Here is a 69381-nt window from a genome sequence, read left to right on the forward strand (position 1 = left end):
ATTCACTGTTTTCTGCTCTAATCTATTTTATTTCTCTTCTCCTGCTGAGTTTAGGCTTTATTTGCTGTTCTTTCTCCAGCTCCTTTAGGTGTAAGGTTAGGTTGTGTATTTGAGACTTTTCCTGTAACTTGAGAAAGGCTTGTATTGCTATATACTTCCCTCTTAGGACCACCTTTGCTGCATCCCAAAGGTTTTGAACAGTTGTGTTTTCATTTTCATTTGTTTCCATGTATTTTTAAAATTCTTCTTTAATTTCCTGGTTGACCCATTCATTCTTTATTTTTTAAAAAGATTTTATTTATTCATTTGAGAGAGAGAGAGAGAGAGTGGGAGCACAAGTGGGGGCAGGGGAGGAGAAGAGGGAGAGGGAGAAGCAGCCTCCCCACTGAGCAGGAAGAGCAGGAAGACCACGACCTGAGCCGAACACAGAAGCCCAACCAACTGAGCCACCCAGGCGCCACCCCCCATTCATTCTTTAGTAGGATGCTCTTTAACCTCCATGTTTTGTTTTCCTTCCAAATTTCCTCTTGTGATTTAATTCAAGTTTTAAAGCATTGTGGTCTGAAAATATGCAGGGGATAATTCCAATCTTTTGGTACCAGTTGAGACCTGATTTGTGACCCTTTTCTAGGTTCTTGATGTGGGTGCATAGGTTATTGCTTTGAGATGGTTCCTCTTTTCTAATGTCTGCGTTAGCACTATAGCATCCTCTCGGCTCTGCTTAAGCTGCAAACCACAACGTTGGGTATGTTGCTTTATTCATTTTCATTCAATTCAATGTGTTTTTGAGATTTCTCTTTAACCCATGGATTATTTAGAAGTGTGATGTTTAGTTTTCCCATGGTTGGAGACTTTTCTGTTCTCTTTCTGCTATTAATTTCTAATTTGACTCCAATGTGATCAGAAAACACATGTTATATGACCTCACTTCTCTTAAGTTTGTTGCGGTTTGTTCATGGCCCAGGATGTGGTCTATCTTGGTATACAACTGTGCACACTTGAAAAGAATGTGTATGTGCTGCTGTTGGGTGGAATGTTCTGTAAATGTTGATTAGATGTTGGCTGTTGGCTGACAGTGATGTAAGGTTTCTCTACGTGTTTGCTGATTATTTTGTCTATTGCTGAGAAGGGGATGCTGACATCTCCAGTTGCCTTGTGGATTTGTCTGCTCCTCCTTTCAGTTCTGTTAAGTTTGGTCCCCATGTTTTTCAGCTCCATTGTTAATTGTGTGCATGTGTAGGCTTTCATGTCTTCTTGGCGGATTAACCATTCCATCACTATGTAATGATAAATGGGTCAATTTTCATTGTTCTGTCATTTTCTTTGCCTTGAACTGTACTTTATCTGGTATTAAGATAGCCATGCTTTCTTTTCGTTTTTTAAAAGATTTTGTTTATTTATTTGACAGAGAGAGAGACAGATAGAGAGGGAACACAAGCAGGGGCAGTGGGAGAGGGAGAAGCAGGCTTCCCACTGAGCCGGGAGCCCAATGCGGGGCTTAGTCCCACGACCCTGGGATCATGACCTGAGCCAAAGGGAGACGCTTAACTGACTGAGCCACCCAGGTGCCTTAGCCATGCTTTCTTTTGAGCAATGTTTGCATGATACATCTTTCCCCGTCCATCCTGTTACTTCCCATCTACCTACATTGTTATAGTTGAAGTGAATTTCTTGTACACAGCATATAGTCAGTCGTTTTTAAAAATCTACTCTGTGCAACCAGGCTTTTAACTGGTATACTTAGAAAAATCTACATTTAATGTAATTATTGATGTGTTAGGGCTTAAATCCACCATTTTACTTTTGTTTTCTGTTCATTCTCTCTGTTTTCTTTTTCCTGCCTTCCTATGGGTTTCCTGAACGCCTTACAGAATCCCATTGTGATTTGTCTATAGTATCTTTTCATATAGATTTTTAGTGTGCTCTGTTATGATATTATCTATCCGTAACTCATCACAATCTGCTGGTGTCAACATTTTACCAGTTTGAGTGAAGTGTAGAAACCTCACCTCACTTTACATCCTTTTAGCTTTCCCGTTTATAATATGATTTCCTTAAATATTTATTCAAGTACATTTAGAACTACATCAGACAATGTTATAATTTTTGCTTCCACTGTCAAACATAAATCTATAAAACTCAAAAGAAGAAAGGAAATGTATTCACCCACATTTTTAATCTTTTCTTTGTTCCTCCCTTCTTGTTGATGTTCCAGAACTCCTTCTTTAATCATTTCCTTTTGTTCAGATATTCTTTTAGGGTAGGTATGCTGGTGACAAATTCTTTTAGTTTTCTTCTATCAGGGAATTCCTTGGTTCCTTCTTTATTCTTGAAGGACATTGTCACTGGACCCAGACTTCTGGGTTAGTAGTTCTCCTTGTTCAACATCTGAAAAATGTTTCTCACCTCCATAATTTCTGAAATTTGGTGTCATTTGAATTGTTTTTTCTATTATAGGTAAGATGTCAGATCTCTCTCACTGCTTTCAAGAATTCCTTGTCCTTAGTTTTCAGAAGTTTTACTATGATGTGTCGCAGTGTGAATTTCTTTGGGTTTATCCTATTTGGGATTTGTTCAGCTTGCTGATCTATAGGGCTTTATGACTTCTGCCAAAATTTGAGAACTTTTCGGTCATCATTTCATGCATTTTTTAACCCCATGCTCTTTCTCTTCTCCTTCTGGGACTCTGATGATAAATCCTGTGCTGTAGCCACCCAGGCCCCTTGGGCTCTGTTCACTTTTCTCAGTATATTCTGTCTGTGTTGTTCAGACTGGGCACGTCTGTTCTTTTTTTTTTTTTTTTAAGTAGGCTTCACACCCAGTGTGGAACCCAACACAGGGCTTAAACTCACAACTCTCAGATCAAGACCTAAGCTGAGATCTAGAGTCAGATGCTTAATCAGCTGAGCCAACCAAGTGCCCCTGGTACCTCTGATCTATCTTCCAGGTCACTGATTCTTTCCTCTGATCCCTCCATGGAGTTTTTTGTTTTGTTTTTGTTTTAGTTATTTAGTTGTTATTTATTTAGCTATTGTATTCTCGTTGGGCTCTTCCTTACATCTTCTATTTCTTTGCTGAGACTTTTTCTTGACTGGGACTTGCTATTTTTCCACTTGTTTCTAACGTGTTCATAATTGCTCATTGAAGCATTTTTATAATGGCTGCCATATTACTCAGAGATCTCCAGAGAAACATAACCAGTACAATGCATATATATTATTTAAAAATTGGCTCACAGGATTATGGAGGCTGAGAGGTTCCAAGATCTACAGCCAGCAAGTTGGAGACCCAGCAGAGCTGATGGTGTAAGTCCCAGTCTGAAAGCAGGCAGGTTTGAGACCCAAGAAGAACCAGCGTTTCAGTCCAGTCTGAAGGCCAGAAAAGACCAATGCCCCAGCTCAGGGTGGTCAGGGAGGAAGAGTTCCCTCTTGCTCACGAGAGGGTCAGCCTTTTTATTCTCCTCAGGCTTTCCACTGATTGGATAGCTTTTGTTGTCTGTGCTTGTTGGTGTTTCTGGTTGCTGACTTCTTCAATAGCAGGCCTGGGATATGAGGCAAAAACTGAAAACAAATCAAGCCAGGGAAGTAATCACCATGTTATTCCTTGTGTTCCAAGGTCCCTTGGAAGGTTGGTCTGCCTTCTCTCCACCTTTCAGAGTCTTCTTATATTCATTTTGTGTATAACACCCAGGGGTTTTCATTAGACTTAGCAGGAGGAATAGGGAAAACCATGCCTATCCCTCTTCCCACACTGACATTGCTATTTTAAAAGCATGTATTAAATGCACACTTTCCAGCCAGTGCATGGCTGCCCAAGTGGCCTTTGCTTTGACAGAAGGTTTTAGGGTTTCTGCACTTCCATTTTTGAGAACAAGGCATCAGTGGGAAGACAGCAGGCATGCTCCCTCCTCCAAGATCCCAGGGTGCTAAGTGTGCACGCGGGGTGAAGTGTGCCAGGTGTGCATGCAGGGTGAAGTGTGGAAGCATTTATTTAGCACTTATTCTGTGCCAGGCAGTGTTCTAGGAGAATAAAACTGACCAAACTTGCCGCCCAAGAAGTTCCTACTCTAGCAGGAGGAGACTCACAATAAACAGAATAAATGCTGCACCTAGAGGCGGTGAGTGCAAAAGAAGAAACCAAAGGAGGAAGGATGAGAGAAACGGGCACGGGGCAGGAGGGGTCAGGGTTTGCAGATATGAGAGGAGAGGCCGCCTGAGAAGACAACTCTGAATAAAGACCTGAGCAGCAGAGGTCTCTGGAGAGCAGCTCTCCGGACACAGAAGCAGCAGGTGCAGAGGCCCGGGCTGGCACCTGTCCAGCAGGGAGACCAGTGGCTAAGAGTGTGGCCACGTAAGCCTCCCTACTTGGGGTCTGGCCAGTGCCTTCTGTTGAAAGTGTGCGGTCCCTGGAGCAGCAACACTGGCATCCCTGGGAGCATGCTGGAAATGCAGGTCTGCAGAGTCCAGCACTCTGGGGAGGACCCAGCAACCAGTGGTTTTATAAGACCCTGGTGGTGAGAAGGGGAGGAGCTTCTGCCGGAATCACTGGCTTCATAAAATGGACCTTTATTTTAGACAGGAATTCTAGAGAATGACAGTCATGACAAAACCGAGTCTGCAGACTCCTCTCATGGATTTTCCTCCATTTTGTCTTTATTGAGATACAATTTATATGGAGTGAATCGCATAGACCTTGAGTAATCGTCTGAGTTTTGACAGATGCACCCACCCGTGTAGGTCACATTTCCATTATGATATTGAACACTTGCCTCTCCCCAGAAGGTTCCCTTGTCCCACCTCCTGGAAGTCACCACTGATCTGCTTTCCATCACTGGAGATCCGTTTTTGCTTGTTCTGGGTTTTTACAAAGAGAGAACAATCTCACTTGACTTCTTTCACTCAGATTACGCCTGAGGTTGGCCGTGTCTCTGCACGCATCAGGACTGTGGTCCCTTTGTTGCTGGACACACCAAGTATGCTTCTCCACCCGCCCGTGGGAGGACATCTGGGCTACCGTGAACAAAGCTGACGTGAAGCTTCTTGTCCAAGTTCTTGTGTTTTCATTCCTTTTGGGCAAGTAAATACTTGCCAGGAGTGAACACATCATTTTGCATTCCCACCAGCAACGCAGGAGGATCCCAGTTGCTCCCCATTCTCGAAACCTTGGTATCGTCTGGTTACAGCCATTCTGGTAGGGGCGAGGTGACATCTCATTGTTTTGATCTGCATTTCCCCGATGGGAATGTTGTTGATCTCCATGCTCTCCTTGGCCACTTGCGTGTCTTCCATGGGCTGCCTGTTCACTTCTTTTGACTGTTTTTAAAAACTGGCTGTTTGCATTATTGATTTGTAAGAGTTCTTTACATATTCCGGACACAAGTTTATGTCAGCTATTATGAAAATTCCATGCGTATTTTCTCTAATCTGGGGGTGGCCATTCCATTCTCTTAACGGCATCTCTTGATGAGCAGAAGTCTTTAATTCTGGTAAGTGCAGTGTATAGATTTTCCTTTTATGGTTACTGCTTTCTGCCCTTCCCAAATCCGTGCTTATCTCTAATGCAGAGATAATCTTCTGTTCTCCAGAAGTTGTATCATTTACTTGTTAAAAATAAATTTTATTGAAATCTTTTTTGAAAAAGCTATTTTTTAGAGCAGTTTTAGGTTCCCAGCAAAACTGAGAAGAGAGTTCAGCGTTACCATCGGCCCCTGCCCCAGCTCACGTGCAGCCTCCCGCACCGTGGACATCCCGCGCCTGTCACCATCACCCAGAGGCTACAGCGCACGTCGGGGTTCCTTCTGGGGGTCGCGTGTTCTATGGATTTTAACAAATGTGTAATGACATGTAGCCACCATTAAAGGATCACACAGAGCGGCTTCACCGCCCAAGAAACCCCGTGTGCTCCGCCTGATCCTCCCCCTGGGGTTGACGTCTGCGTGTGATGTGAAGCAGGCAGGGACTGAGTTTTATTTTTGGGTGTGTGATTGACCAGCTGTCCCAGCACCAGGTCTTGAAAAGACGGTGTTTTCTCTGTTGCATGGTTCCTGTTCCTGTGTCAAAGACCAGCTGTCCTCGGGCAGGAGGGCTGTCTCTGGCTGTCCCCTCTCTTCCACGGATCCACACATCTGCCCCCTCGCCTGCGCCTCACACTCCAGACGACTGCGGCTTATTATTCCTAAATCGGGTGGTGGGTGCCCTCTGCCCACCTTTCCATCTGCACGGGAGGTTTGCCCTCACCCTGCCGAATGCTACACCTTCTGGTGGGGAGGGGGGCCTCTCTGTGGCTCCCCACTCAGAGCCCCCCACCCCCTCCGCCCCTCCTTGGCATTCCACACCCAGGACCAAAGTCAAGCTTGGGCGTCCGTCCAACACGCCAGGAGAAGGAGCCAGTAGCTCTGGGGCCCCCGCCTTTATGGGCCCCGGCTGTCCCTCCGCTCACCCCTCAGCACCAGCCCCGCACGCATGCGGGTTTCCCAGGGCTTACAGGGCAGAGCCCCTCCTGTCCCTGCTACGTCTTCCCTCTGCCGGGCCAAGGTCCAGCGCGGGACCTTCCCATCCGACCACGGCCCTCGGTGGCCTCTCCTCTGCCAAGCCTTCCACCCAGAGCCGAGGGGTTGGGCAGTGGGTCCCAGGAGGGCACCCCCTCTGGACCCCGGCCCTGGACGTGGACCCGGTCAGCAGCAGGGCATGTGGCAGAGCTCCCACGACTGAGGGGTTAAAGCACGCCACGGAAGCCCAGAAGGAGAAGTGCTGGGCACTGAACAAAGGGGGAAGCACCTGGGGCGTCTGGGGTCTTGGTAGGGGCTTCCCGTGGAGAGCCCAGCTCAGCAAGGAGGTGACAGACAGCAGGGGTGGAAGGACCAGGGACGTGGGCTCTGGAATCAGAAGTTGGTGCCTGAGCTTTGGGGGCCGAGAGCCCTGACCACCAGATGGGAACCAATGGAGCTGACCCAGCTGGGGACACGGGGACACGGGCTTCTCGGGGCTGCACTGCTTTACTGACATTGTCCCTCAGGTGGAGATGCTCCTTCCCTGCTGGCGGCCCGTGGGCAGCTCCGGGCACCAGAAGGGAGCCTCACTGTCCTTGGTCGCCCTTCCTCTGAACCCCAGCTCAGCCCAGCCTTCCAGCCGTCGGGTCCCCGTCCTCGGGCCCTGAAGAACCAGGCCCCGGCCCACCTGGCCACAGGCTGCTGCCCTGCCCAGCCCCTACCAGGGCCCGTCCTGGAGCAGGGTCAAGTCACGCTTATTGAGTGGACGTGAGGATGAGCCTCCCCACAGGCCAGGGACAGGGGACAGGGGCGCCAGCCTGGCAAGTGCTGATGGCCCAGGGCTGGGGGGAGCGAGACCCTTGGTGAGGAAAGGGGACAGAGTGCTTGACAGCAGGAGTGCAGAAAACACACTGAGTGTTTTTCTCCCCTGAACCAGTGTCCCCAGCCTCCCCCCACCGCCCTGCGCCCCCGGGGCAGACCCTGCCACTCACTGGCCCTGCCCAGTGTGTGGTGGTGTGGACCCTGGGCCACAGCAGGTTGGGGAAGCATGCACTGAGACCAGTGTTCTCTGGGGACATCGCTCCCAAAACACATGGTGGGGCTGGCTCGTCCCTACCTGCCTCTGTCCTGTTGAGTCTGCAGAGAACCAGCGACAGATGTGACCTGCTTTGTGGTTGGAGAGGGGAGGGGAGGCCCCCGCAGATAATGCGTGAAGATGAAGGAACGGAAACCACCCAAGCGTCCCTCGAGGGAAGCAAGTCAGAGGCCAGACAGAGCATCCCGTGGGCGATGGAAAGGCCAGCAGGGTAGCCGGGGCTGTGAGCAGGGACCTGCCCTGCACTGTAGATGGCCACAGAGTGTGTGTAGGGTGACTCAGTTACTGCGGAGAAAAACAAGAGAAGAAGAAAGCAAGCCTGGGCATCTGGAAGGGCCCACAGGCCCCGTGAGCCCCGGGCCGGGGCGGGGTTCCCTGTACAATCAATACGCTTCGATGCAGCTGGGGCTTTATAATATGCACTTACATTCATTTTTCTATTAAAAATAGAAAATACTGAAAGACTTTTTTTTAGATTTTTTAAAAAATAGAAAATAAAAGGTAGTGGAAAATATTCACAATACCCAACAAAACATCAAATAATTAGAAATAAAGAAATCTGCGACACCCACATTTTATAAAGAAGAAAGAAACAGGGGCGCTTGGGGGGGCCCAGTCGGTGAAGCGTCTGCCTTCTGCTCAGGTCATGATCTCAGGGTCCTGGGATCGAGCCCCACGTCCGGCTCCCTGCTCCACGGGAGGCCTGCTTCTCCCTCTGCCCCTCCCCCTTGCTAGTGTTCTCTCTCTTTGACAAAAAAATAAATAAAATCTTAAAAAAAAAAAGAAGAGGGGCGCCTGGGTGGCTCAGTCGTTAAGCGTCTGCCTTCGGCTCAGGTCATGATCCCAGGGTCCTGGGATCGAGCCCCACGTCGGGCTCTCTGCTCTGCGGGGAGTCTGCTTCTCCTTCTCCCACTCCCCCTGCTTGTGTTCCCTCTCTCGCTGTGTCTCTCTCTGTCAAAAAATAAATAAAATCTTTAAAAAAAAAAAAAGAAGGAGAAGAAAGAAAGAAACAGAAAGATATACCGTGCTCCTGGGCTTCATTTCTTAATTGTATTATTAAAAGTCTGTTCTTCCTTAATCGCTGAGGCTTATATAGTCCAATCCAATCACTACGGGGGTTTTAGAACTTGACTCCGACGTTCTTTGGGAAGATGAAGGCACAGACGCAAGACCCCCTTGACGACTGTCGCGTTCCCCGGGCACCTGCACGGTTATAAAGCTGCCAGGAGGAGGTCGGGGCTGGCGCCGCCGCAGACACTCGCTCGCGGGGTGAGATGCGAGCCCGCAGCGCGACCCAGACACATCTGAGGACGGAGGACCTCACAAATGCATCATTTTTAACACATTCGTGTGACTGAATGGATGGATTCCTCACAGCCGGTCTTGAGACAAAGGGCAAATCATTTGCAAAAGTCATGCCAAACACCAAAAAATACTCTGATTCAAGACATAAGTTGAAAAAAATGAAACATAATGCTGAGATAAAGATAAATGTCTTTATCCTCTTGGGATGGAGAGAAACTTTTAAAGTACGATGGGAAAAGCAGAAATCATGAAGGAAAAAGCCACCAGCTCTGACTTAACGATGCAGGACAGTCGCGTATACAAATAGCGTAGAACGTGAAGATGCACGTGACAAGCTGAGGGAAACGTGGGCAGCAGACACACGAGGATGATGTAAGAGTCAGTATCTTTAATAGATAAGGAGCTCTCAGATCAGTAAGAAAAAGACAAGCCGTTAAGAGTGGAAAGAAGCAGAGAGGAGATTGATTTTCGGGGCGGTGTCCCCAGCCCAGCCCAGACTGACATGGCGTGTCCAGCCCCGTGGGCCACCGCCCCGGGCCCGAGGCTCCCCTACCACAGCTCTGAGTGGGGTGCTGTTGGGAAGGGGCGCCCTTCTGGGGCTGGGGTCTCTACAATCCACCCAGAGGCAGGGAGGAGGCGGCAGTCCCCCATCTCAGCCAGGAGAGGGGGTTGTCTGATCATTTTTGCGGGCGGCATGTGCTTACATGGCTTGGAAGGGCATCTTGTCTTCTCCACTCAGGTCACAGAGTGGCCTTGTCTGGGGTCTTTGGCGTCCAGCAGGAGCACAGGGGACCCAGCTGGGAGGCCTGGCTGCCTCCTCTCTCCTCTCTGCTTCTGTCGCTGAAGCTCTGAGCCCAGCATTGTTTGTCCCCACAGCCGATGAGCCCAGCCCGGGGGCCAGCAGCTTCGCCCTGTCTTCGGAAGCCCGGTCACAGGGACCTCGGGAGGGTCTGGCGGTCAGACTGGCCCGGGACATGCTGTGTGCCCGTCCTCTGCCTGGGGGTTCACGACTTCCGTCGATGCATTTCAGTCTCTGGGAAGTCCTACAGGAAATGTGCTTGGCCCTCCGTCTCCCTTAACGTGCTTAGCAAAGAACAGCCCCCTCCCCACGCATTTGCAGACCCTGCACATGAAAGTGTGCCCACGGAGCGCAGGTTTGGGAAAGTAGCTCCAGACCCGGCAGAGGGCGGAGTGCAGCCTCTCTCCCGGGGAGCCCACCGTCCAGGGAGGGCACCAAGGTGTGAAGTCCGTGAGCCCCCGCCACCCGGGCGCTGTCTCCATCTCTGCCTGCCTGAGCTACAGGCGGCCAGGAGCCCCCACCTGATATCTGGAGAAAAGGAAAAAGGACCCAAACTCCAGCCCCTAGATGGACACTCGTGCTCGGTCGCTTCCCAAACGTGCTTCAGGGCGGTGGTGCCCGGCGTCTGCCCCCGGCCAACCTGCTCTCCAGGTGAGGCGCGTCACGGCTCCGGCTGCCAGGCCCCCTCTCCCTGCTTCGTTTGCCCCAGAACTCTCTCCAGTTGCCTGGTGTGGGACCCCGAGCCCCTCCTGCTATTCCTGGGGCCACCGCAGAAACACAGGACAGCATGAGGGCTGACGTGGGCTGGGGCTGTCTCTCCCCAGTCCCAGGACACAAGCGTCAAACCTGCTTGGCGCCCTGGCACCGGGCTGGGATCCACTCTGGCTACACATGACCGCCCCCGACCCCAGCTGGGCTGGGGGCCACCGCAGTCTGGAGGACGCCCTCGGGCCCAAAAGCACCTGAACCTCCCCCTCACCCCCGGGATCGAGCTGTGGGTGACCCTGTCAGGCCGGAAGAGGGTGTTAGCAGCCACCTGAGAGTGACCCCCGGGCCAGGTGGGACCTCATCCCATGCCCACTGTGGCTCTGAGGCTGTGGGGGCTCCTGCAAGGGCTGTCAGTGTGTGTGACCTGTGCTCACGGCCGCCCCGCCGACGTCCTGGCCATGGGAGGGCAGGGAGATCAGGCATCCTGCCTGGTTGGGCGGGGCTGGGGCTCACCTGAAGCTTCTAAACCGGCCCTCGCAGGCCTGGATGATGCCGGCTGCACGGCCAGGGTTCAGCCAGGAATTCCCGTGGAGGTGGAGGAAGCCTATTTTAAGTCCTGCCCTTTGCTCCCACAAGGGACTCTCCACGTGTGTGATCTTAGGCTTCCTGGGGTTTCCATGGGTGAGAACAGGTGCCCAGAGATCCCCCCAGGCCTAGCACCCACGGCCAGCAGAGCAGGCCTGCATAGCTCAGGGTCTGATCTTGGGGGTGGCCTGAGGGACTGAGCTGGTCACCAAGAGGCCAGCTCCTCTGAGCCCTGTCTCCAGACCACCAGGGCACCCCCTCTCCATGCCCCCCTCCAGACAGCTGCAACAGGGTGCCCAGGGACCCCAAAACTGACAGCAAGGCTCCTGCGTGGGAGCATCCTGGGGCCACACCAGTGCTTGTCCACTCACCCTGTGCAGAACCTTCCGTGAGCCTCTGCCCCACATGGTGAGGACCAGCTGCTCCTGTCCCCCAGGCACTCTTCTGCTGTATGATCCCAACAATGAGCACACTGTCCCTTCTGTGGAACTGGAACGCCCCTGGAGCTCCCCAAGGAGTCTGGCATCCTCCAGACTCCAGAACAATGCAGATGGGCCAGGGGGTTCAGGAGTGATGCGGGGGTCAGGCGGCCCCAATCGCTCCTGGTCCCTGTGATGATTTTCACTCTGGTGTCCTTGTTAAAAAACAAAACTAAGCTAAATAAGAGGAGAAGAAAGCAACAAAGACAGTTTTCACTACAAAAAAATTAAATTTAAAATTTAAAAAATTGGGGGTGCCTGGGTGGCACAGTCAGCTAGGCATCTGACTCTTGGTTTCAGCTCAGGTCATGATCTCAGGGTGGTGAGATCGAGCCCCGTGTCGGGCTCGCACTCAGCAGGGAGTCTGCTTGAGATTCTCTCTCTCCCTCTCCCTCTGCCCCTCCTGCTCATGCTCTCGCTCTCTCTAAAATAAATAAATCTTTAAAAAATTTTTAAAAATTAGAAATAAAAAATTTTAGAATAAATATTTTTTAAGTATTTAGAAGGGTATCTTAAATATCCTGTGCTCATGTAACTAATATTGTTATAATATCCACATTACCCAAAACAATCTACAGACTCTGTGCAATCCCTAGCAAAACTCTGATGGCATTTTTCACAGAAATAGAACAAACTATCCCAAAATGTGTATGGAACCACAAAGGACCCCAAATGGCCAAAGCAATCTTGAGGAAGAAGAACAAAGCTGGAGACATCATACTTCCTGATTTCAAACTGTATCACAGAGCTGTAATCGTTAAAATGGTATGATAGCCACATAAAAACAGACACACAGATCAGTAGACAGACATAAAATAGACAGCCCAGAAATAAACCCATGCATACATGGCCAATTAATTTATGACAAAGGAGCCAAGAATATACAATGAGAAAAGATGGCCTCTTCTAACAATGGTGTTGGGAAAACTGGACATGCAAAAGAATTAAACTGGACCACTTTCTTATACCACACACAAAAATAAACTCAAAATGCCTTAAAGACTTAAACGTTAAGACCTGAAACCATAAAACTTCAAATTTGTTAATTCTATATCTGATAAGGTGCCAATATTCAAAATATATAAAGGACACATATAGTTCAATAGCAATAAAACAAACAATCCTCTTAAAAAATGGGCAGCAGGTCTCAATAGTACCTTTTTTTCCAAAGAAGACCTACAGATGTCCAACAGACACATAAAAAGATGCTCAATATCACTAATCAGGGAAATGCAAATCAAAACCACAATGAGATCACCTCACACCTGTTAGTATGGCTAAAATCGAAAAGACAAGAAATGCCATGTTGGCGAGGGTGCGGAGAAAGGGGAACCCTCCTACACCGTTGGTGGGAATGCGAGCTGGTGCAGCCGCTCTGGAGAACAGTGTGGAGGTTCCTCAAAAAGTTAAAAATAGAGCTACCATACGATCCAGCAATCCCGCTTCTGGGCATTTATCCAAAGAAAATGAAAACACTGATTCAAAAAGTTGTCTGCACCCCCGTGTTCACTGCAGCATCATTTACAACAGCCAAGACCTGGAAGCAGCCTGAGTGTCCGTGAATCAACGGATAGAGAAAACATTGTCTGTGTGCACAGTGGAATATTACTCACCATAAAAAGAAGGAAATCTTGCCATTTGCAACAACATGGATGGAACTTGAGGATATTATGCTAAGTGAAATAGGTCAGACAGACAAAGACAAACACCACATGACCTCTCTTTTTTAAATTTTATCTTAATTTATTTAAATTCAATTAATTAACATACAGTGTATTATTAGTTTCAGGGGTAGAGGTCAGTGATTCATCAGTCTTATATAATACCCAGTGCTCATTCCATCATGTGCCCTCCTAATGCCCATCACCCACTTACCCCATGCCCCCTACCCCCTCCCCTCCAGCAACCCTCAGTTTGTTTCCTATGATTAAGAGTCTCTTATGGTTTGTCTCCCTCTCTGATTTCTTCTTGTTTTATTTTCCCCCCCTTCCTCTATGCTCCTCTGTTTTGTTTCTTAAATTCCACATATGAGTGCAATCATATGATAATTGTGTTCCCCATATGACCACTCTTATATGTGGAATATAAACACACACACACACACACACACACCCCTGAACTCAGAGCTACAGAGAACAGGGTGGTGGTTGCCAGAGGTGGAGGATGAGGGGTCGGGTGACAAAATGGGTGAAGGTGGTCAAAAGACACAAACTTCCATTTACAAAATAAGCAAGTCGTGAGAATATGATGCACAGCATGGGACTACAGTTAACAATACTGTATTATTAAAAAATAATTAATTTCAGAACAGTTTTATATCTACGGTTTATTACAAGAGGTGGAGCACCGATACGGTGCTACCTAAACTAACAAGCCACAGTGAACTCACATTTCCTTCATTTTCCCTAATGTCCTTTTCTGGTCCCAAGATCCCATGGGACATTTCATTGGCAGGTCTCCTTGGGCTCCTCTTGGCTGTGACAGCATTTTGGACTTTCTTAGCCTTTGATGACCTTGGCAGGTTTTTGAACTCCTGGGCAGGATCTTGCAGAGTGTCCCGCTACTGGAATCTTCTGGTGATTTTCTCATGGGTCGAGAGAGGTAGGGCTCATGGATTGTCGGGAGGAAGACCACGGAGGGGGAGTGCCCCCCTTGTCACAGCTGAAGTCAACCTTGGTCGCCCAGCAGAGGCGGGGGTCTGCCAGGTTCCTCACTGCAGAATTACTGCCCTCCCCATTCTGCAATTTTCACAGGGAAGTCACCGGGCCCACACCCAAGTTGGGAGAAAGGGAGTTTGACCCCCTCCCCTGGTATCTCCCCAACATCTGCCCAGCCCTAACTGTCTTGAGGCTGGGCCCCTGCAAGTGGTCCTCTGCCTCCTACTCACAGCCTCTGCGGAGTCCCCAGCAGGGCCCAAATGTGCCCCCCCACCTGCAGTAAATGCCCCCTGGCTCCTTCCTCCTCATCTCCACTCTGGAAGCTACCCCCCAGCTACCTAAGCCCGCACTGAACTCCCTCACCCTGACCCCTGAACTTCCTGCCCTCCCCTGCTGGAGCCCCGCCTCCACCTCCGCCCAGAGCACTGAGCCCCCTAAGCCCCGCCCCCAGCACCCCTCCCCCGCCCAGCTCCCTATCTCCCCGTCCTGCCCTAGTCCCCCCAACTCCGCCTCCAACTCAGCGTCCCCTTACTGCATCCCCCTCACCCCACACCCTAAACCCCCTCATAGAAGTGGGCTCTTAACCCCACCCACCCTGAGGGCTCTCCTCCCCCCTCCCCCACTGGACTCCCTAACCCCCCCACCCAGCATGAGTGCCCCGCATGAGCCCTTCACCCTTCCACCCAACACCCCGTGGCAGTGAGGGCTTCCTGGCCCCTCCCCCGCACCTCCCCGCCCCCGCACGTCACGCAGCGCGCGGGAACCCTGCGCACCCCCCACCCCAGTGCTCTTCTGCGGGTCTACACCCCTGGCCCCCAGTTCTCCGACCCCACACGTCTCCTACTGGTTTCTGGAAAGCCCCTTGTCCGGGTTTCATGGCCCTCTCACCCGGGGGGACCGTGAGTGTGGAGACCCTGGACCGCTCAGACTCTGACCCGCTGGACGCGGAGCCCTGGCAGGCCACCTGTGAAATCCGTGAGTCCTTTTACTTCTCCCGGCCTCAGCCTTGGCCTCTTGCACTTGAGGTGTCATCCCCGGAGACCACAAGCTGGGGCCTGGGGGACACTGTGAGAAGAAAGAGCATGGGGGTGTCAGAGGGACCGGAAGCTGTGGGTAGACCTGGGCCCCTGTGCCCCACCTAAGGCCTCCTGCCCTCCCCTTTGTGGGGAGAAGCCCACAAGACCCCACACTGTGGCAGGGGCCCTGGGCGGGGAGGGACTTGCCACAAGGAACACATCGAGCCTCCTGGCAAGGTTGGCACTCACCACAGGTCTTTCTGGCGCTGGATGCTGGGTCAGGAGGAGCAGGTGGTACCATGGGAGGTGGGTGGGGCCCAAGCTGGGTGGCCAGGGGCATCCCCCATGCTGGGAGCCAGGGCTCGCAGGCAGAGGCCCACTGGCCACTTTCTTCCTCTGTACATGTCCTTTCTCCTGGCGGGGTCTCCATGTGGTTGTCCCAGTCCTGGAGCCGGACACAGAGCACAGCATGGACGTCATCCTGGTGGGTTCCAGCGAGCTGTCAGCGCCGGCTTCCCCTGGGCCCCGCAGAGGTAAGGGTACTGGGTCCATCACTTAGGATGCCAACCCCAGGCCTGGGCCATATCTAGGGTCCCAGGCTTCTGGAATAGTCACACGCCTGGGGAGGGGCAGGAGGCCCTCCCCACTGCCCCCCAGCTCCTGTGACATCAGATCACCCCCATGACACTTGGCCATGTTTACATGAGAGCAAAGCGGGAGAGGGGACCGTCTCCTTCTTGTTTTCCTTTCCAGATCTTCTTGCATATGAAGTCAAGGTTAACCAGAGAGACATAGAAGGTGAGCCCTGGCCCGGTAGAGGGGAAGGTCAGCTAGCTCTGGCCAGCCTTGCTCAGCCTCACGCAGCCGCTGGCCCTGGAGAAGGCCCTGGCCGTCGCGGGGGCCCTGCTCCTCTCCCCGCACCCACCCCAGGTCCCCCGAGGCTTCATTCCAGTATCTCCCAGTACAGTCACAGAGTTATGCAACCTTCACCGAAGTCTAATTTTAGGACATGTTCATCACCCAAAAACAAACCCAGGACCCCACCCTCGCCACCGCCTCCCCTTTTCAGCATTAGGCGACCATGAGTCTCCTTTGTTTTTCTGTGGATATGCCTGTTCTGGATCCCTTGTATTTCCATATGCATTTTTTATTTTTTTTTTTTATTTTTTTATTTTTTAAAGATTTTTTATTTATTTATTTGAGAGAGAGAGAATGAGAGAGAGCAAGCACATGAGAGCGGGGAGGGTCAGAGGGAGAAGCAGACTCCCTGCCGAGCAGGGAGCCCGATGCGGGACTCGATCCAGGGACTCCAGGATCATGACCTGAGCCGAAGGCAGTCGCTCAACCAACTGAGCCACCCAGGCGCCCTCCATATGCATTTTTTAAAGATTTATTTATTTATTTGAGAAAGAACAAGCATGCGCAGGGGAGGGGGTGACGGGGGAGGGGGGAGGGAGGAGGGCCAGACAGAAGGAAAGAGAATCTGAAGGAGACTCCATGCCCAGCACAGAGCCTGAGGTGGGGGGCTCTGTCCCAGGACTCAGATCATGCCCGACCCAAGCCAAAACCAAGAGTCGGTGGCTTACCCAACAGAGCCACCCAGACGCCCCTCCATATGCATTTTAGGATCAGTTTATCAATTTTTGCCAAAAATCAAAAAACAAACAAACAAAACCTCAAACAGAAAAGCCAGCTGGGATCTTGAGGGGGATCTGTAGACCAGCTGGGGAGACCTGGAGCTGTAACCAGGCTAAGTCTTCTGATCCGTACACAGGAGATCCTGAGATACCGTCCCATTTGCTTAGATCTTTCATTTTTTTCCGCAACGTTCTGTGGTTATCCGTGTGCGGGTCTTGCACTTCTTCCGTTACGATCGTTGCTAAGTCTGTTGCTCTGTTTGCTGGTGTCATGACCCGTGGGGCGCGTCGGACGTCCGCGTCAGACATGTGCATCTGCTGTGGGAGCTTCCAGGTGCACACACAGCACCCTCTGTTTGAAGGGGGGATGTGCGCTCTGTGCAAGGTAAGCAGGGAGCTGAGGGCTGGCTTGCTGGAGGCCTCGGGGCGGAGGGGGGTGCCATCCTGGCTCTGCCCCTCACCAAGGACAAGTTTCTGGACTGCCTCTTCCTGTACGACGATGATGGGTACCAGTCGTACTGTTCCATCTGCTGCGCGGGAGAGACGCTGCTCATCTGCGAAAACCCCGACTGCACCCGGTGAGCCCGGGGGCGCCGGCCCAGCTGGGGGCGGGGGCTCAGCGGGGCAGGGGGGCTTGAGGGGCTGGGGGGCAGTATGGGCAAAGGAGCCCCTGCCCACCATCCAGGGCTCGCCCAGCCTCTGGGCTCCTCGGCCCGCAGCGTGGGGGGATTTCCCCCCAAGATGATTTCCATTTCCATCCCAAGTGTTTTGTTTGGTATTGAGCCCTGACATGTGGGAGGAGGTGAGGCGTCAGAAGATCTGCGTTCCTGATTTTTCTCTTTATTGTTGTTAGTGCCAAGACATGTGGCTCCCTCAGTCATGAGCGGGGAAGTGACACAAACCCCGCTCCCCGGGGCCAGGCTCCAGCCAGGGGTCCTCCCCGCTCGCTCTCTCTGGGCCATCATTGTACTTCCGTCTCCCTCCTCCCCAGACCTGCCCCCCAGCGGGTGTCCGTGCACTTGGGTTCCCTGGGAGACCCTAACTTCTCGCAGGCTCCGCGGGTGGGGCAGACCGGAGGCTTAGCGGATTCTGTGGAATCTGTCTTTGCCCGCTAATCACCCCCCACCTCGCTGCCTTCTGCAGATGGCTCGCTCGTGGGCTCTAGGTCCCTAGGTGGGACTGGTCCCCCTTCCCGGGTGACAGCTCACTCTCATCCCTGCCCCATGAGTGCGGGGTGAGTCTTTCTCCGTGAGCCTGAGGGTGGCTTCCATGGCTCCCTGCTGCCTGGTGGCCTTTGGAAGGCCACTTCCATGACTGGGACTCTGCTTGACTCTAGATGCTACTGCTTCGAGTGCGTGGACACGCTGGTCGGCCCCGGAACCTCGGGGAAAGTTCAGGCCATGAGCAACTGGGTGTGTTTCCTGTGCCTGCCCTTCCCCCGCAGCGGGCTCCTGCACAGGAGGAGGAAATGGCGGGGCTGGCTGAAGGCCTTCTGTGACCGCGAGTCGGTGAGGGGTGGCAGGCAGGTGGGGGGGGGGGGCCGCAGCGGCGGGGGAGGGGGCTGGGCTCCCAGGACTGATGAGCCATGTGCAGGGGCCCTAACCCTCAGCTTTCTCTGCTACCAGTGGCAGAAGGCCCCTCTGCTCTGATAGTTGATGATGAAACTAAGGCTTTTAAGCAAATGCTCTTGCCTCATTTTCCTCTTTGAGGGTGCGCTCCACTAGACGGTCTGGTTTTTTTAAAATTACCATGGTTTGGCAGGTGTGCTTCTTCCAAGCCAGGGAGTGAGGCATTTGCAGCAGGTGGGTTGGGGCTCAGCAGAGGTGCACCCCCAAGTCCAGCAAATGGGAGCAAAGACGTAGGCAGTGGGCACAGACGGGACATGGACGGGGCACAGCGGGGTGCAGACCCGGGGCACAGACGGGGTGCAGACTTGGGGCACAGCGGGGTGCAGACCCGGGGCACAGACAGGATGCAGACGGGACATGGACGGGGCACAGCGGGGTGCAGACCCGGGGCACAGACAGGATGCAGATGGGGCACAGCGGGGTGCAGACCCGGGGCACAGACTTGGGAGGCAGACGGGGCACAGATTTGGGGCACAAATGGGGCACGGACGCGGGGCGTGGACGCGGGACCCCTCGAGGGTGGAGGCCAGGAGCCGTGAACTAAGCAGGAGCTATGGGTTCATCAAAGTGGGTTGAACTATGGCCTCCAAGTCCTAACCCCTGGTACCTGTGAATGTGGCCGATGGTGGAACTAGGGTCTTTGTAGATGTGATTCAGCTGCGGATCTCCAGGTGGGATCAGCTTGGTTGGGGAGCACCTGCAAGGCAATGACAGGTGTCATAGGAGAGAGGAGAGAGGGATGGAGACACCCAGAGGGAAGCCAGCCGCGTGACCAGGGGAGAGAGGCTGGAGGGACTGTCTGCGAGCCAAGGAGCCCAAGGAGTGCTGGCCGGCACAGGGACTCTTGGGAGAGGCAGGAGGACCCTCCTCAGAGTCCCCAGAGGGAGCCAGACCCGCCACATCTGGACTTGGGACTTTTGGCCTCCAGAGTAAAAATAAACGAGTGGTTTTAAGTCACAGTTTATATTCGGTGTTATGGCAGCCCCAGGAAGCTAAGACAGAAGAGTGGTCACCCTGGGTGAGCAAGCAGGGACAGCAAGGGACCCACACCCAGATCTGGCAAAACCGGGCACCCCCTCCACCTCTCAGCCTCCAGCTCCCCCTTCAGCCTCCAGCTCCCCCCTCAGGCTCCCACTCCTCTCAGCCTCCAGCTCCCCCTTCAGCCTCCAGCTCCCCCCTCAGGCTCCCACTCCTCTCAGCCTCCAGCTCTTCCCAGCCTCCAGCTCCTTCTGGAGGTTGAGCAGAGTCTTCTCCTCACCCAGCAAGTTTCACCCTGTGGAGGTGGGAAGAGTCCCCGTGGAGCTGGCTTTCTGGGGCGGCTGCTGTGTGGCGGGAAGCAGGTGGGGTGAGAGGGCTGCCCACCGCCCACCCGGATGTGCCCAAGCCGTGCATCTCACCGGTGTCTCCCTGACGGGGCTGGGGGCGCCAGTGGGCTGGGAGAGGGTGTGTGCTGACCCTAGGGTGTCTCCCCACCTCCATGGGTTCCCCTCTCTCCTGGGGTCCGGTGCTGGCCCCGGGCACCCTTACCCGGGTTCTCGGCCACGACAGTTCTGGGAACACCCTGCACCGCCTTGCTGGCCACCTGGGCACAGGGGTGGGCCCGGCCAGGTGCCTGGCACGGGCCGGGAGCCTGGACAGCTTATGCCCCATGGCCGACGTGCCTTTATGGTGCTTTTTGGAAAAGGAGGTGCATGCGATCTTAGTAGAACCTTCTTCCCACTCCATCAGTGGGATCCATCCCAGTGTAGACAGACGCCATGCTGGCCAGCTGCAGGAAATTTCCCTTGGGAAGGAAATGAAGTCGATATTCAGAAGTGTTAATGCTGGCCCAGTGCTGAGTGGGGAGGGCAGGGAAGAAGGAGCTCCCCACCCCACCCCAAACCTCCCCAGCTGCAGCAGGGGACCAGGACGCCCCCAGGGTCCATCAGAGCCACACCCGTGCTGGACCCCCTGCCCTCCTCACGCCCACCTCTGAACTTGCCAGCCCCCCACCCACTGGCTCCAGCCACAGACAGACCCTTCCGCCTGTGGCTCTGGGGCTCCTGCTCAGGCCTGCTCCCGGCCAGGTGGTGGCTTGATGCCCTGTTTGTGGGAGGCCAGGCACCCCCAAGTGCATCCTCCTGGATTCACGAGTGGGGGTCCTGGAAGGGGTGGGTGTGTGTCCTCCCCCAGCTCTCCGGTCCTTTGTCCTCGGCTGGGAGCTCTCAGGGCTGCCAGGTGGCTCAGGGACCACACCGAGAGCCCACACGGGGAGCCCACACGGGGAAGGAGGGGAGTCGGGGAATCCCACTGCTGTATTTATTCAGGACCCCCCAAGAAATCCAGAGGAAGTGCTTCCTCTCAGATAGAATTGTCTTCCTCCACGATCAGGAAAAGCCCCTCGCTCCTGCCTTTCCCTGTTCGAGATGACCCGGTGGGGGTGAGGGCTGCAGACCTCAGCCTGGGGGGCCGCCTGGGCAGGGCAGGGCCTGTCTCCCTCGATGGGGAGATGCCTCTGCGGGACCAGAAAGAATTTTCCTTGTGCCTCGCAGGCTCCGCAACCGAGTCACCACGAGAACTGTGTTTTTAATAGGAGAATCCCCTGGAGACGTTTAAAACAGTGCCCGTGTGGAAGAGAGAGCCAGTCCGGGTGCTGTCCCTCTTTGGGGACATCAGGAGAGGTGAGCGTAGTGAGAGGACTGGGGGTCCTGCACTGGGGACGGGAGCCGGAGAATGTTCCCTGCGAGCCTTGCGCACCACGGTCCCGGCGGCCTCACGGGCACCCCAGCTGGGAACCGGGTGCCGGCGAAGGAGCCAGGAGGCACGGCCCCGGCCACCCCGCCCGGACGGTGCATCCCCCGGTCTAATGTGTAAGGTCCTTCCTGCACTCGTCTTCCCAGCAGCAGGCCGAGGGCTCTGTGAGGCGGTGCCCGGGGCTCCCGCAGCCACGCCCACGTGTCCCACAGCCTGGCTGGGTGACCTCAGCCTGCACACCGCAGCCTGGCGGATTTCCTAACCCGGAGCATGACACCACGGCCCCGGAAGGCCTGGTTCTGCAACAAATTCCTTGACTTAAATCCATACACAGTCGAGCTGGCTTGCTTGGTGTGGAACGTGACGAACGGCTTCATCCTCAACCCCAGTCGCCTGGTTAAACAGCGTTTGCTCATGTTTTCGGGTCAGTCTTTGGCCATTTCATTCTGCGGGGGTCAAACGCTGGCCCTTCTGTGCCCTCCTCATGTCTCCCCTTGCAGAGCTCGAGAGTCTGGGCTTCTTGGAGAGCGGTTCCGCCCCGGGAGGACTGAAGCACTTGGACGATGTCACGGATGTTGTGAGGAGGGACGTAAGTAGTACCGTGTGCCTCTGGGCCAGGGTGAGCGCGGGGGTGCGGGACATCCCCTGGGGGCCGGGGCGTGTGGCTTGCAGGGATGGCAGGCACCCCACGGGCAGTGGGAGAGAGGAGAGGGTGGTTTTCGTGGCCCCCACGCTGCCCGCAGCCCAGAGCAGAGCCGTGGGCCCGACCTCCAGCCGAGGGGTTGAAATGCCAGGGGCCGGTCCCAGCACTGGGGACGGTGCTGCCCAGACTGTGGGCTTAACCCCGCCCGCCGTCTCACAGAAAGTCTTGAACTGAACAGCCAGTCAATGTTTGGGGGCATCCTCCGAACACGGCGGCGGAATGTTCCGGCCCCCTCGAAGGCTGTTTCCTGCTGGCCCAGACAGTGGCCTTGGAGGAAGTGCCTCCCGATGACTCAGCAGGACACCGCTGGGCCCGGAGCCCTTCCCAGCTGGTGGGAAGGGGCTGGGAAGCCTCCTCTGGAGGCACCGGGGCAGGAGGACCTGGTCCGTCGGGCTCTGGCAGCAGGAGAGAGGATTGGAGCCCATGGTCCTGCGAACCACCAACCGTGGGCAGAGGGTTTGGGGCCGGCTGGTCACAAGGAGGGGCCCGTGTGGGGGTCCTGCTCTGCCCTGCCTCAGCGTTCTGCGCCCCGGCCGGCCCGGGAGCCCATGGTCCGAGGAGCTAGTCCTCCTCTCTGGCCGTGCCTGGGGGAGCCCAGCAGCCTCGTCCCGCCCCGGGCTCCCCTGCCCCGAAGCCAGCACAGGTCTCTTCACGGGGCGGGGCACACCCGAACCCCATGCCCTTAACCTTCGTTACCATGGGCCTCATCCGAGACCCCACATCTGCCCTCACCCCACCCCCTGTGGACAACCCACTGTGGGGCATTTCCGGAGCGTGCCCCCGCACGATGCTCATCCCAGCCCCAGGGCCGAGTCCTCAGGGTGTGCAATAGGACGGTGACATCGCCCTGCCCACTGGCTATGGCTCCCAGACACCCGCCTTCCCTAGCGGAGCCCGCGGTCAGTGCGAGGCGGGACACCTGTTTTCTACGGCTAGCCTGGGGCCTCCAGCATCGATAGTCACGGGACGCCTGCGATCACCAGCAATGTGTGCCATCATTTTTGATAGTAATACTCGAAATCTGTGTTCTCTCAGTAGCCATGGGGACACCTGTTACAACAACCCCGGCTCAGGGGTGCGTGGCATCACTCAGCGCCCCGCGCCACCCCTCTGCCCTCCCTTCCTTTCACGAGGCCTGTGACACGGACCGGACTGCTCGCAGCCCCTCCTAGAGATGGGGAGAGGCCGTCCCCACCTGCTCCTGGCTGTGGGTTTCCAGGAGATTTAAAGTGAACTCCGGCGGGTTTCTGTTCCAGGCTGGAGGGGAGGGATTTGGGGGGGGAACCGGGAGTTCTCGCTTAGACTCGGTCTTTCTCTGTGCGCGGCTTCACCGTGACAGGTTTGGGGGGTCAGCGGCTAACTGTCGGGTTGCTTGTCTGGAACTGTCAGCCCGCACTCGGCGCCTTGCGCCCCTGTCTCCTCTGCTCTCCTCTGTCCAGACACCCCTGCCGTAAGCTGGGCCAGAGCCCCGCGGCCAGACGCCCCCAGGGGCACACTCAGGGGCATTAGCCCTTGGGGACACGGGGACAGGGTGGAGGCGGCGCAAGGTTTGGGGGCTTACCGTAGGATGCAGGCTTTTGCTGAGCAGTTCGGGGGACAGTCCAGGGGGCAGGGGCTATTAGGAAATCAGGGGTCCGGTATCTGGGTCTCTTGTTAATTTATTTTAGTAGAAAGACAGGGGCTGGGATTGTCGTTAGCGGGAGTCCCTCAGGCCGCCCGGAGAGGAGCACCTGTGCTTGAAGAGCATCCTTTTGTTGTCTGCTCAGGCGTGAGTGGGGGTGGATTTTATCATTTTCCGCGGGCCTGCAGTGACCGGCTGGCAGGGAAGGTGGCGGCCCGGCGGTTAGCTCCGGGCCGCCGGCTGTCACGTCGAGGGCACACACGGATTCCACGTGAATCCTGGAGCGTCACTGTGCCAACCTTCCCAGGGGCGCTTCTGTAAGGCGCAGAGGGGTCACCTCAGACCCCGAGTGCCCTGCGGAGGGCTGGCCTCCCCTCAGAGGATGGAGGCCGGGCTCCGCGCATCCCCGAGGCCAGCGGCGACCGAGAACCACCGCGGCGGGGCTGACTGGTGGGCCTCACTGCCCCACCGCGGGGCTCTGCAGGGGCTCAGCCTTGTCGTAATCCTCCCACCTGGACACATGAGGTGCCCGCTGCTGTGGGGACACTTGGCCCCTGAAAGCCTGCAGCGGACAGGGCTGTTCCGGCAGGACAGTGTGCTGTCTCCCGCAGGTGGAAGGATGGGGCCCGTTCGACCTCGTGTACGGCTCCACACCCGCCCTCGGCCACGCCTGCGACCATCCTCCGGGTAAGAGACGGCGGTCTGCCCGCATCCCGGGCGCTCTCGTCCCCACACCCTCCTGCATCCTGAGGGACAGCGGCGTTCTGAGAAACAGTTGTCCTCGGTCTCACCCGCACGAGTAGCCTGTCCACTCAGCGAGTACGGTTTGGTGGGTTTGACCCGCGGGAAGCCACGCTGCATCTGAGAGTGGGGGGGGGGGATTCGTCACCGCGGAAGCTGCCTGACCCTCACCCGCTGTGCTCTGTGTCCCTGTCGCAAGTGGTCTGCGTGGACACATGCACAGGAGGACACGCACGTGCGCTTTGCCCGCGGGCTTCTCTCGCCCTGCGTCGTCCCTTCCTAACGCAGGGTGTCTGGGTCTGCGCTTGGGGCCACACGGACCCCGGGGCCCTTGAGGCTCAGCCGCTCTGGCGGGGACAGGCCTGCCCTGGGGAGTAGGTGGAGGCCCGCAGCAGGCCAGCCACGCCAGAGTGGCCCTCCCGCAGTCACCCCTGCCCCCCCAGCCCCTCAGCCTCCCCGCTCCCGCCCTGTCCCCTCATGGGCACCGCCCCCACACACGTACACCCCCCCCCCACCCAGCGTGGTACCTGTTCCAGTTCCACCGCGTCCTGCAGTACGCGAGGCCCAGGCCAGGCAGCCAGCAGCCCTTCTTCTGGATGTTCGTAGACAATCTGGTGCTGAGCCAAGATGACCAGACCGTAGCCACTCGCTTCCTGGAGGTACGTGCAGCGCCGCAGTCTGGGTGGTGGGCAGGGAGGCCTCCTCCAGGGGACAGCACGGCTCATGGCCCCACCCCGGAGCCTCCTCTTCTTGGGGCTCACGAGGGCCCGTTGCACTCCCAAAGCACAGACCCGTCAGTGGCCTTGGAGGGCGTCCCCTGCACGTGGCTCCTGCACTTCTGGGCACGTGGGGCTCCCGGTTTGTGCACAAAAACATCTCCGTACACAGTGCACGTGTGCACACGCCACACACACATGCACACACCACACACTACGTACGAGCTCATGCACACGCATGCACACCACACATAGTACACAGTGCACGTGGGCACACGCCACACACTTCGTATGAGTTCATGCACACACATGCACACTACACATAGTACACAGTGCATGCGGACACATGCCTCACACTACGTATGAGCTCATGCACACGCATGCACACCACACATAGTACACAGTGCACGCGGGCACATGCCACACACTACGTATGAGCTCATGCACACGCATGCACACTACACATAGTACACAGTGCACGCGGGCACACGCCACACACTTCGTATGAGCTCATGCACACGCATGCACACGCATGCACACTACACATAGTACACAGTGCACGCGGGCACACGCCACACACTTCGTATGAGCTCATGCACACGCATGCACACACATGCACACTACACATAGTACACAGTGCACGTGGGCACACGCCACACACTTCGTATGAGCTCATGCACACGCATGCACACGCATGCACACTACACATAGTACACAGTGCACGCGGGCACACGCCACACACTTCGTATGAGCTCATGCACACGCATGCACACGCATGCACACTACACATAGTACACAGTGCACGCAGGCACACGCCACACACTTCGTATGAGCTCATGCACACACATGCACACGCATGCACACTACACATAGTACACAGTGCACGCGGGCACACGCCACACACTTCGTATGAGCTCATGCACACGCATGCACACCACACATAGTACACAGAATGCACGGGCATACGCCACACACGTACACATAATCACACGTGCACTCATGCGCACGCACATGTACTCGCCCTCTGGGGCGCAGACAGTCTTGGGTTTTCTCCGCCTGCCTGAATCCTGACCCTGACAGCAGCGTCCTGGGCTCACCTGGCCCAGGCCCCTCCCAGCACTGCCCCCTCAGGACAGCCCCCGCTGGGGCCTGGTGTCCCCCCTTCTCAAGATGTCTCCCCCACGCTCACAGCAGAAAGGCTCCTCGCTGCCCGGCCCTGTCCCCCTTGCCTGGTTACCTCCGGGATGCTTTATGCAAATACAGGCAAATCTGGCGAGGCCCCCGCTCTGCTCTGCAGCTGGCTTTCTCCGCTGAACAGTCCCCTCGGAAACCCCTCCGCTGCACACACACCTCCCTCGTTCGCTGCTTCAGCAGCAGTGTTCTGTGCAGTTTTACTTCGTATGGCCGCAAAAAACGTGTTCCGCCTGTTCCCTGTTGATGGGTATTGGGGTTGTTGTAGTCTTGTAGGGGGACAAACAAGACCACGATGCAGGGCGTGTGTGGGGACATCTGCGGGATGGATCCCAGGAGGGACATTGATGCGCCAAGTTCTGTCATCTTCACGGCCGTGCCCACCTGCCCAGCCTCCAGCCCCCCACAGGGCCCGCGGGGTGCACGCTTTCCCATGCAGCCCAGCTGCGTTGGGGCCTGGGTCCCACCGTGTTTTCGGGACCTTCCGTTTTGCCATCTGACTGGGTTTGATGTGTGCACGACACACTGTTGATTTCTGTGCGTTCGTTGGCTCCTTGTTGAGTCACCTCGCTAATTACGGTAGTTTCCGGTCGATTCGATTAGACTTTCTGGGTATTTGAGCTGGTCCTCTGCAAAGAGCTGTCACCTTTTCCCCTAAGTTTGCTCCTGAGACACCCTGCTCTTGTCTCGCGGTGCAGGCGCCTGTCGGACAGTGTTGGATCGCGGCGTTGACGGGACAGCCCTGTCTGTGTTTGCCTGTCACAGAAATGTGTCCAGGGCTTCCCTACACAGCTGGCTCCCAGGTCGGGGTTGATGTATTTCACTATGCTAGGGATCTTTCCAGAAGTTTCCACTGATTTCCATGTTTTCGAGTAATCTCATCAAGAGTAGTTGTTGGTTTCCATCAAACGTTCTTTTTTAAGTCCGTGGAGATCATTAGGTTATTTTCCTCTTTAGATCTATGAAGAGGATATGATATGCTGATAGGGTTCCTAATAAGGAAGCAACCCCAGGATCTGGGGAAAAATCCACTCACTTGGGTGCATGGTTCTTTTCATGTCTTTCTGAATTCTGGTGCACGACGTTTCCTTTGGGACATGCGCTGTGAGCAGCTCGAGACAACTGCTCTGTTCCGTGCAGGTGTCCACGTGGAACCTGCTTTATAAACCTACCTGAAAAATGGAATTCTCCCATGAAACTGTGTGGATAGGCTGTTGCGGCCATTGTGCTAAAATGGGGTAGCTCTGGGATGCCTGGGTGGCTCAGTCGGTTAGGCGTCTGCCTTTGGCTCAGGTCATGACCACAGAATCCTGGCATCGAGGCCCGCATCGGGCTCCGTGCTCCGCGGGAAGCCTGCTTCTCCCTCTCCCTCTGCCTGCTTGCCTGCCTACTTGTAATCTCTCTGTCTCTCTCTCTGTGTCAAATAAATAAATAAATAAATAATCTTAAAAAAAAATAAAATAAAGAAATAAAATGGGGTAACTCTTCTGCAGAAACGGCCCTACTACGATTTTCCATCTTTTCTGAGATTGGTTTGGTAAGTTACGTTCTCCTAGAATACCATCCGTGAGTTACAGTTTTAAAAGTCATTTTCACAGCAGTAAGTGAAGTGTTCTCATGATTCTCCTGCTTTCTTCCACGTCTGTGGTGATTTCTCCTCGTTAGGAAGTCTAATGCCACCACATAAAGGCAGCCAGAACTAGGTTTGTAACCTGCACTATTTATCAAAAAAAAAAAAAAAAAAAAAAAAACTTTGAATAAGTATTAGTGGGTCCAGCCAAAAAGTGGAGATTCCAAATGTGGGCGCCAGTTTCCAGCACACATAGAGGACAGCAAAAATATTGACTTTTGATCGTTTTGCACATGCGTTTGGCAGGTGGCAAGTGGTCCCAAAACCCAAAGAAGTCCAAAAAGGGAGCTTCCCACACTTTCTATAACAGCTCGCATCTTGCTGTGAACCTGCATTCCTGCTGCAGGTGGGGAAAACCTAGACGTGCCAAATGTAGGTACCATGTCTTTCAGCTCTGGCAGGTGACCCGTGTTCTGCACAAAAGATTTACAACCGCCGAGTGTCAGCTTCCAAAGGGAAAGAAAACTTTATTATAGAAACCCAATAGAAACAGAAGATGAAAGGAATCTACACATAGATGAAGGTAATAGGGGGCAATAAATGAGAACAAGGCAAAGTTACGTCAGATCAGGTGCTTACAACACCCGACCTTATCAGCTGCGGAAGCCCTGTGGAGACAGCCAGGGTGGAGTCCCCACTGAGAGGCCTGGGCGGAGCGTCCTCCCTGCAGCTGAGACTTCCCACTGACCATCCCCATAAGGGCCGTATTTATAGGGCCAGTGACGGGGTCTGAGGTTAAACATTGGCTCACCTATGTGCAGTTTGGAGTGAGCTGCATTTCCATGTTCTCATGTTTCTATATCATCAAGGAGCCTGGGCTGTGTGTGTCTGCCTCCCCTCGGGGATTCCATCCTGGGGGGCCAGCCCAGCCTGGAGCAGGAGGGGACGTGAGACAAGATCCGTAGCCCTTGGCGTCCAGAACAGAAGGGCCAGTTCTGACCTGGAGGCCAGATCATATATTGTAAATAACCAGGCTCCCGAGGTTATTCACGCAGCACGAGTCTCACAAACGCCATTCCTCAGCCTGCCTGTGCACATCCCGGTGGTGGGTTCTGCGGGATAAATCACACAAACATTTGTCCATATGGCACATTCAGTTCTTGAGGTACCACGCATAATCCAACACCATATATACCTGCAAAGCACTTTTCACATATCCATAAGTCCAGCAGCACATTGTAAGTAACACAATGAGCATAATTATAAGTCAGGCATCCCTTAAAAACCCTCCCCAGTGGGGTAACCAATCAAACCAGGGGAAGTATTGATTTGACCAATTTCATGTCTCAACGTTATTTATAAATTTATCCATTTTTTAGAATTATCAGTAATGTTAAAACAGCACGTTCGTGGAGATTCATTACATTTTAAGTGATGCTGCAACAGAAGGTAATCTACAGTAGCTCTATTTTGTAATAATGTTTCTCACGAAGCAGTTAATTCCTGATTCATGGTTGTGAGGGCATTCGCAGTATCCTAACTATTTTAGAGGTTATGCAAGAGAGCTGTGTTATTTCATTCTGTTCACACGTTATTAATCTAGGTACAGCTCAAATGCTGGCTGTGAGAGCAACATCGGCAGAAGGAGGTAACAGGGTTAGGGATCATCACAATCGGCGGGCAAGGCGCGGTTCCCGCGAAGACTTTCAAGAGGATGCGACAGGCAGAAAGTTTCCCTATAGCACATGCACCTTGATGATGGTTAGGCGAATGGTTATACTGGAGGTTTGTACATAACCACGACCCCCCAAAAGGCGATAACGAAGTGTCGACTGGGGAGTATATATGAGAGTTACGATTGCAAGTAGAAGGAATTGTAGAGCAATTCACACATTTCAGTGAAAGGTATAGGTCCCTAATATGGGAAAGGGAGGAGGCACATCAATGTTAACAATTGATAGTGGAAGATTAGTACTATTGAGGTGTAAGAATTTACTTAAAGAAGTCCTTCTGCCAATGATATTTTGTCTTAATAGGTTTTGGGGAGTATTTCCTTTGAGTACACAAAGAACTGAGGTTTAACACATTAGTTGCCAGGTGTACCCAGAAATTATTTTCTCTTAAAAGGACAGTAGGATTTTATGCACTGTTACAAGGATAGATTCTCGTTTAAAACTGACATCAGTGGGGCTCTGCTTTCTCCCTTTTATACATGTATATTCACCATCATCGGACAAGGTGACGGCTTGTAGCCCTATAGTGAAATTATAGTTATCTTGACGAGTTTGGTCAGTGAGGTTATGAAAACGTCCCACACATTTTTGGGAATAAGTCTCATATCTATTGTGATACCAGCTAAAGAACAGTTGGTCCAACAGAGCAGGCTCAGGGGTTGTCCTACTTCAACGGAGATAGCCGCGGGCTGAGTCTGCAGGATACGGGTGGGTTGTGTCCACCTGGGAAAGCACAGAACCCACATTCGTATCTATGATTCGTGGAGGGAAACATACGTTAAGGGAACATGATGTAACTTCTCATCACCAGAATACATTACTGTTACTGTAGCGTCCCCTCCTTGAGCAATTACTTCAGCAGGAGTGGGAATACTGTCGGAGGGCTTTGTCACCGAAGGCTTTGCCCCCAGCTTCCAAGCATCTCTGGAGCCAAACCCCCATCTCCCCTTACAGGGACAGAGCCAGGCTGCAACAAGAGTAATTGGTGCAACAAGAGTAATTGTCCAATCCGATCATATTTTTGTATTGAGAGCATTTGCTTTCCAGAATTGAGTGAAATGACCTTTGTCTCTCCTTGATAATCAGGATCGATGACTCATCCTAATATTTGTATCCCTCTTATGCCAATCCTGACCGCTCCATGATCTATCCAAATGTTTTGGGGGGCGGGCAATGAATTCCTAGGCTGGTAGGCGCAGCCACCTGACGACTATCATTTATCTGTGCTTCTCTCATAGAACGTAGATCTAGTCCAGCAGACTCAGGGATGGCTCTGTAAGGTAATTTAGCATCTGAATTAATATTCCAGCATATTAATGTTGATTGGAATGGTTTTGTCACATTGCTTATTTGCAAATAAGGGGTTTTCATCTGACCTAGTGGAGTTTCATTTTGACTAGTAGGTCTCTTGCTTAGGACTTTTAAAGCCTCAGTTAAGTATAGCTTCCATTTTGGTAAAGAGCCATCCCCTAATTTTTTTAAATTCCTGTTTAAGCAGTCCTTTTATCCATTCCACCAACCCAGCCATCTGAGGGTAATAGGGAATATGATAAATCCACTCCATATTATATGAGGTGACAAAAGCTTTCACTAACTTACCTGCAGAGTGGAAGCCTTTATCACTCTGGATCTGAATAATTACATCATAATATAATAGGATAGTCTCTAAGGTTTTATCGTATTCTGTTGGGTGGCATGGGCAAAGGGAGAAACCATGAAGTACCCCGAACAAGTGTCCACTGCCCCACGAATGTATCGACAACCTTGGAAGCGGGGTACCAGCCCCACATAATCTACTTGCCAAATTTGGGGGGGGAATCTTCCCCATTGAATCTGTCTTTTGTACTGTTGTGGAATTTTCTACTGCCAAATCTGAAAAATTGGGCTTTTTTTTTTTAAGATTTATTTATTTATTTTTTTTTTTTGACAGAGAGAGAGAGCATAAGTAGGGGGAGCAGCAGAGGGAGAGGGAGAAGAAGGATCCCCGCTGAGTAGGGATCCCGATGAGGGACTCGATCCCAGGATCATGACCTGAGCCAAAAGGCAGCCGCTTAACCGGCTGAGCCACCCAGGTGCCCCCAAATTGGGCATTTTAATATGGTTTCTTTTATGGCTTCCTGAGTGATGGGTATCTCACGGTCCTGGACCCACCTGTGAGTAGCCTGCTCTCCCAAATGTCCGTTTTTCTCATGACCTCATTGCTCCAGTTTGGTGTCAGTCCCAGGCTGTTATGTTCACTGCGATTTGGGCGAGCGAGTCAGCTACTTCGTTGAGGTCCATTCTGTGGAGGTAGACACACTGTGAGCATCCGCGTGGAAAATGGTAATTTTAGTATGGCGGGCCCATTGCCAAATGTCTTCCCATGGGGAGTCTTCCCCAAATCTCTTTACCGGCAACGGTCCTTGGGTGTTTTTTCCATCATGTCATCCATCCCGCTAGACCCTTAGCCGCTGACCATGAGTCAGTATATAGGTGACATTGTCCCTCTTGTTCTTGGCTTAAGACTGTGTAAACAGCAGAAAGCTCTGCATGTTGGCTACTCACCCCATCTCCCTGTGTTCGTAACGTCTTTTTAAGATGGGGGTTGTAAGCTACAGCCTTCCAGAGGTTAGCATTATTAATAACTTATGCCTTTCGTCAGTAAACCAGGCATGCTGTGGTTCTTCGGGTAAATGATCATTTGGCTTCCTCCCCATCATAGAGGAATGGGCTAATGGGACATCAGTAGAACATATTGACTCATTGGAATTAGTAGCCACGTCATTAACTTCTTCATGCGGGTGATATTTCTTTTATGCCAGGCTTAGCCTGATCTTGTCTATACCACTTCTGTTTCATTATACTAGCTTCCTGCATATGTCTGATTTTATGAGTAGTAGGATTTCCTGGAATCCATACATACTGGGAATCTGAGGCCTCATTAATACATGATGGTTTACAGTTATAAGCTCAGTACCAGCCAGTGCCCCGGAGCATGCCAATAATTGTTTTTTCAAATGAGGTATGAGAGGTACGGCCAGAAGGGAGCTTCCTAGCCCCAAATCCTAAAGGCACCCGCTTGCTGTCTTGTTTCTGCCATAAACTCCAATTAGCATTTTCCCCTTCCGCTGAGACCGGCAGCTCAACAGGCCCAGGTCTAACAGGCCGTAAATCTAAAGCAGCTTGAACAGCTGGTTTCACTCACTGAGAAGCCTATTCCCCAGCAGCACCCCAATTAAACTGATGCTTCTTTCGAGTAACTTTATAGACACGGTTTAATATCTGCCCCAGATGGGGGATATGGTTTCTCCAGAACCCAAACAATCGTATAAATTTCTGAGCTTCTTTTTTATTTTGTGGCGATTTAAAGTTAAAAATTTTTTGATTAGCTTTGGGTTAATTCTTTTTCTTTTATCCCAGACAATTCCTAGAAACTTAACAGACTCAATCCTTGTATTTTAGAGGAATTAATGTCCCATCCCTTTCGTTTCATTTAGTATCAACTCTAAGGCCTCCTGCAGCTGTGACTCATGGTCTCCCGGATTAAACTATCATCTATGTAGTGAGGGATTAGAATTCCGATGGGCAACTTAATTGGGGCCAGATGTTCTACTAGGTGGTGGCAGATCGTGGGGCTCTGTACCCAGAGCTGGGCGCACTTTCTTTTCTTTTCTTTCTGTACCCTCAAGGCAGCCGGGTAAATATGAACTGACGTCCTTGCCACGTGAAGCAAATTGAGTCCAAGACTCGGGAGGAATAGCGATAGTAAAAAAGGCGTTTGCCATATCAGTCACTGCGTACCAGGGGCCGGCACGGGCTTGGATCTGTTCAGTGAAGGTAATTATGTCCGGCAGGACAGTGGTTAATGGGGGGGTAACTTTAATTCCTTATAATATGTTATTGGCCACTCGCCATCACTTTCTTTCACTGACCAAATAGGATTATTCCACTCAGGTGTACCAGTACACCTGCCTGGAGGGAACCATGAATAGTGTCATCAATACCATCCTGTCCACTGGGAATACGGGATTGTTTTATCTGCGCTATTGGAGATGCCTCGGAGTGGACAGGGGTCTACTAGCTTGCCTACGGTGATCGGTGTCAGTGTACGTTGGAATGCACATGTTCCAGATTGATACATACCGCCGATTAAAGCCAGTTTGAGACCCTTGAGACTATGGATGCCAATTAGGTATTCAGGAACGGACACTAGCGTTATGTCATAATCTCTCTTCGGTAACTGCCTTGTTTTTAGAAGAAGTGTTGTCTGCATTCCCGGTGTTACCCCCACCCCACCCCACCCCCGGTCCAGTAATGCTAACTAATCATCCTCGGAACTTGTTGGGGTTTCCTCATATCAAAGGGGCCTCTGGCCCAGTGTCCACAAGGGCCTGAGCAGTAGTGGTTGATCCATTTTTCCAAAATATAGTCATGGGCACATGGGGTCGTTCATCCTTTCGAGTGAATTTGACATCCTTGCTTGCTCTGGGGCTTGGCCTCTCCGAGGAGGTCTGAGCTGGGTGCGGGCAGCACCCAGACCATATAGGCACACTGGCCATGACCGTGGGCCTCTCCTGACCCTACTGGACGTAGGGTGTTGGGCGGGTCGGGTTAGAAGCTCACTGACTTCCTGCTGAGGAAAATCCTCAATAGTGTCTTTCCTCACCCCTGTCTGGTGGTCCCCCTGCTGCTCCAGGGGCTCCGTCTGAGAGACGGAGGCTGAACGGGGCGAGCTTGCCTCTCGTCCGCGCTCTAGTCAGTCCCCGTCTCATCATCGTCCTAGACGTCGCCCAGCAGAAGGCAGAGCTGGGCGCACTTTCTTAGTACCCCCTTCCCTCTCCTCTCTTTGCATTTATCTTCGGCCATCCGTATGGCCCTTTCTCCGCCACATGCTGGTAAGTGTGGACTTGGTCAGAAAGAACATCGGTCTGAGATTGCAGCAGCGCCTTTTGAGATTGCAATCGGCTACTCCTTTTCCGATTTGAGTCTTTCCTCCTGACGCTGATCACGATGCTCCGCGTCCCGCCTGTACGCTGTCAACAGCCCCGCCGTCCCCGCGAGCTAGCGAGGACGCCTCACCTGTCCCAGCTACAGTCCGCCAGCATCCAGAAGATGTGGCCGCTCAGCTGACTTTGTTTACTTGCCTGTCGCTCACACAGATCGGCCCGCTTAGACCCTTCCTTTGCAGCGAGCAAAACTGTAGGTCTTCCCACCCGAGAATATCAGCGTCAGGGTGGGGGTTCCCTCCTCGAAACAGAAAAGGCGTGTCCTAAACCCTGCCGACTATGCCAGATGCGTTCTGCACAAGATTCACAACCGCCGAGTGTCAGCTTCCAAAGGGAGAGAAAACTTTATTATAGAAACCCAATAGAAACAGAAGATGAAAGGAATCTACACGTAGATGAAGGTAATAGGGGGCAATAAATGAGAACAAGGCAAAGTTACGTCAGATCAGGTGCTTACAACACCCGACCCTATCAGCTGGGGAAGCCCTGTGGAGACACCCAGGGTGGAGTCCCCACTGAGAGGCCTGGGCGGAGCGTCCTCCCTGCAGCTGAGACTTCCCACTGACCATCCCCATAAGGGCCGTATTTATAGGGCCAACGACAGGGTCTGAGGTTAAACATTGGCTCACCTACGTGCAGTTTGGAGTGAGCTGCATTTCCATGTTGTCATGTTTCTATATCACCAAGGAGCCTGGGCTGTGTGTGTCTGCCTCCCCTCGGGGATTCCGTCCTGGGGGGCCAGCCCAGCCTGGAGCAGGAGGGGACGTGAGACAAGATTCGTAGCCCTCGGCGTCCAGAACAGAAGGGCCAGTTCTGACCTGGAGGCCAGATCATATATTGTAAATAACCAGGCTCCCGAGGTTATTCACGCAGCACGAGTCTCACAAATGCCATTCCTCAGCCTGCCTGTGCACATCCCGGTGGTGGGTTCTGCGGGATAAATCACACAAACATCTGTCCATATGGCACAAGCAGCCATCGGGTGTTTCTCCCAGCCAGGTGTCTGGATACAGGAAGAGGTTGGTGTGTCCACAGCAATTGGGCTCAGGAACAGTCCCCATGGGACCCCTCCAGCCCCCTGAGTCCACGCGCGTGGAGTCAGCCTGTCTCCTGTTGGGTGTCAGGGACCAGGTGGCTTCTTGCCTCAGTTTCCATGGCCCCTCCCTTCCATGGCTCCCCCTCCCATCGGTGGAAGGTCCGCCTCCCTCCCACCCCCTCCCCATCCTTTTGGGGCCTTCTAGGGAGACTCGGACTCCAGGATCCAGGCACCAGGCAGCCTCCTTGGCTCCCAAGGCCCCGGCCCTTCAGAAAACTCTCTGTCTGCCAGCAAAGCCTCTTATCTTCCCGAAGCAGAACAATCTTGGCTCAAAGACCAAGGACATCTTCATCCTTCACGGGAATCCACCTCTGAGCTGGAGCGGGTGGGGAATCCTTGCCCTTGTGACCTGTGGGAATGAAAAAATGGAAAATCTACTGGTTAAAGGTTTTACAATAAGATCTCAGCCTCTTTTCCTCCTAAGGTCATAAAGGAAGCAGATGTGACACATGAGCAAGGTTGCCCGAGACACAGTCTGGGAAGGCCCGACGTGGTGCCCGCGGGACTGAGGCCTGCGGGCACTGTGGAGGGCAGGGGTCGTCACCCTGATCCCCAGCCGACGTTTCCACCCCGCAGGCCGACCCGGTGACCATCCAGGACGTCTGTGGCCGGGCCGTCCAGAACGCCGTGCACGTGTGGAGCAACATCCCAGCTGTGAGAAGGTTCCCTGTGTGTTCCAGGGCCCGTGGGAGCTGGGGGAGGGGGGGCGGACGCTGGCGCAGCGTCAGGCTCGCCAAAGAAATGCAAGTTTGAGAACACAGAGCTGTGCCCGGGTCAGGGGCTGTGTCTGGTGGGCCTTTGGTCCGCCCCCAAAATTCTGGGCATGCTCAAGGTCAGAAGGCCTGCTCCCACTTTGGGGACGTCTCCCCAGCTTCGTGCACTAAGGCTGTCTGAGGTGCTTCCCGAGTCCTGAGAAGAAAGTCCACACTCCCAGACACATGTCACCTGGCCACCTGCGCCCTGGAGCCCCACCCCCAGCCTCTTGGAGCTCCGCCCTGCCCTACACACCCCCACACCTGCACACACTCACACCCACCTGCTCACACTCATCCACACACCTACACCTGCCCACACATTCATGCCCATCCGCTCACAGACCCACACCTGCTCACACATATTCACATACCTGCTCGCACATTCACACCCACCTGCTCACACTCATCCACACACCCACACCTGCTCACACATTCACGCCCATCTGCTCACACATATTCACACACCTCACATTCACCCACACGCCTGCTCGCACTCAGACCACTTGCTCACACTCATTCACACACCCACACCTGCTCACACACATTCACACACCTGCTCATACACTCACACCCATCTGCTCACACTCACCTACACACCCACACCTCACACATTCACATACGTACTCACACACACCCACTTGCTCACACTCATCCACACACCTACACCTGCCCACACATTCATGCCCATCCGCTCACAGACCCACACCTGCTCACACATATTCACATACCTGTTCGCACGTTCACACCCATCTGCTCACACTCATCCACACACCCACACCTGCTCACACATTCACGCCCATCTGCTCACACATATTCACACACCCACACCTGCTCACACATTCACACACCTGCTCATACACTCACACCCATCTGTTCACACTCACCTACACACCCACACCTGCTCACACATATTCACATACGTACTCACACACGCCCACTTGCTCACACTCATCCACATGCCTGCTCACACACCCATCTGCTCACTCATTCACACACCCACACCTGTTCACACATTCACACCTATCTGCTCACACACACACCTGCTCACACTCATTCACACACCTGCTCATACACTGACATCCACCTGCTCACATTCTTTCACACATCACATCTCACAGCTGCTCATGCTTACACCTACCTGCTCAAGCTCACACACAACTCACAGTCTTTTGCTCACATTCATATACACACCTGCTCATACATTCCTATTCAGCTCATGTTTGTTCACACCCTCACACCCACCTGCTAACACTCGTTCACACACCTGCTCATGCTCACACACAGGCTCACATCCACACACCTGCTCACATACCCACCTGCTCACACTCATTCACACACCCACACCTGCTCACACATATTCACATGCCTGCTCACACTCACACCTACCTGCTCACATTCATTCACACATCACACCTCACACACAGCTGCTCATGCTCACAGAACTCAGTCCTCTGCTCCCACTCATTCATACACCTGCTCATATGCTCACACCCACCTGCTCACACTCATTCACACACAGGTTCACACACACTCATGCTAACACAAGCTCACCCACGATGCATTTCTAGGCTGTACTGAACAACAGTCCCTCAAACACACCATGCCTTGGGCCTTCACACGTACCCCTTCTCTGCTGCCTGAACATTCTTGGGACTGTTCTTTCTCATGAACATTCTGTCTGCCTCCCGGCCCCCAGCACACCCCCAGCCCCTGCTCCCCCCGGCCCCACTCCTCTGGACAGCTTTCTGCTCCCAGGACACCTGCCCTCACTCTTCTGTCCTTACCTGCACACTGTGCCCCAGAGCCCCTGAGGACACAGCCATCTCCCTCCCCCACACCGTGCCATGTGGCACCTGCCCTTGTGTTGAGCCAACACTGACAGGATCTAAGCAAAGTCATGTCTTCTCCTCCTGACAGCGAGTTTCTGGAAACTTCTGCCCACCCACCTCCCAATTCCAGCATGCCCCTAGCTTTTAGTTCTGGAAACTTCTGCCCACCCACCCCCCAATTCCAGCATGCCCCTAGCCTGTAGTGTGGCACGTGCTCATGGCAAAGCCCGCCAAGCCTTGGCGCTCGCCAGGCCCACACCCTGGCTCCGTGTTTGGGTGGAGCCCAAGTGAAGCAGCGTTCCAAATGTGGTTTCCGGGAGCCTTGAGCTGACGTCAGGCTGCCTCTTCTGCTCTGCCCACTCTCACTGCCCTTCCCCCACCTCACCCCCTTGGGCGCGGCAGGTGCCCAGGGAAGCAGGGAGGCAGCTGGTTCCCAGACATAAAGCTGGAAGCAGCGTCTTCAAATGGGCACTTTCCTTGAGGCTCGGAGCCTCCCTGTCGCTGCCCGACTGTTGGCAGCTACCTCAGGACAGACAGCCTCAGGCAGTAGGGCAGCCCTGGGGAGGCATTTGGGGGCTGGAATGGGCACTGCATGTTTCTGCCTCCTCATATGCAGCCTTAATCCCCAAAGTAAACCCCGAAGTGTTCCCTGACTCCGGCGGGGTGCCTGGGAGCCCGAGACGGGGCCGGGGGTGGGTGGTGGCGGCTGCCGTGTCCAGAAGCCGTGGGTCCCGCAGCTTGCGTCAGCTTGCAAGCCAGGCGGCCTGTGTTCTGCCCCCGCCGGCCCCACACGCAGGGTCTCCAGGACAGGCAGCCTCAGGACCCTCAGGGGCCGGGCTTGGTGCCGTTCGGGTCTTGGGTACAGGAATTCCTTGGGAACGATGCGCAGGGCAGTTAACCAGCCCTGCCCACCGAGTCCTGCCCTTTCTTCCGTGTGGGTTCCCTCCACAATGGCTTCTTCACACGGAACGTGGACCTCCCAAGCGGGGCCAGGGTCCCGGCTCCTCCCTGGGGGAAGCAGGAGGTGTGGGGGCCATCTGGTCCCCTACCGGCCAGGATTGCTTATCATCTACCACTGGCCGGAAGACTCACAAGGTGGGTGAGGTCTTCGAAGGATGTTTCTCTTAGAGACCTCTGGATTACCTAGTGAGACACACCACTGGCTTCCCAGTGTGGCCCCCCCCCCCCCCCCCCCGCCACGGGGCCCGTGCGGAGCCCGGGTTGGTAACGAGCCTCCTTCTGTCCTTGGCAGCAGGCACTCTGGCCCGGCTTCCCGCGAGGAATTGACCCTGCTGGCTCAGGACAGGCAGAGAACAAAGCCCCCCGCCCAGGGGCCCACCAAGCTGGTGAAGAATTGTTTTCTCCCCCTGAGAGAATATTTCAAGTATTTTTCAACAGAACTCACTTCCTCTTTATAAATGATTTATTTTACTATGAAGAAAAAAAGACTTTTCCTAGAACCAGGCAACTTTCCTTACATTGTTTCTTTTTTCCTTTCCAAATTATTATTTTATTTGCTTGACTTCGGATTTCCCAAGGTTACCACAGACGTGTCTTCCCTTCGGGTGTGGTGCTGCAGGGCCCCCGCCCGACGGTGCCCTTCTGGGGGGGGATGTGAAGTTCGCAGCCCCTGACCGGGGACACCACCCTGATGTTATGAAGCATATTTGCTGCTGAAAATGTTTCTGTGTGCCTGTTGAGAAGTTAAAAATATATTTATTGTGGTCGTTATGGGTCAATTCTCGTGTTTCTGTGTGTAAGGACAGCCTTTATTGTATCCTGTGGGACGTGGGACTGTGCATGAGGAAGATGAGCAGGACACATTGTCCGGAGCGGGTGTGGCCCGCGCTCCCTGTGTGCTGGGCCGCGCTGGCTCGTGACCGCCGTTGGCCGTGATAGTGAAAACCACTCAGCCTGATGATAGCCGCACAAAATCGTAGAATATCACACTTGGCAAGCCAAGGGAGCACGGACTGAGCAGGCCGCGCAGAGGCCAGATCCGCTCGCGAGGCACGAGCCCGGGTGCCCCTTACACCAGAGGGACTTGCTTGCAGAAGGCAGGATCCCTGCGCTCACCCCGAGGCCATCGCAGAGCTGGCTTCAAGTCACTCGCAATGAATCCTAAAGGGATCTTTCCTGATGAGCCAGAGAATCCCCCCAGGGTGTAGATTAGACAGTTAACAGACACAGCTTGTCCCGGGCGTCCCAGCAGGGGCAAGGAGGCCTCCCCACCCCGGGCCTGCTGGTGCTGTTAGCAGATATGGTGAAATCAGATAGGGAGATTGTCCGGGATGACCCGGGGAGGCCCTTAATGTGATCACAAAGGTCCTTATCCGGGGAGGCAGAGGGAGACCTGACCTCATACAGAGAAGGTCATGACCCTGGAGACCGAGAAGCAGCGACAAGCCAAGAAAGCCTGGGGCCACCAGGAGCAGAATACCTCGGAAGGATCCTCACCCAGAGCTCCTGAAGGAGCTGATTCCAGACCTCCAGCCTCCAGATCTTAGAGAGTACATTTCTGTTGCTTTAAGATGCCAAGCTTGTGGTGACTTAGGGCTCCCCCAGGAAACAGACACACCCGCTAGGAGAAAAGATGGGCTCCCCGGGACCAGGGATCACACTGAGGGCTGCCCACAGGTCCCCTGTTCCGGGTTGTGCGGGAGCCCCAGGGAGCTGCTCAGGACTGCCCAGGGGGAAGCCTGGGTCCCTAGCATCAAAGTGCACGCCACTCCGTTCCACGTCTGCACCAAGAACTCGCAATCCCCAGCACCAATACCATTCTGGCTTGGTGCCCAGGGCGGCCTCGATGTTCCTCCAGTGGGCTTTTGCCTCCACACCGTCTGACTGCTGGAGAAACACGGTCACGGTCAAGGGGAAGAAAGGAAAACCTCTCAGCTGCAGGGGCCTCCGAGGGCTGTTCTGTTTTTCCATTTGTCTTAAAATAACTCTGTGTGATCCACGGGCCAATGTCCATGTGAATGTTTTATACGTATCAACTCACAATAACCACATATGAACTCAGCTGCTTTTTGAGGAAGGTGTTGTAACTATTCCCCCTTCACAAATGGGAAAATGCGGGCACAGAGGAGTTAAGTAACTTGCCCCAGGTCACACAGCTCCTGAAAAGCAGAGCTGGGATTTGAATAGAACATGCATTTATCAGGCTGAGGCTCCTGAGGCTGGTCTTGGAGGTGCTCCTTCCCCCCACGGCCCCAGGCCTGGCTAGAAGGCCCCTTCCAGCCACCTGCATCCCTGCCCCTTCTCTACCCGCTCAACAAACAGGACGTTCCCTCGGTCCCCGTTCTGGACTGGCCTGGTAGCAGCACCTGGCCTGGGGCCTGGCGCGAGGGGCTAATGCCCAGGAAGCAGAGCCGGGTGCCTCCCCACCAGCCCCGGCGCCCCTCAGCTCTGCAGGCTAGCCCCTTGGAGCCCCTCCCTTCATCCCTCCCTCCCTCCCTCCCTCCCCGCTGCCCTGGGGCAGTGGCCGGGCTGCCTCGAGCTTCCTGCACCCGACTGGGCACCTTCCCTTCCCCAAGCCTAAAAGCCCCTTGCACTTGGGGCCCGCCCCCCCTCCAACCCCGGGGGCAGCGTGGACTCCTCGTGGGGGGCCTCTGGAGGTGGAGGGCAACCCAGGCGTCGGCCAATCAATGCAGCGTAGCCCCTCCCCCCTTCCAATCAGAGGGAGTCCCGGGATTCGCGGGGTGGGGTGGGGGGCTGGACCCGGGAAGGCTGGGAGGGGGAGGTGTTACCAGCCCGCCGATCCTCCTCACCTGTGGATTTTGCCCCGGCTGGCCCTCGCCGAACTGCCGCCAACCCGAGGGGCAGCAGGGCCACCGACATCGTGTCTCCTTCCAGACCCGCGGGCCTGAGCCGGTGCCCCTCCCCCAAGTGTACCCGGCTACATTTGTTCAAGCTGCGGCTTTGGATGGCAATGGTTTTCCGGTTCCGGGAATAAGAAGCGTCCTGAGACCTCCATATGATTTGATTTATGACCACACCCTGCTCTCCTAGCCAAATCTTACCTTTCCTCTGGGCCCCCATCTCCCGGCCCCTTCATGGCGCCCCAAGTTCAGACGGCCGGTGCCCTCACTGGACACGTGAACGGAGTCCCGACCTGGCTCCCTGGCCGTGCCCTCCCCAGCTAAAGGGGAGGGTGGCCCCGCTTGGCCTGTTTAAATCCTGCACCCTAATTTCCTAGCCTGCCCGGAAGGGGTGAAGCCCCGAGCTCTAGGGCTCCATTCCCAGTCCCTCCTGCCGGGTTTCACCTGCAGGCCTGCCCCTCCCTGCGCGTGCTCCTTGGCGGCTCGTGGGGTCCGGCCCCTGCTTCCTCTCCCGTTTGCACAGGAATGCTAACTTCCATGGAGCAGAGGTTGTTTTCAGAGTTCATCCTTCGCGCTCACAGAGCACCTGGCCTGCAGTAGGTGCGCCTACATCTTTGTTGAGTGGATGGCAGGCTGCTGGAGGAGGCTGGGGTCAGGGGAGCCCTCCTCGCTTGGCCCTCACCTCACACCCTGCCGTCCCCTGCACCCCCATCCCCAGAGGCCGGCCTCTGCCTCCCCACCAGCCTGGGTAGCGGACTTGGGGGGGGGGTAGTGCGAGGACACACTGTCCTTGCCAGCTCCCCGGACACCAGAGGCGGGGCGTCTGGGATTCCAGGCCCTTCTAGGGGCAGCCTCTGCAAGAAGAGCACCCTACTCCCTCTTGGCCCCACCTACCTCACCTCACTGGCTCTACCTGGCCTGCGGGGGACGGGGTGGGACAGTGACTCAGCCTGGCAGCGCAGAGAGGAGGCCGAGGGAACTGGGCGGGGTGGGGGAAGGGCGCAAACGGGGCTTTTAACCCGCGCTCCGCGGCTTCGCGCACTTTCCCAGAGAGAAAACAGGAGTGCCAAGTCCCACAGCCTTGGAGGAGCAGACGTGAACTGGTTTCCACGCAGTGGGCCCCTAAGAGCCTTTAATATCCACATATGCTGTGGTGTGTGGCACAGGATCCCCCAAAAGGATAAGGGGGCAAAGCTGGGGGCGGGCCTCCCGGACCCGGCGCCGGATTGGAGAGCAGAGCCCGCCTGCCTTCCCTCCTTCCTTCTATTCATTCACTCGTTCCTAAACGGGGTTCCTACTTCCCCTAAGACTTGGAGGTGCTGACTCCCGTTCGAGGGCAGCAGGGGAGGAAGGAGGACGGCGGGCACTCTGCCCAGCCCAGCGTCGGGCAGGGAAGCGTGGGTTCCTGGGGCCAGGTGCGCGCTAGGCGCCGCCGGGGCCCGGGCGCTTGGGGGCGCGGACGGTCTGCGCGACACTGGGGGACAGCACTTGGCCTCCCACGGCCCCCGCAGCCTGGCAAGCCTCCCGCAGAGCCCTCGGCCGTCCTCCTCCCTGGTACCACGCACCACCACCCCACTCCCCCCAACTTCCCGGGACACCTTTAGCGCCCAGGTCCCTGCCCAGCGTCCGCGGCTGGGGAGGACTAACTTGTGGAGCTTGCGACAGAGCTTCCGGTCCGCTGGCCCCGCCCAGTGGGAGGGACTGGGCGGGGAGGGTGGGATCAGAGGCGAGGCCCGGCGACTCGCTTCGCGCTCAGAGCCTCGGCGGTGCGCGGGCGCGCAGTTACAGCTGGGTTCCAGCGCTCCGAGGGCTCCCGCGGCCCGAGGTCTCCCGCGGCCCGAGGTCTCCCGCGCTCCGAGGGCTCCCGAGGCCCGAGGGCTCCCGCGGCCCGAGGTCTCCCGCGCTCCGAGGGCTCCCGCGGCCCGAGGTCTCCCGCGCTCCGAGGTCTCCCGAGGCCCGAGGTCTCCCGCGCTCCGAGGTCTCCCGAGCTCCGAGGTCTCCCGCGCTCCGAGGTCTCCCGAGGCCCGAGGTCTCCCGCGCTCCGAGGTCTCCCGCGCTCCGAGGTCTCCCGAGGCCCGAGGTCTCCCGCGCTCCGAGGTCTCCCGAGCTCCGAGGTCTCCCGAGGCCCGAGGTCTCCCGCGCTCCGAGGTCTCCCGAGGCCCGAGGGCTCCCGCGGCCTGAGATCTCTCGCGCTCCGAGGTCTCCCGCGACCCGAGGTCCCACCCCCACCATGAGGCTGAGAAGGTTAGTGTGCGGATGCCGGGGAAGAAGGGGGCGGGGGGCGCCGCAGGAGCAGGGAGCAGGATCCCGAGGTGGTCGGATAGAACACCCCCTCACCTGGTGGCCCAGGGGGAATCCGTGGGAGGGTCGGCCCCTGGGAGCCAGGCGGCGTCCGGAGCCCCTACCTGCAGGCGGGTGGCATCCGCCCAGGGGTGGGGCGGGTCGTGGGGGACCGACGGCAGCGCGTGGGTGTACTTGGAGGCGGATCCCCGCGAAGGAAGGAGAGCAGCCGCACACTGGACTAGGGGAACAGCGTCCCCGGGCCCCCCGCGCCCCAGGCCAACCCCCCCGGGCCCGCAGCCCCCAACGGATTGCCCAGAGGCAGGCCTTGACCTCGCAGTGCCAGGATCACTCTCCAGGGCCAGCTGGTGCGCACCGTCTTGTGCCATGTCTTCCCCCCACACACCTAGGATCCCCCTCGCTCATCAGCGGAGCCTCCAGGGAGGACGAGCTCAGGCCAGCCCATCAGTCCTGGTCCTTGCTAGTGGGAAGGTGTGGATGACTGCTTTCTCCCAGGTTTTTGCCAGAATATCCCTTTCAGGTCACATCGTGGGGTCGACAGGCTGTGTGTGCCCCCTTGAAAAGCCAGTGTGGCGGCGACACCTGGGTCCTGCCACCCAGTCTCCCTAGTTATAAATGTAGGTCCTTGAATGTCACGGCCACCCATACCCCAGAGCCTGGGGGGTTGGCCTGGGAGCCAGGTGGGACAGCAAGGGCCCAGGAGGGCCCAAGAAGAGGGCCCAGGGAGCACCGAGGGAGAAGGCAAATCTGTCTCCCTCCCCAGAACCCAGAGCATGTGTTCACGCCCCCAGGGAGCCCCCAGATAACCCCACGAGGCCCTGGCAGGCATATGTCCCCTGAGCCCTCAGCACAGAAAGGGGGCACCATGGGAGTCCAATGGGGGGGTCACCAAGGGGTTTTCACAGCCTTGTGTTCTAGAAGGTAGCTCTGGCCCCAGGGAAGGGAGCTGGACATAGGGGTATGGAAGTCGTCCCCGAGGGCAGGAATGGTGGCCCCAGCAGGGACAGTGACAGAAGACAGGCCTGCCTGCAGGCTGTGACTTCTGTAGGGTGTGGGGGAGCCCCTGACAGCCCAGGGTCTGGCTTGGCAGGACATGCTTGAATGTGCTCTCGAGGGACGGGCCTCCATGTCCACCCAGACAACAGCTCTTGGGGGCGGGGCGGGGGTTCCCACGGGTCCGGAGTTCACTCAGCAGACACAGAATCCTGGGAGGCCTGCAGGAGGGGGTGGCTGGGCTGAGGCATGCAGGGTGTGGAGTCTCCCAGGTCGAAGGTCTGCTTCAAGGAGTCTGGGAAGTCCCCAGAGGGATTTGCTGGCCGCTGGCGGCCAAGCTGCCCGCCAGCTCTGGAAGAGCCACCCGATTCAGTTTCTGGTTTCAGAATGATCGTGTTCCTTCCGAGGGCTGCCCAGCAGCTCAGCTGCCGCTGCCCTTGCACACGTTAGATCCTCTCTGTCTCCCAAAGCTTTTTTTTATTAAGGTTTATTGATTTATTATTTCAGAGAGAGAGAGAGAGCACGAGTGGGAGGGGCAGAGGGAGAGCGAGAATCCTTGAGCAGACTCTCCACTGAGTGGGGAGCCAGACCCGGGACTTGATCCCGCGACCCTGAAATCATGACCTGAGCCGAAACTAAGAGTCGGGTGCTTCACCGACTACGGCACCCAGGTGCCCCTCTGTCTCCCAAAACTCAAACGTAGCTCTGACTACAAACACCTTCAAAGTGTATTTTTCTGATTTCATACAATTTCTTGGACTCCGTGTGCAGCAAAGGCCAGGCCAATGCTGGGTTGGAAGCTGTGACCTTGGGGGCGGCTCCCACCACCCCTTGTGATCACACTGTCGGCTTCGGGGAGCTGGCTGGTGGCTCAGGACTGGCAGCGCTGCTGGGCTGGCCCTGACCCCCCTTGAAGAGTCCCCCCACCTCGGGAACCGCCCGCCGGGCTGAGGCTGTGGATGTGGTCGCATTTCTCCGTGGGCACAACCACTCCCTCCCGCGAGGAGCAGTCTGCCCGGTTTGGAAGGAGCAGGAACTCACCTGCCTTTCTGGTTGTTTCTTTCCAGTCCTGGGATGTTCCTGCTGCTGCTTGGCGCCCTGCAAGCCAGTAAGTCCGGGGGGCTCCTGGGGGGCACCTCTTACTCCAGCCCTTCAGGGCTGACCACTGAGGCTGCGGATGCGGGCGTCAGCAGGGTCCTCAGCACGGCCCTTCTTGCTTCTCTGGGGGCCCCTGAGAGAAAACTGGGTCCCGGGGCTCAGGTAGCGAGCAGTTGAAGGCCACAAAGGAGAGTGCTTGTGCAGACCCCACAGTTCTTATTTGAGTTCGTGTTTCGCAGAGGTAGAAGGCAGCTCATCCCACGTGTTTCAGTCCCTCTGCTTTCCCGATGAGCTGGGGCCCCCTGTTTCTCCTGACCCCTTCGCCCCAGTCCACCCCGGGGAACCTGCAAAGCCACCACCTTGCAGAAGAACAAGGAACAGGGATTTGGCACTGCCGCCGAGGCCGAGGGCTCGCCGAGCCTTCCAGCCCCGAGGGTGGCGGACCGGGGCCACCGTCGCTTTCCCTGCAGGTGTTCCTGTGGTTGCGGACGGTAAATCCGCTCTGGGTACAGCGCGTCAGCCCTCCTGAGGTAGTGTGAGCGGCATTAGAATGCTGTTGCTGAGAAACTCGTTTCTTGTAAATATCTGAATTAAAAAAAAACACAAACTTTTATTTTGAATTAATTGTAAATACCCAAGAAGTAGCCAAAACAGTGCAGCGCGGTCCTGGGTGCCCACTGTCCCCCCACTTCTCCCGCTGTTAGCCTCTCGTGTAAGGGTAGCAGTCCATGTCAGACAATACAGTGCCTGCCAAAAACGTCTGAATTTTAAACATGCTACCGCATTCCTATGTCTATCTGATTAATACGTTACATTTCTGCTGAAATGAGTCAGAGGTGGTGTCTGAGTCTTGCTACCAAAAAGCTTCCTTCCCCCGCCAACCCCCAGTAGAGTAACTTTGCAGGCAAGGAATCAACTGCAGAAAATCAATTTTGTACTTTTCGAATCACAGCAGATATCCAAGAGCAAGAAGTCAGAGCTCTGGTGGGCAGCGACGTCGAGCTCAGCTGCATTTTCCCCGAAGCACACACTTTCGATTTAGATGACCTTTATGTGTATTGGCAAATCAGCATCTTGGGCCACCCGACGACCGTGACATACTACCTCTCTGGGAACAGCTCGGCCGGCCTTGAGGACAACCGCTACAGGGACAGGGCCTGGCTCGCGCCCAAGAGCATGAAGCACGGCGACTTCTCCCTGCATCTCTACAACATCACCCCCCAAGACGAACAGAAGTTCAGCTGCCTGGTGTTTAGGAAATCCTTGGAGTTAAAAAAGATTTTGGACGTGGTGGTGACACTGCACGTGGCAGGTAAGACCACCGAAGCTGGCGGGAGCCATCCCACCCCAGCCTTACAGCCCAGGGCACGTATGAACAAGGCAGTCCCGGGCTCATTCACCTGCTTCTTCTGTTAAGAACCTCCTAATCTCTCCTGGCGGGTTTCTGTCTAACTGGGGGTGGGGCTGAGCTGGTTGAAAACTCATCCAACTGGTAGGGAGTTTTCTGTAGCCTAAGTTGATCTGGTCTCACGGAAGAACTCCTAATCTTGCTGTCTTTTCCTTAAATTCTCCAACTCAACTCCAGCTAGATGTTCTGAATGAAATTAGGAGAGAGTGCTATAAAGCACTAAATGAGATCAGAATTTAGGAGACAATTCAAGTCGACCAAGGACCTCAGCTCAGCAGAGACGGGCTGTGTCATCTGGAGTGGGGCCACTCATGGGCAGAACAGAGTGTGGGGGGCTGCCCAGGCCACAGTCCACTGGGGTCAAGGGCACGATGGGCTGCCTCCCCTCTAACCTGGCCTTGATGCCCTGTGCCCCTCCAGTTCTGACCTTCAGCACCTGCCTCCCTCACCACCCATCCCCTTCTCCTGCAGCAAACTACAGCATGCCCGTGGTCAGCATCCCAAGCGGCCCTCCCGAGGACGAGGAGCTCACATTCATGTGCACATCTACGAATGGCTATCCAAAGCCAAATGTGTACTGGATCAACAAGACGGACAACAGCATGCTGACCGAGGGCCTGCAGAACAGCACGGTCTTCTTGAACGCACAGGGCCTATACGATGTGGTCAGCGTCCTGCGGATCAGGTGGACCCCCAGTGTGAATGTCGGCTGCTGCATAGAGAATGTCCTTCTGCACCAAAACCTGACTGGCATCGGCCAGGCAGGTAAGGTCCTCCGGGGTCTGCAAGCGGAGGCCAGCCCAAGACTGTGGGCCTGCAGTGACTCGGAGGACAGGCCCCTGCCAGGTGCCTTGGTGGTGGTTTCCGAAAGCTGGTTGGAAGGGGGAGGCGGTGACAGGTAGCCCTTGAAGGGCAGGCAGAGGGCTGGGTGCTCAGTGCACGTTCCTTGACTTAATGTTCATTCTCAGGCTCAGCTTTGCTGACCCATTTTACAGATGAGGGACTGAGGATGGAAGGTTGTGTAGGACCAGGCAGCAATGGCGTCAGGATTAAAGGCACGCCTGCACCGTCTTTGAGCCTGTGCCCCTGCAGAAGGCCAGAGCCCCCACCCGGGGTTCCAGCTGCCGGAACCGGGCCTGCCTGCTGGCTCGGGGCTTCCCCGCGGGAGGGGTGCAGGCAGGTGGCTCCTTCATAGAGGCCGCGGGCTCTTCAGTCTGCGTGCCCCTGTCACGACGTTGAGATGACAGGTTCCCAGCGGGTGGAGGTGGGGTCTGTGACAGTGGTGATGCCTGCAGGACACCCCCCCAGTAACCTGCAGGGCCCCGTGCGAACTGGAGAGAAATGCGGGGCTCCTCGTTCAGGAGTTATAAGAATCCACGATGGCAGCAGCAGAGCGTGACACCACGCACAAGGCTTCCGAGTGTGGGCCTGCAGGCCTGCGTGGGTCACACGCCGTGAAGCTGGCCGTGACCCCCAGGAACTTCGGCAGGGCCTCCTTCCTGAAATCAGCACACAGCCTTGTGACTCTGGTCACGGTCTCTGAGCCCAGACGGACCAGGACAAGGGCTGCACCTGACAGCCCGCCTCTGACCACGGCCTCTGAGCCGCGCTCTCCCCGGCAGAGCAGTCCGGGCGGCGGGTGGAGGGGAACCGGAAGGTTCTCCTGGGCAGTGGTGTCGGTTCTAGTGCTGTGGGACAACTGGGGGGCGTGTTCAAGCCCCTCACGCCCAGACCCAGTGGATTAGCACCTCTCAGCCTCTCAGGATGGTTCCAGGGCACGCTCAACACCGAGCCACTGAATGGTTTCTCCAGGTTTGGAGAAACACGGGGCGATTGTAACAAGCTTCCCGGGGGTGCCGTGGCTGGTCTGCCCTTGAGAACCACGTTCCAAGGAGCTAAGCAATGGGACATTGAGACAGGAGGGATTAGCCCCCTTGTGCAAGGGGGTGCGGCCACGGCGGGGAACAGTAATCGCAGAGTTTCCGCACGGCCCAGCCGTTCCACTCCCAGGCGCTGGCCGGGCAGAACTGAAAATGAGACATCCTGGTACGTGAGCGTTCACAGCAGCAGTATTCACACGAACCAAATCATGAGCGGATCGACACATCCATCCACGCGGTGCAATGTTACTCAGCCACGAAAAGGAACGAAACACTGCCACGTGGAGGGGCCTTGAGGACGTCACGGGCAGCGAGAGACGCCAGGTGGCAAAGGCCCCTCAGTCCAGCTGCACGTACATGAAACGCCCGGGACAGGCAAATCCAGAGCCAGACGGTCGCCGCTTGGGGCCTGGCGGGGGGAGGGGAGGCAGGCGCGGCAGATGGGGTCCGGTGGCCCTTTGGAGTGAAGGAAAGGCTCTGGAACCAGATCACGACAGTGGCCGTGCCACGCTGTGGACGGACGTCACTGCAAAATGGCAACATTGACGTCATGTGAATTTCACCTCGGTTTTTGGTTTTTTAAAGCCAGCACTAAAGCTGAGAAAAATGAATCGCATTAGCCAGGAGGAGTGTGTGCTTGCACCACGCCCGGCCCGGTGCGGGCGCTGCAGAGGCTGGGCTCCGGGCGGCCCGGGCAGGGGTGCCGCCGGGAAGACGGGGAGGCTCCCCTGAGGGAGAGAACCCCTTCCCCTCCCCCCACCGGCCTCGGGTTCAAATATCCCAAAACAGTGCCAGGGAAATGCTGTGGCCTCAGCGCCTCCCTGAAGCCCCTCTTGCTCTGTCAGAAGCCCCTTCCCTTCCTCTGCACCCGTTAAGTCTTGCGTTCCTTTCCTCTCTCTTGTAGAAATGCCCAGGGCAACCGAACCCAGCAACACGGGGAGCCACACCGGCGTCCACAGGAAGGGCCACGGGACGGTGCTGAGCGCCCTGGCCGTGCTGGGCGTGGTCGTGGTGGCGGCCGTGGCCGCCGGCAGCGTGTGCAGCGGCAGGTGCCCCCACGGGATCCACGCCAGGTATCAGATCAGGTGCCGGTGGCCGGGGCTAAGCATTTCTGGGGTTGGCGTGAGCCAGATGCCTTTTTCAAGATGTGGGCACTGCGCAAGGCCGTCTCCCAGCTTGGGGTGGGGGTGGCAGCTTCTGAATTTAGAGGTCAGGACGGAGTAGATTTCTATGGAAGCCGAGCTGCCTTCAGTCCTGAATTCTGGCCAAACTCAAGGACAGATGGAGAAAGTCTGGGTGTTGACTCTCCAAAACAAAGCAGCAGAACGCACAGAAAAGCCCAGAACACGAACAGGGTCACACCCCAAGGGTCAACCAGGAAGGGCCTTGGGGGTTAAGGGACGTCTCGCCAGGTCAGCCTGGTGGTAGAGGCCGGCGGGCATCCCCTGAGATAAAGGTGACGAAGTGGGGGACCTTCCAGATCTTTCCGGAGGGTGGGGCCCGGGCCGCTGCTGGATTCACAAGTTGGCTCCAAGCTGGAGCCCTTCCCTAAGGGAAGTTTCCATGTGCTCCCCGGGAGCCTCCAGCATGTTGCCCATTTTGCCATCCCAGAAAGACTCCCCACGGCCTGCAGCCCCATGCCCATCCGGCCAGGCCCTGGGGAGGCGCCCAGAGCCTCTTACAGTGCCCTGACCTTAGCTCTGACAAAGCATCTTCCTGGAAAGCCGGGTGGCCTGAGGGACCCTCCCCTGTGGGCTCACCCCTGCCCGGCACCCAGAGCCACTGGAGGTTTAGAGTGGCCCCTCCCCCACCCTGTGCTGCCCACCCTGAGCATTTCTGGTTCCTTCCCACAGGTGCCGGGCTGCAAGGCCAGAGCAGGCATTCTCTGGTGAGTTGGCCGCGAGGGAAGGGGCCGGTGGAGAGCACGTGCAGGTTACGGCAGTGGGCGGCTGGGTGGTGGCTTTCTCAGGTCCGCTTTTGGCACGAGCTATACTTGATAGCCAGGGGAATAATGTTTCCATTTTCAGAGACACGGTGAACCCCTCGGGAAGGCGCTTCCCGCTTGCCCCCTTTGGCATGTAATCAATCCTTGCTGACGCTGGGTTACGGAATTTTCCAGACACGCAAGCAGAGAGCCTGGGATGATGACCCCCAGGCACATCCCCCGAACTTCACTCTTTTCCCCTAGGCCCACCCTCCCCACTCCACCCCCACGGGGGGGCTCAAGTGAGTCCAGACACTGTGTCCTTTGTCAGAGAACAGCTACCCGTGGCAAGCACCCCCACTGTCCCGGGAGCCAAGGTCGATGTGATTCCTACCCAATGTGGGAACCATATCCACACACAGAGCCTGCATTTCCCACATGCAGGGGCCTCGGGCTGCAAGGGGCAACGGGCTGGCGTGCACTTGACCCCTGAGGCAAGTGAGCAGCCCGCTCTGAGCCCCGCCAGCCCATCCGGGCACTGTGGCCGCCCACGGGAGGTTGGGCCCGGGCTGTGCACGAAATGCAGCGCCCCCCACGAGGGGCCCACCTGTTGATCCCAGGGAGCCTGGTCCTGGCGGCTGGCCTGTGGCCCGGGATGTGCTCCTGAGGCCAGACAAGCCCGTTTCAGACAACTTGAGAACAGCAACTTGCCAAACCATTAGGGCCTGACTGTTTTTAGGGTCAAACGAAGTGCACCGTTTGTGGGTTTTCAGTTCTCAGCCCCTTGTTTTCACCATTCTGAGCCCCGAGAAAAGCCAGCCGTCTGCCTCCCCCATGGAGGGAAGCAGGTGCCGTGTTCCGTGACACCACCTTCTTTTTCTTTCTTAGACTACGTTTGACGAGAACTCACTGCCCGGGAGGTGGACAGGGCTTCTGTGAGATGCCACCAGGAGGGACGGCGGACAGCAGCTTGAGAATTGACTCGGGCAAGGCCTGGTGGCCAAGGGGGACCATCTGCCCCCATCGGCGCCATTAACAAGGGGCTTCGTGGACACGGGGCCTCTGTGGCCTGAAGGGACACGCAGGACTGCGCCTGACCCAAGGAGAATGTTCCAGGGGCTGCCCCAATCCTGGAATGAGGACCTTTCGAAAGAGTCAGCAGCTCCAGAACACACATGCCCCCCATGTGGGCAGGCTCCCCAGCTCTGGGGCTTCGTGATGGCTCCCTCCCCCACCGCCCCCTTGCAGCCCATGGGGCCCTTCTCAGTATCCAAAACCTGCAGGGGGTTTGGAGAGATGGAGGTTTTCTGAGACCAGAGGAGGTCGTCTCATTTAGGAAGAAGAGAGAGGGTGTGGGCTTTTCCGCGACTACCCTGCTGGGTGAAGGTCACTCAAGGGTGTCTGTGGGACACGTAGGTGCAGGACTCCCCCCCCACCTGCATCCCAAGATGTAGGACCTGTGTGTCTGCACGTGTGTGTGTCCAGGATGCAGGAAGTGGTCAACACTGCAAAATCCCTGAATGACTCCTGGGAGTTTGTGTTTCTCCGGGATCTTCACTGGGAAGAAAGCCCGACCTTGTTTGTTTTGGTCAAAAGCTGGATTTCCCTCCTAAAAAGACAGTGGAATTTTTCGAGAAGACAGTCTGCTGCTGGGGCCACCATGGCAGGAGCTGTGGCCTCCGGGGAAACCCAGAAACTCGCTCAGGCAGGATTGGGAGCTCGAGTCTCCGGTGGACACGGGCTTCGCCAGGTGGCCATCGAGGGCCTTCAAAGTGGCGCCATGACCCGCATGGAGGAGGCGTTCTCCCGGCCGAGCGGCAGCCGGTCAGAATGTGGCGCTAATTCCACCCATCCTCTGCACTTGTCACCCCTGGCCCCCCCAGAACCGACATAAACACCAGGCTGCTCAGAGCCCCCCGGGCCCAGCAACGGACAGCAGAGGTATGCGGCCCACGGCTCTGAAGGTTTCCATGTTGTGGCCCCAAATGAATCTAGCCACTCGTGTTTCCAGAAGGTTCTGTGAAGGAGGCTGCCAGGTCACGCGGGTGTGCGCACCCCGTGGGAAACGCAGCCTGTCGTCCCGCCTGTGGTCACTCAGCACCGGTGGGCGGGCGTCAGAAGCCTGCAGGCCCCAGACCCGGACCGGGACAAACACGGGGACCAGGCTCAGGGGCGAAGCTGTTATAAGAAATTGTTCGTTGTCTGTTTCTGTGCCCAGAACTCCTCACACGGCTCTGATGTGAGTGTGGGGAGACTCATGAGCATCAGACCACGTGAAGCATTAGAAGGGACGTGTCGCTACAGAGGGACGGGGTCACGGGCATCCGGAGCAAAAAGCACAAGTGACCACTGGGTGTGGAAGGGCGTGCGGAGCCCGCCTGCAGCCCTGGGCCCTTCCCCGGGGGGAGGCCCCTGCAGCCCCCCTGCAGCAGACCCTGCTTGCCGGGCGCCCACCCAGGCAGGACCCCGGGGTCTCGTTCCGGCGCCTTCGGGTCTGGGAAGATGTACAGTGACCCCTCGCCCCTCAGCTGGACGTCACCGTCCGCTCCTCATGCTGTGCTTTGGGCAGGCCGGAGGCCAATGTTCTCGTGTCTGCTTCTGGAAACCCGATTTACAAGAATACAAGATGGAAGCGGCGTCTGTGTCTAGTGGCTTCGGTCAGCGCGGCAGGTGCCTGCGAGGCTTGTCCTTCCTGCTCGGTCAGGGCCCCGCCCCATCGGTGTTCACCCCGGGGGTTGTGTCCCCTAGGGGACGCTGGGCAAGGTCTGGTGGCATTTTTCGGTTGTCACACGTGGAGTTGCCACTGGCCTTTAATGGGTACAGGCACCCAGGACGACCTGCTACAGAGAAGTACCCCCCGCCCCCGGGGGTCAGTGTCCGAGAGCGAGAATCCCTGCCCTGCGCAGTCACCTGCCCCTGGGAGGCAGGACGAGTGGGGCTTCCTGTCCCCTGCTGCACGGGGGCTCCCGGCCCACGGCTGTCTGTGGCTCAGGACAGGGGATTCATGGTTCACGGGTCCATGCCAGGGAACGTCCCCCCTCAGGCTCCTTCCCGCTTGGCCCGGCTCCATCCAGAGTCTCGAACCATCTCACTGCGCTCAGTGCATGGCCGGTGGGCGCCCAGCCTTGCTGTGGGGCAGAGGCCCTGCCCAGATGCCCAGGCCCTTGGGAATGCTGTCCCCGGGGGGCCCCTGGCTCCCGCCACAGCCATCCACCCTGCACATAATAGGTGCGGTAAGACCGCTGGGGAGGAGGAGGCCGGGCGAGCACACGGGGCGGCTCATCAGGAGGGCAGGGGACGGAAGGCTCAGCTGCCTGTGTGGCCTGAGCCGACGCTTCTCCCTACTGTAGGGTAGGGGGGCTGCAAGGAGCTGCTGCCCACTGGCCGTGCTGCTCAGATGCTTCGGCGACCCTGGTCAGTGTGTTCGGCCCCCCCTCCTGGGGAGGGCAGCTGCGGCTTTCGAATGGCCATTCAGGCCGGGGCCGGAGCCGGCAGGCGGGCTCTGGGCAGTGCGGAAGGTCCCCCAGCCCCACATCCCGTCCCTGCCCCCCATCCCCCCGTTCCCAGCTTTCCAGAAACAAGGCAGCCACGCTGAGTGGATCTGAGATCCTTCTGTCCTTAGAGACAGACTGCACTCTGTCACCCCAGCAGCACTGGAACCCCTGCCCCGGCTGCTCCCGAGGCTTCTCCAGCCCTGACGCAGGTGCCCTGGCCCCCCGCCTTCACCCCAGCGTCCGGCCTCCTCATTCCCACCCTCCCAGGGCCCGTGGGGCGTTAATGTCGAGAATCCAGGGGCCAGGAGTGGAGGCCTGGGGAGGGGGCTCCTCCTGCCACAGTCCCTGGTTGGGAGGTTCTGGGAAGGACCCTTGGGCCCCTCGCAGCACAGAGGGAAGCTGGAATGCCCAGGTGCTGTGCGGGATCCTGGCCAGCCAGCCCCGGGTAGGACGGGGTCGGCCACTGGGAGCAGGGGCTCCTACGGACCTTGATCTGGGCCTTCAGGGAGTGACGAGGGGTGTCTAAGCCAAGAACCGTCCAGGATCCTTGCTCCCTCCCACTGTCCATGCTCCCCCGCTGACCTCCCTCCCCCACTGTCCTCCCCTCCCCCACCGTCCTCCCTCCCCCACTGTCCTCCCTCCCTTACCGTCCTCCCTCCCCCACCGTCCTCCCTCCCCCACCGTCCTCCCTCCCCCACCGTCCTCCCACCCTCACCGTCCTCCCTCCCCCACCGTCCTCCCTCCCCCACCGTCCTCCCTCCCCCACCGTCCTCCCTCCCCCACCGTCCTCCCACCCTCACCGTCCTCCCTCCCCCACCGTCCTCCCTCCCCCACCGTCCTCCCTCCCTCACCGTCCTCCCTCCCCCACCGTCCTCCCTCCCTTACCGCCCTCCCTCCCCCAGCCCCCTCTCACTGGGTCTGGGCCTGAGCACAGGGCTCCACCGCTCCCCGGGGAGAGTGTGATTCCTCTCTGAGTCCCTGCACGGTGCCAGGTGGCAGGGCTGCTGTGAGCAGGCCACCAGGAAGGGGGAAGGCACCTGTCACATCCGCGGTGACTCCCAGGCTGTGAGGGGGAGTGGTCACCCGACTGCCCTGGGGATCTGCACTCTGAGGGCCCAGAGGGCACAGTGTCTCGGGGAGTGCCGATGCCACGTGTGGTTCCAGATGTCACCCTGAACTGACCATGGGGGGGACAAAGGGACAGCGAAGATGCCTGCTTCAGATCCAGGCTGAGTCCCCCCTCATCACGTTCTCCTTGAGTCCAGAGAGTGACCAAGAGGTAACAGGTGCAAACACCAGAATTTGGCAAAATACAGCCGAGAGAAGAGCTGGGCCTGGGCCCCCGGGAGCCCCGGGTGGTGAGGGCCAGGTGAAGGCTGTGAGCTCCGTGAGGGTCCTGGTGGCTTAGAGATTTCTTCTTTCCTGGTCTGGAGGCCGGAGTCCAAGAACAAGGTATTGGCAGGCCGGGTCCTGCGAGGGCTCACAGGGAGGACCTTCCGTGCCTCCTCCAGCGGCCAGGGGCTCGAGGCCATCCTGCGTAAGCCGCACCCCTTCTCTGCTTCTCCCTGTCTGTCTCCCCCTCGTCCAGAGCACACCAGCCGCTGGATTTAGGGCCCACCCTGACCCAGGCCGACCTCATCTTAACTAAGATTTAGGGGGTAGGGGGACACCGTTTGATCCTCTCCAGTACCAAGAGGAGAGGAAGAGGGAGAAGGCAGGGAGGGGCTAGGGAGAGGGTGAGGAGAGGGAGGAAGGGGCCGGCGTGGGGCCCACAGCCTGGCTGGCGTCCAGACACACGTGCGGGGCGTGCTGGTGGCACAGAGCTCCCCCACCTGGGCCTTGGCCCCCGTGATGGCCTGCATGGACACAGCCCGTATTCACGCCATCCGAGGAGTGCCTCCCACGGGCCAAGCCCTGCAGGTGAGTCCCGGCCCCGACCCTGCGCCGGCCAAGGTCCTGCCCTGCCGGCCCACGATTCCCACTGCACAGGCCCTGGCCCTGGAACCGCAGCCCCCTTCCCGTGGGCCCACTCTCAGCCAGTCTCTACTGGTGGCGAGGTGGGTCCGGCTGCAGTCCATCAGAGCCTGTGGGAGGGGCTGACTGGGGAAGGGGCAGCCCAGGCACCCCAGACCCCCGCCTTCCTCTGGGCCTGCCTGAGGGCCTGTCCCCCTCCTCCACGGGCAGCCCCACTCGAGGACGAGCTCATAGTCTCGGCCTCCCTGCAATGAAACCGAGTCTTCATCCTCCAGGAGGCTGGATGCGGGCTGGGCTGAGGCTGGAGGAAGTCGTGGGTGGAGGACAAGGCTGGTCTGGGAGTCCTTAGAAAGAGAAGTGGCCAACCCCAGAGGTGTGACGGGGAAGATACGGCTCGTGGCCGAGGCTGCCAGAGAGGGGCCTGGGGAGCGACGGGTGTCAGGCTCAGGAATCGCCAGGCTCCGGAGGACGGAGATCTAGCAAATCCTGTTTCACCGCAGAGGTCAGACTGTCCTCCGTGGCCCCATCCCTGCAAGGCCCGGGGCCCACCGACAAAGAGCCGCAATCCACGGAGCCCAAAGGAGGTCGGTGGCCGACTTGGGCCCAGGTAGAAAAGTCACTGATTCGATTTCACTACAGACTCCCAAGTCAAGAAGGGTCAGAGCCGCACTGTAGTTTTCAAGGGGCAGAAGAGCCACTTAAAAGAAATCACTTCCTAAACATCAAGGGTGGGGAATAAACTGTAGAGCCTTGAATGGAACGGATTTCTCTGTCTTAGCGGCCGGCGACGGCCAGCGAGGCCCAGAGGCTGGCGCAGAGCCACGGCCCCGTCACCCGTCTCCGGGAACCGGCCCGACCACGAACAATGCATTGAAGGCCTGGTGTGTCCAGACTTGGAAGCTACAGCTGCTCGTCCCCTAAGACTGTGCCTCCCGTGGACTCCGCAGCTGCCTCCTCCCTCGGCGTGTGTTGGGCGCGAGGGCTGCTGTGCGCACCGGGCGGAGGTGCGGTTCTCCCGTTCCGCTCAGCGGCTGCCTGGGAGCCTGGCCCCCCGAGCTCGCCGCCGACTTGGGGCGCTGCCCTCGGCCATGGACAGGCTAGGGCTGTTTGCACAAAGGGGATCCGCATCTCAGGCTTTCGGCCAAGTTTCCCATTTACCCCTGTGTGTGCAGTCAAGATCCTGGGCCTGTCCTGGTGTTTTAACTGATTGGGTTCTCTGTTCATCTTCCAATAAAACCTCCAATTTGAAAAAGAAAATCACTTCCTGAGAGTCTAAGCAGACCTGTTTGGGAAGGAAGAGAGCTCATGTCACCACCTAACTTTGGCTTGTCCCCTCTGGGGCCAGGTGGGAATGAGATCGTAGAGGGGCCGGGCTGGCTGGGCCCCGTGCTGGGGACCAGACACCGACAAGGGGAGACCTGCACTGTGAGCTTCGAAAGAGAGGAACTCCCACCCACTTAGGACTGTTGCTTATAAAATATTAATTAATGGTGGAACAAACTCAGGAAGCATCTTCCCTCTATAATAAAGCATCAAGCAAAGGCAAGTAGTAACATACAACAGTAAAGGGCACCTTGAGGGCCCGGGTCTGGGAAAGGCTACTTGCAGACCGGAGACCCACAATCAGAGGGGAACTCATGATCAGAGGGGTTCTGCAGTCAGGGGGGACCCACACTCAGAGGGGGACCCACGGTCAGAGGGGGACCCATGTCAGGGGAACCCATGGTCAGAGGGAGACCCACGGTCAGGGGGGACCCACAGTCAGAGGGGGACCCACGGTCAGAGGGGGACCCATGTCAGGGGAACCCATGGTCAGAGGGGGACCCACGGTCAGAGAGGGAACCATGGTCAAGGGGGACTCACAGTCAGAGGACCCATGGTCAGAGGGGAACCCATGGTCAGAGGGGGACCCACGGTCGGGGGGGACTCACAGTCAGAGGGGGACCCATGTCAGGGGAACCCACGGTCAGGGGGGACCCACAGTCAGAGGGGGACCCACGATCAGAGGGGGACCCACGGTCAGAGGGGGACTCACAGTGAGAGGGAGACCCATGTCAGGGGAACCCATGGTCAGAGGGGGACCCACGGTCAGGTAGACCCACAGTCAGAGGGGGACCCACATTCCAGAGGGACTCACAGTCAGAGGGGGACCGACATTAGGGGGGACCCAGTCAGAAGGGGAATCCCTGGTCAAGGGGGACCCATGGTCAGAGGGGACTCACATTCTGGGTGGACCCATGGTCCGAGGGGGACTCATGGTCAGGGTGGATCCATGCTCGGGGGGGGGACCCACAGTCAGGGTGACAAAAGTAAGAGGGGGACCTATGGGCAGAGACCTCACAGTCAGGGGCACCTGAAGTCAGGGGGACCCACGGTCAGAGGGACCCACGATCAGAGGGAGACCCACAATCAGGGGGAGACCTATGCTCAGGGGGAGACCCAAGGTCCCAGGGGGACCTGGCCTGCCCGGAGGAAGGGATTGTCCTGGATTGTTTTCATCGTGAAGAATCACGGCACAAGATCAGAATTAGTGAGGGGGTCCTCCACGGAGCTGGCGTCCTGGCCTGGAGTCCTTCCTGGGGGTGGCGGGGCCGGTGTGAGTGCCAGCCTCTGGGCTTCTAGGCCAGGGTGCTGGGCTTCGGGGAGCGCCGCCCCGAGCGGCCGGGGCACAACGCGGGCCTTGAACCAGTGGGCATGTTCCGAGTGGGCCGGAAGCGCCCTTCATGAAGGTCGCCGAACAGCCACAGGGAAAATCGCAATAAAACCCAACCCGGGTAGAGGAGAGAGCAACAGACTTTTAGTTAAAATTACCTCCCTGAACTTCCTGTCTGCTTTTTGGGCCTGAAAGAGGAAGCATCACTTCACGGCCTAAGAAGCCAATTCGGAAAGGGCCCCCTTGAACATGTAGGATTTCCCAAAGCCAGCCCTGGCATCCCTTCCAAAACAGGGTTCCCGTGGAGCAGGAGGGCAGCGGGGCAGCCACAGCTGGGAGCCAGAGTCGAGGATGGGGTGCCAGCCAGTCCCGTCCACACTGCCGAGCGCCCTACCCAGCGACTCAGCCCCTCCGTGCAGAAGGCAGGCGGTGAGGGGCCTCTGTTCCAGTGGCCTCTAGACCGCGCTTCCAGAGCTTCCCAGAGAGGCTGCAGGGGTCCCGTCAGAAGGTGAGGGCAATAATGTCTGGTGAGGGGACCCACCTTCCTCCCAGACCCCCTGCGGAAGTGCGCCTGGGGCAGCCAAGGGTGCCAAAGGGGCCTGTCCAGGGCCACCCCCAGGGTCAGTCCCCCCCAGACCGCAGGGTCTCCCTGAGCCCAGCAGACATCAGCAGGTGAGATTCCTGGCATCACTCGGAGACATGAGCCCCACAGTGGGTAGACCAGAGAGCCCTGTGCGAAGGTGAAGCCGCTATGTAGGGCAAAGTTTAGACCAGAAACTGCGGGCGACCAAAGGATATGATTAGATAAATATACAAACGAACTTTTAAATTGTTTGCATCAAATTCCACCACGCCTGCAATATTTTTCTGAAAAAACAAAAGATCCCCGAACAGCTGGATTCACTCCTCTAGACCGTCACGCCCACCCCCGATCTTACTCCATGCAAGAGACCGGGCTCGTTCGTTCAGACAAGAACATCTAAGAGATTGTGCCCAAAGTCAGGGGCCTCAGGACCCTCCGTTGGGTTCGTCGGGTGCTGCTGGTGGAGGGGCAGACGGAGGGAGCGAGACAACAGGCGTCGCGCCCAGCTCCCTCCAGAGAGGTCAGGCTGTGCCTTCCCTGTCCCAGACCCTGCTCTGGGCGGGACCGCTCTGCAGGTGCCTACCCACGGGGCTGAGCGGTCACGCGCTGTGGCTCGCGGGCCTGTGTCACTGGCGGGCGCCGACGCCCCCGGACTTGAAAACAAGCCTCTTGCCTTTCGCCCCATGCGTCTTCCCATACAGCCGCACCATGAATGGTGAGCATTTGCATGGCACATTGTTAGAAGTCACAGCTCAGCGGATCTTCATAATAACACTGTCGTGCAGGCAGGACAAGCAAAAATGCCCCTTCCCAGCAGCAAGGACGCCGAGCAAAATCGCCCACCCGGCACACGGCTAACAGCAGAATCTTCCAATTCCATATTATGGCCTCTTTCCGCTGTGCTGGAGCCCCCGCTGCAGCAGCTGAGCTCCTGGATGTACCCCGCACCCCGGGGGGTCCATTGTTGGTACACACCCCCTGGGGTCACATGAGGACTTCCTGAGAGCTTTTAACCAAGTCCCATACCACACCAGGCCAATTATGTCCCAGGGTCTGGAGTGGGCCCCAGGCATCCGGTTTTTAAAGCTCCCCAAGTGAATGTTCCAGGAGCCAACCCAGCCTGGCTCTGGGGATTGGGGCGCTCATGACAGCTACAGCCAAAGGAAGTCCCAGCTCCTGATTTTACTGAACGAAGACCAGGCCCCAGGAGGCTGGGACCCAAGGCAGTCCCTGAGTGCGGCCCAATTCCAGCAAGACACCCCAGGCGAAAGCCTAAGGCAGCACTCACCCACAGGGGCCCGCATGCGCTTGGACCCGCCAGCACGGCCCCCTGCCGCGTGGGGCCCGTTCTGGCCCTGCAGACCCCAGGCCGTGGGGACAGTGGTTACGTGTTCAGAAACCTTGCATCCAGTTGGGAAGGGGCTGGTAGCATGCAGCGTTCTGCAGCAGAAACCGGCTTGCGCGGCAGGGCCGGGGTAGGGCTGGACTCCATCTTGGAAAGCCACTTTGCCACCACACACTGGCCCCTGGTCTCTGAGCCCAGAACCCTCCCCAAATTATTCATCTCGATCTTTGCGTTTCCTGTCCAAATGTCCTAACTGGTGAAATGCTGTTTATCTAAAGAACCCTTGGCACAAATCAGCCCAGGGCATTTTCTCTAAATAAGACGCTCTGCATGGGCCCCATAGTTTATTTGCAAAACCCAGGAATGAATCGTGTCTTTTTTTTTTTTTTAATGTTGGATGGCTGCTTTCCACAGGACCACTCCCCAACCCAACGGACTGTGGGTCATCTGCAGCAGTGGTCTCTTAAGCCTCACCCCAGGGAAACCCCCAGAGATTGCATTGTTTGCTCAAGAAATAGTCCTCAGCTCCAGGACACATCACTTTTGTGGCTTGATTTACAGTAGCTCCTTTTGATAAGGGGAATTTCCATCAGTTGGTTAAAAATGTTTTTAACGGCCTCTATTTTTAACACTTTCAGCTGAGGCCCCCTTTGTCTCTGTAAGTCCAAGATCCAAGTACTTTTTCTTCTCAGGAAACTGTCTTGTTATATCAGTCTTGGGGCAGCACATGTGGTGGCTTTCTGGTTATGCATCCATCCACCCCTCCACCCACCCAGCATCCATCCATCCTCCCATCCATCCACCCACCCATCCATCCACCTACCCATCCATCCATCCCTCCATCCATCCAGCATCCCTCCATCCATCCCTCCATTCATCCAGCATCCATCCATCCCCACCCATCCACCCATCCATCTATCCACCCATCCACCCACCCCACCATTCATCCATCCATCCACCCATCCATCCATTCATCAACCCAGCATCCACCCATCCATCCACCCATCATTCATCCACTCATCCATCCATCCATCCATCCACCCATCCATCCCTCCACCCAACCAGTATCCATCCACCCACCCACCCACCCACCCACCCAGCATCCATTCATCCATCCATTCAGCATTTACTAACTTGACATTCACCCTGCCCCCCCACCCCGGAGGGTTCAAATGTTCACTGAGTGCTGAGTCAGGGCAGGAACTCTTCTAGGCATGGGGATGTGGGTGTGCTGCAGAGAGATCAGGTGAACAAGAGAATGTCAGGGTGATCAGGGCTCTGGAAGAAAATAAAGAGGATGACAGGGCAGAAAGGGGACACTTCTTTGTGTTCTTTAGAGGGTTCTGAGGAGGTGTTGTGTATGTACCCCTGCATTCATTCTGGGCAGTGAGGGGCAGTGACCTGCTGGAGACATGACGCATGCTCAGCCGCCAGCCCCCTCCCAGGGGTGGACCCAAGCCAGCACCTGACGGAGACGCTGGGGAGAAACGAGGAACGCCGCTGCCACAGGGGTGAGGGAGGCCAGTGGAGGGGGGGCGCTTGCCCGCGGGGGCTGGGCTCGCCCAGAGGCGAGCAGGGACTCAGGGCCCCACAGACCCGCTCCCCCGGACAGAGGATGGCTAGGCTCATCTCGGAGTTGGTGGGCTTATTCTGAAGAGTTAGAACACACAGTACGTGGAGAAAGATGTTCCCCCACTGAGACAATAAAACTCCTGTTCTCTCTCTTCTCCCCGTGCCCGTGGTGTGTTGTTTTGCCCGAATCCTCAGCCCACTGACCTGGGAAGGCTCTTCCCGCCTCCCGGGGCCCGGGTGATCGGGCCCCGGGCTGGGCGTGTCACGAGCGCCTGACAGTTGCGTGGGGTTCACACAGCGTGACCTGTGTGCACGGGCTCCGGACCCCTGGGGTGCCCTGGCACTGGTGGGGGTGGGACAAGGCCCGGCATGCGTGTCCGGAAGGGTGCTGCCTGGGTGAGCAGGCTGAGAGCTGCCCTCGCTCTCTGGACACCACCACCACCAGCTGCTGGAAAGGCCCCGAGTCTCAGCTTCCCCGCATTGCAAGGGCCTGCCCACTGCGAGCTGGGGCTCCCAGCTGTTGGCAGAGAAGGGTAGGGGACACGGCCCCGACACTGACTCTGAGCACCTGTCCATCTTCCCTCGGTGGGTGGAGGAAGGAGGGAGGCCTGAGCCTCTCTCTCATGCCGGACAGGAACCTGGGGAAACTTTTTCCAGAATCAGTTCCCAGACAACTTCTGGCATTACGTGACATAGCTAACACCCTGTGGTTCAGCCACAGAAAGACCTAGAAATGACCCATCAGTGCCCTTGGCTTTCAGAGTGGTGGCCTGTTAGATGCCCACATGCATGTGCTGGGAACCTGCTCTGTGGTCCTGACCGCCCCCAGGGCCCATCTCTGTGGTCTTGACCTCCCAGGGGGCCCATCTCTGTGGTCCTGACCCCCATGGGGCCACGTTCTGCAGTTATGTTCTGACCTGAAAACATACAAAAAATCAGGATTTAGAATGATGTGCCCAGGATAATTCCTTCAGAACAACTCTGCCTGTGGACCCAGGGAATTTGCCCCTCTGTGAGCAGGAGGAAGGTAAGGGAGGGACATGCAGGTGGACACCCATGAGGGGGACATCCTCCAGGGTGGCGTCCTGAGGTTGAGCCTCCATCCCTGCCTCCCTGGACCAGCCTCACGGCTGTGTTAGCAACCCCAACCCAACTCACAGGGCTCAATGACCAGCCAGACAAGACGGCCTCAGGTCTGCGGGGTGGGTCTGTGCCCCCTGCCCCCTTCACTTCCCCCACGGGCTCAGGCCGTCCCTGGCCTTCCAAGAGGCCTTGTTCTCACCACGGTGTCCCCTCACTTGCCCTGCCTCTCCTCCTGTCCTGCACCCACCCCGCTCACACATGCCTCGGGGCCCCCCTTTGAGTCCCCATCTCCCGCACAAAGCCTCCCCCAGGGTCCCAGTGGTGACAGTACGACAGGGTCCCATCCCCTCTGCAGGAGGCAGAAGGCCCCGGTGGGTCACCCGGGCCTGGTGTTCTCCATGGGCTCTGGGGTGCTGTGAGGAGTGGGGTTTCAGCACCACGACCCTCTGGCTCATTCTGACGCCGTTGTGTCTCAGGAGGGAGGACAGCTTCTCCAGGGGAGGAGGAAGGACGCAGACATGGACAGCGGGCCCACACACCCGGGGCTGACAAGAGCACAGTGGGTTCGGAGGTGACGTGCTGGACAGGATTGGTCACAGAGAGGGCAGGGGGCACCGTGACGTCAATGAGCCAAACGCAGCCCAAGGAATGAAGTGCAAGCTCCATCCAGAGCAGGTTTCTCCCCAGGCGCCATGGACTCTGGGGCCATGTCCCTCTGTCCTGGGCCCTGTGGGGAGCAGAGCGGCATCCTGGCCCCAGCCACAGCTTGCCAGTAGCACCCGCCCCAGAGGGACAACCCAGAACGTCTCCAGACTTCGCTGAGCTGGGAGAACTCGCACGTAGACCCAGCTACGGCCCTGGGTAAGGACTGTCCCAGCCGCTGGCCCGGAGGGTCCGAGGTACCCAGTCGGGCAAGGCTGGGGGTGACGTTGGTCACGCTGTGTGTGGAGCGGGCAGCCGTCCTCCCGGTGGCCGTGACAGCGCTGGGGTCGCGCACACCGCTGAGCGCGCCGGTGGGTGCCTGGGTGAGCGAGTGGGCGGGTGGGCGGGTGGGTGGGTGAGCGGGTGAGCGAGTGAGCGGGTGAGCGGGTGAGCGAGTGAGCGAGTGAAGGCCCCGGCCACACAGGCTGCTGCACCCGTTTGCTCTTCGTCCCCTCGGCGCGTCCCTGCCCCCCGGGGCCTGGAGCAGAATTTGCTGTCTAACTTCGGAAAACCCCTCCAGAAAAGTCTAGTAAAAGCAGGTGTGTGGTTCATCGTGGGAGGAAATAAAGCACAGCGATGGCACATCCACGCTCGGGCAGCCGCCCGCAAAGGGCCGCGGCCCGGAACCCACCCCTGCACGGATTCAGGGGGCAGGGCCGGGCCCGGAGCCCACCTGCTGGAGTGGGCGCCGGCCTGTCCCTCTGTGGCCAGTGCTGGGCTTGGGCGGTTCCCGGGGGGCGCCGGCGGTGAGTGCGTTTGTCTCCCCCCCGCCCCCACCTCAAGTGGCCCTCGCGGGTCGTGGGTGTGGCGCGGGCGGCCCTGCAGCTGGGGGCGAGCTCACCGAGGGGGCGTGAGGCCCAGCCCGCCGCCCCCCAGCATCACTAGCATCACCAGGACTGCCTTTGCTATTGGCAACAGCCGGGGAGCAGGCAGCAGGCTGCGAGGAGGGGGCAGGAGCCCAGGAGCTGTAGGCCACATGGGGGCCGCGCGGGCCGTCTGAGCACCGGCTGCAGCCACCTGCAGGGGGGCTGGGCTCACAGGTGCTGGGGGCCTCGTTCACGGGGTCACGGCCCGGGGCCCCAGCTGCGACTTCCCTACATTGCCACCCGCAGGAGGCGCCGGGGGTGCAGGGCCCCCCCCCACAGCCCTGGTGTTGGGGGTGCCCCGTCCCCTGACCTCACTGGTGCGCTGCCGCCGTAGGAGAGCCAGCCCCGGCCCCCCAGACGGCACCCTGACTGCCCGACCCGGCCGTTTCCTGAGGCCCCAGTGTGTGTCTCCTCCGGGGGAGCCGCAGATCCGGGGGCCTCACCAGACCTGAACGGGCCGGCTCTCGGGGCTCATTTCCTCCTGGTTTCAGAGCTGGTTGTGCCTCGCGGGATTAAAGCCGTCTCCCCCAGGAGCACTTTGACTTACTTATTTTCTTAAATCATGAGTAAGTAGTTGGAGCAGGTGCTTGGATCGGCAGCCAAGAGACTGATTTTATTTTTTTTTTCATTTTTTATTTTTTTAAAGATTTTATTTATTTATTCATGAGAGACAGAGAGAGAGAGAGAGGCAGAGGGAGAAGCAGGCTCCCAAGAAGCAGGGAGCCCGATGCGGGACTCGATCCCAGGACGCTGGGATCATGACCTGAGCCGAAGGCAGACGCTTAACCATCTGAGCCACCCAGGCACCCAAGGGACTGATTTTATATCCAGAAGTTTCTATTTCACAATCCGGACATCACACATATTACAAGATAGTCTTCACCACGAGGTAAAGTCCTGTCTCCTGCTGATATAAAACGAACGCGTGTTAGAGATTTTACGTAACTCATTTTAGTGAGGGACCCGGTGAGCTGCTCCAGGGGGCTCAGAGCGGAAGCGAGAAGGCAGGAATTCAGGTGGAGCAGCGAAGGCAGATAGGCATTCACCAGCGGGTGGCTCTCCGGCGGGGTTTGCTGGGGCCGCGGGAACAAAGCGCCACAGCGGGGAGCCTCCCAACCACCGGCCTGGACTGGTGCTCTCACGGTCGGGGCCATGAGTCCTGTCATGGCAGCAGCCTTCCCGTGCCACTCCTTGTCTGGCGAATGCACCGCCTGCTCAGGTCTCTGCCCCACCTGTCCATTTCCTCTGGGTTCCCCTTGTCCTATAAACACACCTGTCGCTGGATTTTAGGGCCCACCCTAATTCAGGGTGATCTTATCCCAAGGTCCTTAAGTTAATTACATCTGCAAACACTATCTCCATTCATGGGGGCTGGGGTTGGAGGTGGGCGTATCTCTTTGGGGCCACTGCTCGACCCCCCGTCTATGAACAGGAAGTCCCCATTTTGCTCTCAGTTATGTGTAATTTGCAGCAAGCGAAAGTGCGCACAGGCCATAAAAGGCTAGAATCAGAAACCCCAGAAGGAGTTACTGTTCCTACAGGACATCATCTCCGAATCTTTGTTGCTCATTCCGAACTCCCTTAATGCTCAGTTCCCAGAGAATGATTCCAGGCCCATGGGATGACAGACGTCACTGTTATGGCTGCAGACACAGGACCTGGGGACCGGGTAAGCTCTGTTTTGGACACGGGGCCTACGGGGCCCCAGGGTCGCTGTCTGAAGAACCCACAGGGGCTGAGTCAGAGCCTGGGATTTGGGAGTCTGTGTTCAGGGTGGATTGTGGCATGGACGGAACTTTTGGAAAGACCCACCCGAGCATCCCTTTCTCTCCCAGCCTTCACTTCCTCTTCCCTGCATCTCTCCCCTCAACACTCAAGCTGGCAGGCATCATTCCCATCCCAAAAGCCCAAACCACCACCATAAAACTCCAATCTTCTGCCCTCCGCTCCCCTCTCCTCCCCTCCCACAGTGCCTTCGTCTTGCAGAGGGCCGGCCTGCCTCAGGGCCTTTGCATCTGCTGTTCCCTCTCATAAGTGCTCCTCCGCAGGCGTCTGTAAGCACATTCTCCTCGCTCCAGTTGGTCTCTGCTCAGAGAGGCCCCACCACCCTCACTCTTATCCCTTCCCCACAGAGTCCTGGCCATGCTGTACTGCATTTGCATGGGACTATCTTTTCCATCCCAGGTCCCCAGCACCTAGAACAGCATCTGTCCTGTAGCTGTCACCGCCAACACCACCACCAGGTGCTCAGCAAGCAATACCTGTTGATGGATGAGGGATGAGCCTTTGCTCCTCTGGCCTGGGAGAAGAGGCTCCCTCCTTGCCTCCCCCTCCTCCCACCAGGTCCATCTCAAGTGCAACACCCCCTACACACCCCCTCCTGGGCTTGCCTTGCGTTGAGTGGTGTCTGGGTCCCCTCTGCCTCCTCACTGGGGATAAAGAGCTGGCAGGGTCTGGGGAGGCAGGGGTGTTTACAAGGAACAAGGTTGGGTGGGAAATGTTGGGTAGAGTGGAGCAGGCAACTGGGGAGGCAGTGGGGTGGGCGGTGGTGCAACAACCAGGTATGAGGTACTCCCCCTGGCCTTGCTGCACTCTCCATTCCGTGGGAGCTGAGGGCCAGAGCCCACCTTCTATAGGCTTCTATGCTGTTAACTCGGGTGTGTGCTGGTTCCTGGGGTGGGACACCAGGCCTCTGTAGGGCCAACTGGAAGGAGTCAGGTATAGCCTGAAGCCAACAGCTCAGGGGCACAGCAGGCAGTGCTCTGGGCCATGGCCTTATCCCTGGAAACCCACTCAACTGGAGGAAGGCAGTTGTATCATGGAGCATCTATTTGCACAAATTGATATGCAGGGGCCAAAGGGCACCGGGGAAGACGTATTGTTATGAGCTCCGAGGGAGAGAGTGGAAAGGTTGGGAGGAAGAGGGGAGTGTAAGAGAAAAGGAAAGAAAAGAAAGAAAAGAAAAGAAAAGAAAAGAAAAGTATGTAGAAAGACCGGGAAAAACATATGGCAGTATCAGAAAAGAAATGTAATCCTAGTATACTACCAGCCAAGGGACTCTTCTGTGGTCAGGGTGGGTCTGGGGGCTCTGACAGAAACCTGGTCAGTGTCATCTGTGCTGGACAGTATCCCTAGTGACCATGGACAGAAGTAGACTGGAATCTCTGAGGAAATTCTAGGGATTTTTAGGAGACCAATGCACGTTTCTCTTCCCCAAACACAGGAAACTCAGAAAGCCCCAAAGATTGGGGCCACTGGGATTTATTTTCCAGAGAAGCACATTCCAAGTTTGCACTCTGACCTCAATTAATGGGATCGAGTCCCTCCATGTCCATGGCTCCCAGAAAAGCAAACAAGCAAAGCCCCACACGGCAGGGTCTCCACCCAGCCCTAACCCGTGGCCCCTCCAGGCAATACTTGACTCGTTGAGCAATTAATTGCTCTAGCCATCCCACTGCAAGCCTATACCAAGTGCCTACTCCATGCTTGGCGCCAGGAAATCAAGAGGCAGACAGGACAATCAGACAGACAGTCTCTGTCCTAGGTGACTTCCATCTGACCCCCTCTCTTCTTCACGGAAGCCCCTCACTTTGCAGGGTTCTGTGAGAGGAAGC

The 69381-nt window shown here is 56.8% G+C and overlaps 2 protein-coding genes across 12 annotated transcripts; both read left to right on the forward strand.

The window, feature by feature from the left end:
* Window positions 1–17012: 17012 nt before the first annotated feature.
* On the forward strand, window positions 17013–39801 carry DNMT3L (DNA methyltransferase 3 like). Of its 10 annotated transcripts, none has more exons than XR_013446010.1 (10): window positions 17013–17154; window positions 17235–17347; window positions 18106–18277; window positions 20970–21057; window positions 21465–21554; window positions 21631–21719; window positions 24066–24141; window positions 24715–24854; window positions 35911–36148; window positions 39323–39341. XR_013446010.1 is itself a non-coding variant. In XM_078067896.1 (10 exons), exons 1-10 carry the CDS (start codon window positions 17041–17043, stop codon window positions 39486–39488), a joined length of 1131 nt encoding a protein of 376 aa, XP_077924022.1. In that variant the 5' UTR covers window positions 17018–17040; the 3' UTR covers window positions 39489–39801. The 10 variants fall into 10 exon arrangements, 8 of the variants coding, with proteins under 8 accessions (XP_077924115.1, XP_077924022.1, XP_077923824.1 ...); XR_013446048.1 differs by having other exon boundaries at window positions 17014–17154; window positions 36043–36148; XM_078067896.1 differs by having other exon boundaries at window positions 17018–17154; window positions 36063–36148; window positions 39326–39801.
* A 3821-nt stretch (window positions 39802–43622) lies between these two features.
* ICOSLG (inducible T cell costimulator ligand) lies at window positions 43623–54132 on the forward strand. 2 transcript variants are annotated; one of them, XM_078068043.1, is made up of 7 exons: window positions 43623–44135; window positions 46253–46293; window positions 47236–47595; window positions 48163–48537; window positions 50476–50644; window positions 51425–51459; window positions 52384–54132. In XM_078068043.1, exons 1-7 carry the CDS (start codon window positions 44122–44124, stop codon window positions 52392–52394), a joined length of 1005 nt encoding a protein of 334 aa, XP_077924169.1. In that variant the 5' UTR covers window positions 43623–44121; the 3' UTR covers window positions 52395–54132. The 2 variants fall into 2 exon arrangements, with proteins under 2 accessions (XP_077924169.1, XP_035954865.2); XM_036098972.2 differs by having other exon boundaries at window positions 48163–48456.
* Window positions 54133–69381: the final 15249 nt, after the last annotated feature.

This window comes from Halichoerus grypus, chromosome 1 (assembly GCF_964656455.1).
Source record: "Halichoerus grypus chromosome 1, mHalGry1.hap1.1, whole genome shotgun sequence".
In the NCBI taxonomy this organism is placed as follows: domain Eukaryota; kingdom Metazoa; phylum Chordata; class Mammalia; order Carnivora; family Phocidae; genus Halichoerus; species Halichoerus grypus.

What these genes read in the sequence shown, in the direction of transcription:
- ICOSLG (XM_078068043.1), top strand. An exon ending in GCTTGGCGCCCTGCAAGCCA is followed by an intron (nt 46,294 to 47,235) that starts GTAAGTCCGGGG and finishes TTCGAATCACAG; the next exon opens with CAGATATCCAAGAGCAAGAA. An exon ending in GGAGGACAGGCCCCTGCCAG is followed by an intron (nt 48,538 to 50,475) that starts GTGCCTTGGTGG and finishes TCTCTCTTGTAG; the next exon opens with AAATGCCCAGGGCAACCGAA.
- DNMT3L (XM_078067698.1), top strand. Translation starts at nt 17,041, where the DNA reads ATGACCCGTGGGGCGCGTCGGACGTCCGCGTCAGACATGTGCATCTGC. An exon ending in GAAAACCCCGACTGCACCCG is followed by an intron (nt 17,348 to 18,105) that starts GTGAGCCCGGGG and finishes GCTTGACTCTAG; the next exon opens with ATGCTACTGCTTCGAGTGCG. An exon ending in CTTTGGGGACATCAGGAGAG is followed by an intron (nt 21,058 to 21,464) that starts GTGAGCGTAGTG and finishes ATCCATACACAG; the next exon opens with TCGAGCTGGCTTGCTTGGTG.